This window comes from Mercenaria mercenaria, chromosome 9, assembly GCF_021730395.1.
Source record: "Mercenaria mercenaria strain notata chromosome 9, MADL_Memer_1, whole genome shotgun sequence".
Taxonomy (NCBI): domain Eukaryota; kingdom Metazoa; phylum Mollusca; class Bivalvia; order Venerida; family Veneridae; genus Mercenaria; species Mercenaria mercenaria.
The window spans coordinates 47,460,158-47,532,246 of record NC_069369.1 but is presented as its reverse complement, the minus strand read 5'-3'; the positions used below and the strand labels follow the sequence as shown (position 1 = coordinate 47,532,246).

The 72,089-nt window shown below is 35.9% G+C and overlaps 1 protein-coding gene across 1 annotated transcript; it reads right to left on the bottom strand.

Moving 5' to 3' along the window:
• Positions 1–15,465: 15,465 nt before the first annotated feature.
• LOC123547053 (WD repeat-containing protein 1-like) lies at positions 15,466–71,548 on the bottom strand. The gene is made up of 16 exons (XM_045333816.2): positions 71,414–71,548; positions 64,956–65,077; positions 59,979–60,069; positions 55,247–55,394; positions 49,773–49,953; positions 47,943–48,020; positions 47,261–47,341; positions 46,634–46,725; positions 44,345–44,486; positions 38,946–39,027; positions 37,441–37,594; positions 33,883–33,967; positions 32,735–32,845; positions 29,676–29,852; positions 22,739–22,892; positions 15,466–19,300 (listed from the first exon to the last, which is right to left on the bottom strand). Exons 1-16 carry the CDS (start codon positions 71,433–71,435, stop codon positions 19,182–19,184), a joined length of 1,839 nt encoding a protein of 612 aa, XP_045189751.1. The 5' UTR covers positions 71,436–71,548; the 3' UTR covers positions 15,466–19,181.
• Between the last annotated feature and the right edge of the window lie 541 nt (positions 71,549–72,089).

The following is a 72,089-nucleotide window of genomic DNA, read 5'->3' as shown; positions in this document are numbered from 1 at the left end:
TGTGTATCGAGGTTTATGCATTTCTAACGTACATTGTTGCGGAAATATTTTGTAACATGATTTAGTATCGTTGGGATGAATCAAAGAATTTTGCTTTGTAGCCTAATATAATTTCAAAAAAACTTTACAAACTATTATGTCATTAAATCAAATAGAAATATACATTTGGTTATTTCTTACCAATTGTCAAAATTATACTTCAAATATCTTGCTTCAAATGATAAAAAGCATGCTGCATATTCTAGTTACAGCTTAACAGATCCGATGAGAAAGGAGCGACATACAATTAATTGGTTCCATGCCGTTTTCAACAGTATTTCAGTTATGTAATGGCGGTCAGATGGTTGAAGTGTTCGTAGAGACTGCACATAGAAAAATTGGCGCAGTTCTAGCCTGTACGCTTTGATGCATTACGTCAGCAACTATAACACCAGCATTAACACGGTCAATCTCTGGTATAAGGTGCTGCAGAAAACTAATGTCGTCAACCGGCTATTCTCCTATAATGTCTTTAAACAGTTTAGCTATAGGAGCGGCGTGGCATGGTTGGGATCGGCAGCTTTTGGGGCACCTTGTGTTGAAAGGTAACTGCTGTACCTTGTTAATTTTATTAGATCCGATTTATCTAGGTCCGTTGCATGCATTACTTAACTGCCTGCATGTAAAAGAATAAGTTATAAAAATGCATTGATATGGAAAACGAAATAATCAAGAAATATCGAAAATAGGTGTAAAACAGAATTGAATCAATTATATGAATAATATTAATAATAATAATAATTATAATAACAATAATGATATGAATAATAATTTCGATAATATGAATGCAAAGAAGACGTCACAGGAAACTGCTCAAGCATATTCTGTTTATGACGTAACAAGTCAGTGGCAGTAAGACTCGTCTAATTGAAAGTCTTATGGCTATTGGTTTCCTATTCGTCCGTCCGTCCGTCCGTCCGTTCGTCTTATGTTCGTTCAAAATAAATAGATAATACATTTTGACTGAAACCTCTGCAAAAGGTTTCATGATGACCCTGGCTTATAGTAATTGAACTATTGGATAATATGTACATGTACCTGAATGACATTGTAACATATACAATATGTAAAATATGCAGCGAGTTTCATAGATTTTGATACATCTTAAAAATTAAGGTACATAGCAAAAGGTAATTTCTAGCTCTAGACTTTAACTGTTTGTCAATGACCTGTTGTACCTATTGAGTAAACGTGTATTCACTGCATACCTCGTTTTGGCGAATTTTATATTATAAAATGTTGAGTGGCCCTCAATACACGTAATGTGCATTTCGGTATGGCATATTGTAAATCTTATTAGTATTAAAATCTAAAATGCATTACATTCGTTGAAATCTATAGTTATCATCTTATATCATAGAGATCGGTGAGAGCATGTTTGCCTCGTTTCTCATTAGTGCGAAGTACTAGAACCTACAAATTCCTATTAGGTTTGGTATGTTCTGCGCATATTTTCATAGTTTTCTGGACCTTCGCGCTGCTATGTTGCTTCCAGGCATTTTAACTGGAGCTTTGTCTTTCATATTTTCTCATCATTTTCATATATACCATGCTATATATTTACAATATGCCATAATTTTCATTTGAAAATTTACAATAAAGTCACGGCCTTATCACACATAATTTTGTTTTGTTTTTGCTATATTACTTGGTACATTCACCTTTGTCTTAGAACCGATGAACTCCCTTATGCAGTCAGACCCGTACTGTAGACAGCCTCTAAAAATATAACCTGCTTACTATGGTCACACGTCACCTGTCTTGAAAAAAATGTATGTTTTCACAAATACCAGCATTTTCAGTCCCCAAATGAGGTTCTGCAGCCGGGTTTGACTGTATATATATATAAATACCCTAGCACTCGCCAATAAATTTAATTGACTAGTTTGTTGCCTATATATACCTTTTAGAGGAGACATTTGGTATATTTCAAAGTGTTAGTGTGTAATTTGCTTGCAAATTATAGTGAAAGTTTATGAAATAGGGCAAAAACCAGCTCTTGCTAGAAGAACTGGCCATGGTTAAAAAATATGTCGCGACATCAATTTTGAAGGAAAACTGGCGCAGGGACTCGCGTTACTGAAAATGCCATAACTGATCTAATCAAGTTGAAACTTGGTATTTTTCATGCAGATATGTTACTTGTTCTATACAAATGAAACTGAGACTATTACAGAAAAACAGTTTTTCTTATAGGCCTAACTAAACTAAAAGAACCAGCGTGGGAGCCATCTGGTCTAGTCGCGTAATGGCTGCCAGGTATTTAAACACAATTTTTTCCCTTGGCATGGCAACAGATGTCTAAATTAAAGCTAGTATTGTTTTAATTTCATTGTGGATGTATTTGTGACATTTTGGTAGGAAAAATGGGAGAGCAGGTTGTATTTGGTGAAGTGAATCTCAATTGTAGTATGAGTAGTACTTCCAGGTCACAGCAGTGTGATATTGATGTCAGTTTACAGTAAGCAAATGTGACCAGAGAAATCTCTCTTAGAAGATACATGACCCCTACTTTTCTCTTCATTTTATATCAGTTTTATCATAACTCTTTAAAATGAGGTAAGGATTTGTTCTCTGAAATTGGTCTAGCTATGTTTGGTACCTCTTTAAAAAATGTCAGTTTTATATAGAATATATAGGGAAAACTATTTACCTGGTTGTGACCTGTAATCGGATGCCTTTGGCAGTATACTTGTATCCATTACATGCTCAGTCAAGTGTGAAATGTCAGCCATAAGTGCGGATGGAAATAATTGGTTCGAGGGTAACTGCTCCGGCGAGCCTTGTTAACGCGAAAAAGTTATCCGAGAGCAAGCTATTTCAATCCGCACGTTGAACTTGTGATAGATTCATTTTGTTGCATATCGTTTTTCTTCAATTAACAGATGAAATAGAATAAAACGAACGTCTTTCTTTTAAGCACTATTTTAAAGTAAAAACAAGGGAACATTTTGTCTGCCATGCAAGAAACAGGACATCTTTCCGTCCTAATGAGTCTGTTGCATATCTGACAGATAACTGGAATCGATTCCGTTCAGAGTAATGCGATTTTTCATGTTTTCATGCGTTTCATATGCTATATTCCACAGTTGACTTTTCAGCCTAATCTATGTCGTTTGACTAGAAAGCCTTCATGTTTTTGTTGTATCTTGGCAAGCCAAGTAGTTCAACTTCCAAATTCAAGCTGATAGCGAATTACTCTCCTGATAGTCGGAGTCAGACACGGGGCCAATGTGTTTCTGATAATGCTTCCTGTTCTTTTCCGGTATGTAACTATATTTTAGCCATTACGTATAAGAATGTTTCTACAATGTTAACATAATATGTTTGCTAAGGCTTCGGCTCAGTGTTTCATGTATTAATTTATTATTCTATCATTTCCGGATGCCTTCTTCACTTTCATTTCGTTGCAGTATTTTTCAGTTTATTTAGAAATTGAACTTTGGGCTCTTTTCGTTGTTAACGTTCTCTTTTATTTTGTTGAATTCTTGTAGAATTTCATGTTTAGCTGTTTTGTCAAATTCAGGGGAAGTGAGCGGTTTGTACAACTCTTGATATGTCTACACTGTCTTCAAGGCTTTTATGTTTTCACCATTAACTAGTTAACCGCTACATTTGCCCTTTTTGTGTTTTCTCCTTTGCTTGACAAGATTCCAAAACACTTGCTGTGTTTTGTCACTACATTTTGTTATTTCTAGAGCTTTGTGTGGTTTGTAGCTTTCAGAAGAAGTTTCATGCTCACATGATTGTTTGCACAATTGGCAACACATTTTTCGCGAATTCGCATGTAGGCGGATAAAGGTCTGACACTGCTATTGAGTTTTCATAGTCTTCCATGATAAGAAATAATTTTGTCACATATCCAAAAATCGTATTTGACCATTGAAATTCCATTCTTTCAGTTACATGTCAGACACCAATAAAAGCAATTTTATATCATTTTAATGGATCCAAGGTATAGTATGTTTGTTCAATTTTAGGACCTGGCAAGTGTTGTTTTACAAATGTCTCAAGTATGTTTTTGATTGAAAATAATAAATATCTTTACGATTTAATGGATGCTTTATGTTGCTTACGGGGCTTACGGGGTTTATATTTTGCATGTTTTTAAGGGGGCTTGACCTGTATTAATGTTCATTTTTCCTTTTGCTAAGAAACTAGACAAATCGTTATGGAATATGCGTATCTTGACAATTGATGCGAATTCCGAATAAAATTCAAACAAAATTTATACGCTGATCACTACCAGATCAAATGTTGGCCTACGCAGGTCACAAGTAGTCCAAATTCTTTCATCCATTCCTCGTGTCCTTTCTCAACATTATCGATTTTTCTTTTACTCAGCTGCGTTTCAGTATGTATTGAAAGCAATGTATCGACATCTGCATGCTCGTATCGCATTCTAGATAAAAATGGCGGCGTAAGAATTTTCTAAGTATGATTCTTTTACAGTTCCCACAGTCAAAGTTTTTAGGATCAAATCTTTTCTTACATGGGTTGTACTCTATGAATTGGGTTACCACATTTCATAAGTGATATACTAAAACTCCACACTTGCAAGGTTGTCGTAAAAAACACTAGCTACGTCAGCTATAAATTTTATCGTATTTTATCAAAGCAATACAGTACATGTATTATGTAAACCGAGTGTATTCCATTGTGGTATTTTACTAGTCATTCATGATGCTACTTTTACTAGTCAGCTATGACATAGTTTGAACTGTCATGCATACATTATTTTCTTCTTAAATTATCTAGTTCAGTGTCAGTATGATTTTTAAGAATGTCTGTATCTGCGATAATTCATATTTCCTGTCTCTCTCTCTCTTTGTTATGCCATCAGTATCAAAGACCACGGTGGAAATAAGTGTTATAGTCTCTTTTTGTGTTATTCTTGATATTGGTGAGCAAGATATGGTTCATTACTCATGGTTATGTATCTATTGTTTAAATAATGTAGCATGTTTGTTATTGTAACCATGAATGCACTTCGTACAAAAATATATCTACTTATGGCTCGAAAAGAGAAATTAAAATAATCCAGAGGGTTGTATTTAATAAGTTGTTATGTTTTGTATAAAGTTAACACCATTTTTTCTAGAGTACAGGCATTAACTGAACCTCCTATCAGTTTCTAGCCCGAGGCATCAACTGAATTTTAACCTACTATCAGTTATAGCCTCATCCAAATGCATGAATCCGTGAAACATCCTCGCCGCCTTTGTAGTAAAATACCTCAGACTCTACCGAGGATCGAACCCCGGACCTCATTATCTGTAGGCGGACACTCTTAACCACGTCGCTAAAGGGTTAACCCATCAGCAAGGCTGTTGGAAGTGGCCTATATATCTACAACCACTACAATGATATGGCATAAATCTGGAGGCGCAGATAATCCATAGCGGTAAAACAGATAAACTAATTGCACTCATAAATTACATATTTGCCAGAGAGAATGCTACATTTATGGCATAAAGATTTCGAAAAACCATGAGGACCTGTGAAAATAATTGTAAATGTATTTTCCGATAGGTAACTGGTATTTCCATAGGGACTAATTAAGCAACACTTGTCGCAGTCTTGTTATAGAAATTGTTTAATCTTTCTCTAGATTCTCAGTAAGACATAAATAATGCTGTAACGCTATCTATGGAACAACACTGAGGCAAAAATTGTATATTGCTTTATGACACATGCAAGCCACTATCGGACAAACTGACATCAACATTTTGACAACTGAAAATACATCTTGCATTCTTACACGCTTATGTTTCTATATGATATTGATATGGTTACATAAAATTCATTGTTCATTTGTCTACAGTATCCATACTGCTACATTGGGCTTATTAATCTATGATTTATCTTGCTTTCAGTCATGCTGCAATGCGACATGTTACATTCAGTATATTGCCTTGTGGTAAACTTTTATCGTTCCTTCACCATGTGTCTATGTAGTATATTTACTGATGATATGAATAAAAGTGGCTCTGGACGGGGTGAATGTGACCATTCTTGACAGAAATATTCTCCCAAGTTTAAGACATGCGAGCACACACACACTCTCTTGTCACTAAGCAGAATGCGGCATAGCACTAATTCGCGACATAATGAGGTTACCTTAATGTACATCTCTCATTATGATACCAGAGGGCACTTTTATCTTCGTGCTCGGAAGCTTCCGCTAAATCACGGAAAAAATACGACACTACCGTATCGTGGCTATGTGTCCAGTAACCGGACCTCTTAACCTGTTTGAGTTGTCGAGGCGTCCAGTAATCAAGCTGTATCATCAATCCTGTACGCACGTTATTTCATTGCATAAGTCTTATGAGATATCGTTTATCTCTAAAAATAGCATTTAAAAGCTATTAGATCCATCATTTTTTTTTACTGGCGGCTACGTTTGCTGTCCTTGAAAGCCGCCCTTTAAATTGTTAATCATGTTTAACTTACTTATTTTATACTCTTCTGTGAAATACTGAAATTTATCAGTGAAATAAAATTGATATTTTCACTGTTTCAAACAGTGAAAATATCATTTTTATTTTTCTCTGGTACGGAACTACATTTGAATGCGATGATATGAATTATAAATGATAAGAAATTCCTTGTAAAATATTCTTCAGTAAAGGTAAAGATGTATAAAAATAATAAAAGGATCATAAATATTTACAGTTTATCATAATAAAATGTCAAAGAAATCAGAAAACGTAAAAGAACTATTTATAGTTTTTCTACAAAGACATCCCGACGTCACGACATTACCACGTTATGATGCGATGCACGTCACGTTGCGCGGGCAAACTGAATATAATTTGGTTAAAACCATTAAAAATGCATAAGATAAATAGAAAATTTGTTTGTTTCAGTGTAAGATCGAAATATATTTCACTCGTGAACACCATAATTTACATTATTACCAGTGGCGCAGCCACTAGTGAAAATACTGCATTATAGTGTTCACTCGGTGAAATATATTTCGATCTTACGCTAAAACAAACAAATATGTCTTTTTTTCTTTCTTTCTTGGCCATGGTGCAAGACATGAGTTTTGTCTCCTTCGCACCAAGAAAAGGAATAATACAACATCATCGTGGTTACTTTGAAAGGTACAGTTTAATTGATCTGCACTCAAAATTGCTGGTATTGTAAGACTAATATGTAAGTACGCTCTCCACTTTGATCCATCATTTTGTTGTTTACGATATAAGGAGCAATGTGAATTGAGATAAAACTACGTTTAATGGTACAAAAAAAGTACTTTGCATAAATAATCACTTACTAAGTGTTTTATGATGAATAGTACCATCAAAACTATATTCGTAACCTTGGACCTAATAGGTTACATCAGTCAAAACAATCCATCGATTTATCAGTTTAAAGGTAGCCCGATCGTTGAATCAATATAAAAATAGCCCGATCGTTGATTTAATCATACAGAAGATCAGACAAACAATTATGGCCAAAATTTTGTTTTGTTTAATTCGTTCTTATTTGTTTACGTGGCGCTCTTTCCAGCTATTACTTAACTATTAAGAGTGAGTGAGTGAGTGAGTGAGTGAGTGAGTGAGTTGGGTTTTACGGCGAATCGACACAAAATGGTCATCTATCGCCGGAAAAAAATTTATTTAGATGTTATTGATATTTTTTTAAGAATTGAATTATCCAGATTTAGATTGGCTGCGCATTGCCTGGAAATTGAGAGTGGTAGATTTATAAAAGTAGCTAGAAATGATCATAATTGTAATATCTGTATGAAAAATGTCGAATCGGGGTACCATATTACGTAATGTTGTCCCTTTTATCGTGATTTACGCCGAAAGTATTGTATTGATCCTTCATTTCTTTCAGTTAATGAGTTTGCAAAATTGTTATCATCCAAAAATGTTAGAACTATTAGAAATGTAACCAAATATGTCTTTAATGCTATTAAAATACGTAAAGAAAAACTTGATAGTGCTGCTTCTTATTTTGATTTAATGTGAACTAGTTAAGTTATATATTAAGAAGTATTACATGTGCATTTAACTTAGTCGCTTATGTGACATTTGTACTATATACTGTATTGCATTATATAATGTCATGAATATGTATTTTATATATGTGTGTATGACTTGGCCATTTGAGATATTGTTTTGTAAATGGCTAAAGGCATGTTTATGACGATATGCCAAATAAAACTCGTACTAATCAATTGTAGGCCCATCAAAATCTGATTTCAACCAAAATCATCTACAAAAAAAACATGACGCTCTCTCTTGACTTACGTACACAAAGTGCAGGGACAGACCTGCCACGGCCATGAACTGCCGACGCTCTGCTTTTTGTTATTATATATACTTTTTTAAGTGTATAAATAAGAAATTTTAGTGAAATGGACTTTTAATTTTGGTAAAACTAGCACCAATCTATATGTGTGCAGTAATCAGTCTACCATGTAATTGATAGTGATAAATGTTTCAATATCTTCTAATGTATTTTATTAGTAAACATCAACTTTCCATTTTAGATAGGGTTTTAACTGAAACATGTATTGTCAATAGTATGAATTTATTTTAAGTCTCTTATAATTCTGTAATAGAATGACCATTTGCAGATATAGATGTTATTGTATATTTGTATTTATTAATGTTTGTAAATGGATGAGACTATAATAAACAATATATATTAAACTATTCCGATTTTTTTCCTTTAAGCTATGACACGCTAAGTAGGCCATGCGAGTGTATGTACTTTCAAAGAAATGCACTTTTAAAGCGTTTCTCTCCATATTTTTAAATTGCTGTCATTTTTTTATGTAAGATTTTTGCTTTACCTCTCATGAACAGACTATCAAACCGTGTCTGCTGTTATTCTTCTTGGTTGCATTCTTTGCTTCCAAGGGATCATTTTACAGATTTTATTATTTGTATTTTCCTGGCCAAAGTTGATACTGCTGTTAAAATAAATCGCGCTATTGTAAATTTCATAGTGCGATTTAATATGGCCAAAATTAATGCAGTCTTTTCGATTTAAGGAAATGCAATAACTCAGTCAATATAATTATTATCATCATCATCAGCATCGTCATCATCATTATTATCATTATTACCATTATTATTACTATTATTATTATTATCATTATCCTCATCATCCTCCTCCTCCTCATCATCATTATGATTATTATTTTTATCACCGTCATCATATCATCATCATCATCATCGTTGCCGTCGTCACCATTTTTATTATAGTAGTTATTTTTTTTATTCATGATTATTATCGTTATCATAATTATCATTTATTACTGTGCAATATTTCGGCATCGACGTGTGTTCCATAGACTGGAAGAAATGCATGCAAAGCTCCTGTCGGTTCCAAACTTTACGATTAGTGAGTCTTATGGCACACTAAAAGATACATGCTCTGTAATGAAACCACGAGTTCTGATTGATCAAATAAATTCTTAAATTCCGTGAATATTTTTTTCGCTACAAAGACCTGTATTGCTATTAAGCTTCTCTGATTGATAAGACAATCAATGTTTAGAGTACGGACAATTTAAGTGTTACAGATAGGTCGTTAGGTAATAATGACTGCAACACGATAGAAAAAAAAAACTTATTAACATTTTCTCGTAACTGTTTTATTGGTGTTGAATTAACGGTATATTGCTCATAAAACATACTGTGATAACCTTTTAAAGAGGTCTTGACGCGCAAGGATTTTGTTGAGCTCGAAACTATTTGCCGAGATGGATGGATTTATTTTCCCTTTTTTTTTTTTAATTTTCTTTTTTAACAATTATTTCATAGCTTTATATTTTGTATTCTATAAATAGTAAGCATTATGAAAACTTATAACACACTCAGAACGTTCACCTTAAAGTTTGTTTTTAATATCGGCTGAGTATTCAGATCAATGTTAGGTCCGAATATCGAGCTTTATGTCGGTTGCCGGTCTCCGTAATAATTTCAAGGATCAACACCCTAACTTCACAAGTCTACACACTAAGTTCACAGATCACAGAATGATCTCAAAACAATCTTCACAGATCTCCGCAGTATCTTCACGATACTCCGCAGTAACTTTCAAACATCCGTAATGACTTCTCGGATCTCCGCACTAACTTGACGTATCTCCTCAGATTTACAGATCTCTGATCTCTGCGTGCCGCACTGACTTCACAGATCTCCGCACTAACTGCATGGATATCCGTGCTTAATTCAAAGATTAAAACAAAACCATCGTTCCAAAAGACGTTCCTTTTTGGAAAGTGATTAGGCCTACACTCAAAAGTAGTATGAAACCTTGAGCTTGAAAAATTTGTCAGAAACAAGATGCACCAACCTCCCATACGGTTGATTTCAGGTTGTTTTCTTTCGAGTGGCATGTTGCCCGACCGTTTTACCTCGTGACAAAATTTACCTATGATACATTTTGCCTATCAAATGACTGCGCACAGCATTATTTTATGTATTCACTGCCATACATTCTCAATGAATACTTTAAGTGCGGCTGTAAATGTGCTAATTTAGAAAATGTACATGTAAACTTCACTCTACTACCAAAAAAAAAACAGTCTACAAGGCTTTACTGTTACTTTTCAAAATCAATTCCAGCATAGCTCAAACCTCTAAATAAATACATTTTCATTTATAGGCGCATCAATATTAATACAAAAGGCTGTACAAAACACTGTTCTCTTATTACAAGACCTAGTGACCCTATTACGAAGTCGTCTGAGATTATCATAAGGGTAATATTTTGACCAAGTTTAATTAAGATTGGGCTTAAATTTGTGACCTCTAGAGTGTTAGCAAATTGTTGACGACATATAACGCACGACGACGCACAACGAAGGACGACAGACACAGTGGTCCGAGAGCTCACGGACTTTTATTGCAACAATTGAGGCCAAAAGAAGTTTATACATTTTTGGAAACAATATTTCATAGCCTGCATGAAAACCCATTTCTTAAGTGTCAAAGCCGTGCCTATCTATATTTTGTTCACTTATGTTTGTGATAGGGGAGGTAAAACTCACTTGTAAAAATATTAGGGGGTAGGGTAAAGTTTATGTCTACCAGTTGTTTCACTGATTAATTAAAGTAACTATTTGATTGTCAGTAAATGTATATATGTCCAACGATGACAGCAATAAGAAATTCATCTAAAAGGACTGAAGGGCAAACTGGATATTCAAGGTCAAAGGTCAGATTTATGTAAAAATCACAAAATTGGCATATTTGAAATTCATTTTTATTCTTAAAAAATAGTTTGTTATCATAAGTCACCCATTTTTATTTATGTAATGTGTGTATATCAGCCAAAATTATAAACGCAAATTTTATAGCAAAAAGGCAAGGTCAACCCTAATAATTGAAGGTCAAAGTTCATTTTGATGAAAAAATGTGAAAAGAATTACCTTAACTTTTTCTAATCTGTTTAATATGTTTTCACATTATTAGTCACTGAAGTTAATTCGTTTTTATGTTTGTATGTCAGGCAAAGTCAGCAGTGCAAATGTAACCCTAAAAATGCCAAGAGTAAAGCTATTATCAAGGCTAAAAGGTCAAATTTGTGTAAAAATCGCATGAACAGCTTCCTGTTTGAAAAATAACAGATATGTTTTAATCATTATAAGTAATTGCTCGTAATTTATTTCAACGTATATATGTCTCACAATGTCAGTAATAAAGATATCGTCTAAAATCAGACAAGTTCAAATGTAATATTAAGGGTCAAAGGTCATTTTCAAGTAAAAGAATGAAAAAATAGCGCTTTAACTTTTCTCTTTGTTAATAATATCTTGCCGATATTAGTCAATGATATCAGTTCATTTTAATATATAAATGTTAGGCCATGTCTGGTATGCACATATAATTTCAAAACATTCGAGTTCAAACATAATATTAAAGGTCAAAGGTCAAAAAGTGAGTAAAATGTTGCAATAATATCACCTATTTGTAATATATATTTATTGTTTAAAAGTATTTGTTTTGTCATTTCAGTAACTGATCGTTGTTCATTTTACTGTATATATGTCAGACGATGTCATGGAAGAGAAAATATGTCAAGGTCAAACCTGATATTAAAGATAAGGGGTTATTTTGTGTAAAAGATCAAAATGTAGCATACTTACTAATTACTTTTTTTCAAAAATAGCTTGTTGTTATGATTCACTTTTAGCAATTTGTTTTAATGTATACATGTCAACCAAGGTCAGCAATGTAGGTTTTATCCTAATAAGTCAAAGCCGGTCCTTTTTATCCAAGGTCAAAGGTCAACTTTGTGTGAAAACTCGCCAAAAAACCCAGCATTTTGCAATGATTTTTCTTCATTGTTTTAGGTATTTTTGTCAACACTAGTAACTGATCATTATTCACTTTAAAGTATATATAACAGATGATATCATTCTTCCTTGATTATGAAAAATTAGTCAAGGTCAAAGCCGATATTAAAGGTCAAAGGAGAGGGTCTTCAAGAAACTCGCCATTATGAAAAAAAGGCTTTAACAAGTTGGGGAGCAAATGAATAGATTCTACGTTAAGTCTACACAGGCACCGTACGGCCCATAGCATAGATTTTTTGCTATAAAATTTGCGTTTCTAATCTTGGCTGATATACACACATTACATAAATAAAAATGGGTGACTTACGATAACAAACTATTTTTTAAGAATAAAAATGAATTTCAAATATGCCAATTTTTGTGATTTTTACATAAATCTGACCTTTGACCTTGAATATCCAGTTTGCCCTTCAGTCCTTTTTGGTGAATTTCTTATTGCTGTCATTGTTGGACAAATATACATTTACTGACAATCAAATAGTTACTTTAATTAATCAGTGAAACAACTGGTAGACATAAACTTTACCCTACCCCCTAATATTTTTACAAGTGAGTTTTACCTCCCCTATCACAAACATAAGTGAACAAAATATAGATAGGCACGGCTTTGACACTTAAGAAATGGGTTTTCATGCAGAATATGAAATATTGTTTCCAAAAATGTATAAACTTCTTTTGGCCTCAATTGTTGCAATAAAAGTCCGTGAGCTCTCGGACCATAGGGTTATCGCAAAAGCTCACCTGGAGCATTTTGCGCTCAGGTGAGCTAAAAATAAGTAGGAATAACTACTTTTGTAAACCGCTAGATAGATGTTCATTAAACTTGGTCTGTAGCATCATTATAAGGTCCTCTCCAAAACGTGTTCAAATGGGGACATTCAGCCTCGTTCAGGGACTGCTAGAGTAAAAAATAAAATTACTTTTGAACTTCTTTTCATGAAATGCTTAATGGATGGTCATCAAACATGGTCTGAAGCATCTTATAGACTCATGCAAGGTTTCATCAATTTATATGAAATACTTTGAGCTTGGCGCCTCACAACGTGAAAATGTGCATTTTTTACTATTTCAGGGGCCATAACTCTGGAAATAGGGGGCGGAGCCAGATGAAAAATAGGAGTTGCGCAAGTTCATATCATGATAAAGACTCATCAAGGTTTCATCAATTAATATGAAATACTTTTTGAGCTAGGCGCGTCACAAACTTTTTTCAGACAGATGGACTCACGGATGGATGCACGGACAAGATCAAATCTATATGCCCCCCCTCCACTAAGTGGTGCTGGCACAAAAATCGGGATGCCAACACAGATGCCGACGCCAAAGCACTGGCGAGTCCAATAGCTCTAACTATTCTTCGAATAGACAAGCTAAAAATAGAAAAAACAAATGATTTTTCATTTCTCAGGAAGTGCTAGATGGATCTTCATAAGTCTGTAGCCTCATTGTAAGGTACTCTCCTAAATTTTTTAAATGGTCGCACTTAGTCCCTTTTAGGGGCCACTTGTTTATACCAAACATATTTATTACCATTTGTGTTTCAATGAGTCATATATATGTTTAAAGTCAAAGAGTCAAGGTCAGGTGATCGACTTTGGGCCACCATGGCCCTCTTTTTATACCACTTTCTGTCCATCCTGTCTCATATCTCCAATATAATTTGACCAATTTCAGTAAAATGGATGGATGGACAATGTCAAAACTATATCCCTCTGCCTTCAGTGGGTATAAAAATACAACGTACGCATCCCAACATGCAACTCTTCACTTCATGCTGATAATGTGTATGATATATACAAAGTTTACTTGAATGGAAATCGTAGGAGGAGTTGAGTAAATGTTCTGATCTAATACTTCAAAGTCTTCAACAGTGTGGGCATAACAAGAGCTGTCACAAGAGTGGGCTCGACTATTTCGATGCTGGATAGGTAGCGAAACTGGACGCATGTAAGGAAGCTGGAGCTGTCACTGAAGTGTTTAAATACTCCAAAGTGGATGAAGATATTGGGCAAAAGCTTAAGTCTGTGTCAAATATAACAGGGACATAATTCATGGAAATTTCTGCAAAAGTTTGTGTAATATCCTGTGGCTAATAATGTGGAGCAACTATTTGAAGTTTTAATGAAATAAGTGGAATAGAACAAAAATGCATCACAACTTGAACCTGAAATTCTAATAAAAGGGGGTATAACTCATAGCATTTTGGTGCCAGCATCATGAACATTGTGTCATATGATGTTGGTGACCATGTGGAACCACTGTTTAGAGTTTGTATCAAATCCATTTAGTAACAACAGAAATATAGTGAAAAAACATCAAAATTAAACTGAAATTCTAAGGGACAGAAGTCACTAAATTTGTGTGCCAGAATTATGGACATTGTGTCACATGATGAGGACTAGGCCTTCTGGTTTATTTTTAGAAATTTTTTGAAGATTTTCCTATGTAAAAATCAAGTGACCCCTGGGGTGGGGTCAATTTTGACCTTGGACTTCATGATTTGAACAAATTTTGTAGAGGTCCACTAGGCAATGCTACATGTGAAATATCTAAGCTCTAGGCCTTCTGGTTGATTTTTAGAAAAATTTTGAAGATTTTTCTATGTAAAGTCAAGTGACCCCTGGGGCGAGGTAAATTTTGACCCTGGGGTCATGATTTGAACAATTTTAGTAGAGGTACATTAGGCAATGCTACATGTCAAATATCTAAGCTCTAGGGCTTCTGGTTTTTGAGAAGAAGATTTTTTAAGATTTTCCTATGTAAAATCAAGTGACCCCTGGGACGCCGGACGCCGGATGGTGAGCGATCACAATACCTCACCCTGAGCACTTTGTGCTCAGGTGAGCTAAAAAGGGGCATAATTCATGAAAAATTGGTGCCAGAGTTATGGACCTTGTGTCATATGATGTGGGTGATGATGTGGAATAACTATTTTAAATTTGTATCAAATCCATATAGTAATAACTGAGATAGAGTGAGAGTGCACCAAAACTTTAACCTGAAATTCTAAGTAAAAAGGGTGACAACAGCTGACACAAGAAAACAAGTGACAAAATAAATATCAAGGGAGACAACAAGAAAAACGATAAAAATAGTTATTAATGATTTATTGTTTATATATAATTTGTTCAGAATCTTGACTCCTGCACTGATTTTATTAAGAGTTACCTTAAATTAGACATGATAACAAGATTAGTGTAAGAAAAAATAGATAAATATTATCAAAAGCATCATTTTGCGAGGAGGGAGTGTACCATATATTGCAGGAAAATATAAGCAGCAGTATCTCTTTCATAGTGAATAATGTTCATACAAACTTAAACACAACAATAGCATAAATACGTTTATAGTGTGAATACTTCAAATACAGGTCTTGAACATCTTTATCAGTAAATATACACACCTTTACCAATACCTCAAGAAATGTAGAGATGATGCAAAAATGGATTTTCTTTTCTTTAATAAATCCTGTAGTAAAAACTTACTAGATCCACAGAGGTTCCCAATGGTTCAAAAGGATCTGAAATGTCCATTTCATTGGTGCAAAGATCTTGTTAAGATTTTTTTATTTAAATTATGTGATTTCTGTTTCACAATGTTGTTTTCAGTAGAAGGCACTCAATATTTCAGACTATTAAAATCAGTTGTTAATTTTTTTAAAGTGTTTTCCATTTTTCAAGGTTTCTAGTTTGGTGGTATTCTACAAAATTTTGCACATGATAGATTAATTTTGTTTCTATCGTGTCATTATCACAAACCCATAATGCACTGGTAACACTGCCTATTGTTAAGGAACAATTTATCAATTAAATTGTAATGCATTGACAACAGGTGGTCTGTAACAAAAACGTAGCAGCACGCTGATAAGTATCAACTAATTACATCAAATGATGAACTCTATACAATTAGCTGTAATTTTACAGGTGTAGCTAATTATGTTAATTAAAATACATTTGCATACCCTTAGTGCTCTATTATGTCACAGTTAAAATGGTGATCTTAGGCTACGCAAAAAGTGATGAGAAACTATTCGTCTTGTTACATTCTGAAAAGAATACCAGAATGATTATCGCAAATACTTTCCATTTATTTCTAACAATCTTAAATTCTTCAGTCTGCTTACTTCCCAAACTGACATTTCATTCTTATTTCCACCTGCCTCAAGCAGTCACACTGTGTCACTACCTCGACTGGCTGCTTTATACAGGAAATCTAAATGCAGACTACAAGTTCTACATACTGTATACACAGGAAGTCATGGCTTAACATCTTCATTCCAAATAATGATCTAAAATTAGCCATAAATTTGAGACTTTATCCAATAAGGCTTAATGTCTAAAAAAATTTACATTTTATTTCACCAAATGATATAAAATATGTAAATTTACAAATGCGAAAAGTTTCATTAAAATATACACTGAACAAGAAGATGACAACAAAATTGAATTTTTTTCATTATGATTATGTTCTTTCCAAGTCTATCCTGCAAAACATCCAGCAGATGATAAAATTTGTGAATTTCAAATAAAATCTTCATAATATTGTGCAAAACAACCTTGATAAATGCAATTTTAGGTAGGACCAACATAAAAACTGATCTCAATTTTTTGCATTAATTAGTGAAAAGCAAACATAACTAGTGTGAATAACTATGAAGTTAGCACTGAATAATTACTAACTGCTAAACAATGCAAAAATGATTTATTATATTTTCCTCACACTAAAATACAAAATCAACCCCTCAATCATCTTTTGTGTTGCCTCGCCTAAAACTCCATCACTGGGCTATTTTTAAGCTCCAGTGTCAAGTTGAAAAATAGTTTGTGATAAATGGAGATATTATGCTTTGGTTGGTGAATTCATCATTCAATGTATCCTACTGAAGTAAATGAAATTACGAAAACTGGCTGTATTTTTTCTTATTTGGATGACAGTGGTAATTTATCAGCTTCTAAAACTATTGAGTTACCATGTAGGCAAACAAACATTAATCAATTTGTAGCTCTTTTATTCTATTTACAACATTTTCTACAATGTCATGTTCTTCGCAATGACAAAAGCTGCAATTTCTACAATATAGCCACCCAAGTTGATGAATTTTACAATCTTTTTTTTTTTTAAATTTACAAATTAACTCCCCTCCTCCCCCCACCCCCCACCCCTGATAAACAAGCATGTAACTTACTGTCTGTTCTGTATCATAGTTCCAAGTATTAACTTGGATAAATTTAGTATATTATTAAACTATTCTAGACATCAAATGGAAAGAAGTTTGATAAAAAGAAAAATAATGGGAAGAGGCAACAAAAATATCGCTAATGGGAAGAGGGCAACAAAAATATCGCTAATGAGAAGAGGGCAACAAAAATATCGCAAATGGGAAGAGGGCAACAAAAATATCGCTAAGTGATGTACCAAAACTTACAATTTTGCAAACAAGATTTAAATGTTTGTCTTATGTTCAGGTGTACAATGCAACAATGAAGTCAGGTATCTATACATTTACTCAAACAGTAGTGTCATATTAAAGGAAAAATTGCACAATTTGCATAGAGATATCTATAACACATACAGTTCAACCTGTGTAAGCAGTCACCTCAGTTAAGCAGCCACTTATCTTATACGGCCTTTTTTCCATTTTCTATACATTCAAACCAGTCTTAAAAGAGCTGCTTTCGCTCCTTCCCTTGATAGGCTGCTTATGACAGGTTTAAATATATATTATTTCGAAGGCTGAGCGCGAAACTATTGTATGTTGTTCATTAATAATAAGATAGTTTCGCTATCAGCCCATGATTTAGCACTTTTAATGCAGTATATACTGAATATTACAAATGAGAATTCTGTCTATGTAACATTTTCACTTCTTGATAAGGTAAAAAGTCAAGCTGAAGCATTTAAAACTGTATGTATTTTCCGCTAAGGAGTGGACTACATTTAATAATTCCAGCTTGCATTTAATGTCTCATTATGAAACACATCACTCCTTTCCAATATCTCCAAGAATAAATCTTTTGGACCTGAAGAAAGACATGTTATAACATAAAGACAGTGTAAAATAGTAATTAGCACTTTTTGTAAATTAAACATATTTCTCTTGAAGGACATGTATTCATAATACCTCCATTCTAGAAAGTACAATAATAACATTTTTTTGTTTTGTTTCCTTGATACATTTTTAAGCCGAATCAAAACAATTTTTGTCATAATGTAACTTTAAAGCTTTATGTAGAGAAAGATTCACTTGTTCCTGCCTGCAGATGGTAACAATTTCAAAGTTTATGCTTGATAATATCGGTAAATGTTAAATTTTAAACTTTCTTACATCAAAAATGTTACAAAAAAACATGCAGTATAATATCCAACATCCATATAATCCAGTAGCTAACAGTACTTTGATACATTAAAAGAAATGTTAAAGCAAAGCACTCCTCCTTTTAGAGCAAGAACTGAAGTAATCCAAAAATTTACAAAAAATGGCGTTTTACATAAATTTTACAGTTCGACCCCTTGAAATAAAAAATTAATGTATAAGCGGGATAAAAGAGTTCATTGAGACATATCTGAAGTGCCAAACAAAATCAATATCTAGTAACTAATTTTCGATTCTTTTCTTTTGTTAGTTTTCAATGTCCCATACACATTTGATATTAATATAGGTGCAAACGAAGATATTTAAAAAAAATGTGACTCTAATCCTGAGCTAGTACCTATACTTGATACACAAGCTACATTATAAACACACCAATCAACACTTCCAATCCATATCAACTTGTGTATCTACAAACAGAAATCTTCTAAAAGTCAATTATTTGCCCTTGCTCGCATTAACTGTCCACTGTCTGATGCAGCAATCATTACTAGAAGTGATTAATTCGTTTTCTGAAAGCCAAGCCACATTCTGTACATATGCTTTCTTGTGTGCAACTGAAAGTATAAAGCCAAATTCAATTACTCCAGTTATTGACAAAAGAAACTAGATGCGAGTCCATAGAATGGTACCCCTACTTTTGGTCAGCAGTTGACAATGCATGACAAAGAAAATTTTCATATACCTTGGGTCAGGATTGCGGGTCATCAGGTAGGGGGTGGGGGTGGACGCTTCAAAACATCATCAAGAAAAACGTGATTAAAGAAACTAAACAAAAGCACCGCCTTGTGGGTGCAGATGCTCATCTGATTTTTTTGTCTCTGTATAATAGAAATATTGTCCTACCCGTGTGTTTTGCAAAAAGCAGGATGGAGTTATGTTTCTTGCTGTACAGAGTCAGCTTTTGATGGTGAACAAGTGTTGCAAGTTTTAAAGCAATAGCTTTGATAGTTTAGGAGAAAAGATGACCTAAACACAAAACTTAACCAAGAAATCTGATTTTCTAAGTCCAAAAGGGGCCATAATTCTTGCAAAAAGCAATGTAGAGTTACGGTTCTTGCTGTGCAGAGTCAGCTTTTAATGGCAAATAACTGCTATAAGTTTTAAAGCAATAGCTTTTGACCGTTAAGGAAAAAGTTGACCTAAACGCAAAACTTAACCAAGAAATCTGATATTTTCTAAGTCCAAAGGGGCCATAATTCTTGCAAAAAGCAGGATGGAGTTATGTTTCTTGCTGTACAAAGTCAGCTATTGATGGTGAACAAATGTTGCAAGTTTTAAAGCAATAGCTTTGATAGTTTAGGAGAAAAGCTGACCTAAACATAAAACTTAACCAAGAAATCTGATATTTTCTAAGTCCAAAAGGGGCCATAATTCTTGCCAAAAGCAGAATGGAGTTATGTTTCTTGCTGTACAGAGTCAGCTATTGATGGTGAACAAGTGTTGTAAGTTTTAAAGCAATAGCTTTGATAGTTTAGGAGAAAAGCTGACCTAAAAGAAATATGATATTTTCTAAGTCCAAAAGGGGCCATAATTCTTGCCAAAAGCAGGATGGAGTTATGTTTCTTGCTGTACAGAGTCAGCTATTGATGGTGAACAAGTGTTGCAAGTTTTAAAGCAATAGCTTTGATAGTTTAGGAGAAAAGCTGACCTAAACACAAGAGCACCGCCTTGCGGGTGCTGACGCTCATCTGATTTTTTTTTGTGTAATAGAAATATTGTCCTACCCATGATTTTCTAAGTCTAAAAAGGGGCATCATTCTTGCAAAAAGCAGGATAGAGTTATGTTTCTTGATGTTCAGTGTCCACATATGATGGTGAAAAACTGTTGCAAATTTTAAAGCAATAGGTTTGATAGTTTATGAGAAAAGTGGACTTAAACATAATACTCAAGCAAGAAAATGATTTTCTAAGTCCAAAAGGGGCAATAATTATTGCAAAAAGCAGGATGGAGTTATGTTGCTTGCTGTACAGGGTCAGCTTATGATGGTGAACAAGTGTTGCAAGTTTCAAAGCAATAGCTTTGATAGTTTAAGAGAAAAAGTTGACCTAAACATAAAACTTAACCAAGAAATCTGATATTTTCTAAGTCCAAAAGGGCCATAAATCTTGCAAAAAGCAGGAGGGAGTTATGTTTCTTGCTGTACAGGGTCAACTTATGATGGTGAACAAGTGTTGCAAGTTTTAAAGCAATAGCTTTGACAGTTTAGGAGAAAAGCTGACCTAAACATAAAACTTAACCAAGAAAACTGATTTTCTAAGTCCAAAAGGGCAATAATTCTTGCAAAAAGCAAGATGGAATTATGTTTCTTGATGTACAGGGTCTGCTTATGATGGTGAACAAGTATTCCAAGTTTCAAGCAATAGCTTTGATAGTTTAGGAGAAAAGTTGACCTAAACATAAAACTTAACCAAGAAATCTGATATTTTCTAAGTACAAAAGGGGCCATAAATCTTGCAAAAATCAAGATGGAGTTATGTTTCTTGCTATACAGGGTCAGCTTATGATGGTGAACAAGTATTCCAAGTTTCAAAGCAATAGCTTTGATAGTTTAGGAGAAAAGCTGACCTAAACATAAAACTTAACCAGGCAACGCCGACGCAGACGCCGACGCCGACGCCGACAACCGCTCAAGTGATGACAATAACTCATCATTTTTTTTCAAAAAATCAGATGAGCTAATAAAACTTAACCAGGCAACGCCGACACTGATGCCAATGCCGACATCGATGCCAACGCCGATGCAGATCAAGTGATGACAATAACTCAAAAAAAACAGATGAGCTAAAAAAAAAAAACAAACAAAAAAAGAGTACAAAAACATTTTTATGTGGGGTATAGGTAGGGGAAGTAATAGTGAGGTACCTGGACTTTAAATACCAAATAAAACCTGGGTGTTTAACTTCACATTCTTAACAACATTCCTATGAAGTTTCATGATTCCATGTCGATAATTGCTATACAAACCTGTTACTTATGCCTTAATGCTTATTTTTGACTAAAGCAAGGACCATTAGTTACAGTTACTATGGTTTTGTGGAATAAAATCCCAAACAAAATCTCAGGTGCCCATGTTGAAAAATATTCCGATACGGTTTCATGACTAGGTCAAATATTTCTTGAGATACATGTTACACAAATTTTTAAGCCATTTAGGCTGACTGAAATTCCGAACAAAACTCTCACGGTGAACAGCTTCACATGCTGAATAACACTCCTATGATGTTTGATGATGGTAGTACTAGGTCAAATACTTTTTGAGATATGTATGACATAAATTTGGCCAAATGGTCATACAGATAAAGGCAAATACCCCTCTAAAAATCTATTTACAAATATATATGTCTGTCTTGATATTTCAAAATCAGGCATGTAAAAACACAAAATATTAGCCGGGAACTAGCTTTCTGCAGACATCATAGTAAACTCTAAACATAAAATTAAATCCCAGAAGTACAGTCAAACTTGCTCAAGAGACCATATCTATTAACCCTTATCCTGCTAAATTTCTATAATGAACTTGTCCATCTTTCAATTTGGACAGTACCATTAAATGTTAAAAGGGGTGCTTACCAAAAAGATACTGACTGAATGACCAACAGTGCAGATCATGATCAGACTGCACAGATGTGCACGCTGATCATAATCTACACTGGACGCAAAGACAGAATCAGTAGTGTCCATCATGACAAAGTTTATAAGAGACAACTTTTTCAGTTCCTTTTTGTGTTGTTAAAGAACAAATGAACCATGCCATGGGAAAACCAACATAGTGGCTTTGCGACCAGCATGGATCCAGACCAGCCTGCGCATCCGCGCAGTCTGGTCAGGCTCCATGCTGTTCGCTTTTAAAGTCTACTGTAATTAGAGAAACCGTTAGCGAACAGCATGGATCCTGACCAGACTGCGCGGATTAAAAGATGGACTAGTCCATTTTAGAAAGTTGGCAGGGTAAAGGTTAAATGATTTCAGAGTAAATGCAAAACAGACTTACATTTTTCATAATGAGATAGACTTTTATCATATTTGGGCTCAAGACACCAGACTGCTAGACTTCCATCAAGACTGCCGGTAGCAAATTGTCGTGACTCTGGACTCCAAGCTAAACAATATATTCTGCCAGTTTGTTTTGTGGTTTTATATACCTCCTGGAAGTTAAAAATAAATCTTATATGAGACTGGCTTGAAAATGAGCCGAAGTCACTCACCTGAAGATAACCTTAACCATCTAATTTTGCTTCTAAGTAGGTCTGGTGAAATTCTGTTAAGCAATTCGTTAAACAAGAGGGCCATGAAGGCCCTGTATCGCTCACCTGACCTATTGACCTAAAGATCATCAAGATTAATATTCTGACCAAGTTTCATTAAGATATGGTCATAAATGTTGCCTCTGAAATGTTAACTAGCTATTCCTTTGATTTGACCTCGTGACCTAGTTTCTGACCCGACATGACCCAGATTCAAACTTGACATAAAGATCATCAAGTTTAATATTCTGACTAAGTTTCATGAAGACATAGTCATAAATGTGGCCTCTAGAGTGTTAACAAGCTTTTCCTTTGATATGATCTAGTGACCTAGTTTTTGAACCCACCTGGCCCATATTTAAACTTGACCTAAAGATCATCAAAATTAACATTTTGACCAAGTTTCATTAAGATATGGTCATAAATGTGGCCTCTAAAGTGTTAACTAGCTTTTCCTTTGATTTGACCCAGATACCTAGTTTCTGACCCAACATGACCCAGATTCAAACTTGTCCTAAAGATCATCAAGTTTAACATTCTGACTAAGTTTCATGAAGATACATCATAAATATGGCTTCTAGAGTGTTAACAAGCTTTTCCTTTGATTTGACCCGGTGACCTAGTTTTTGATCCCACCTAACCCAGATTTAAACTTGAGCTATAGATCATCAAAATTAACATTTTGACCAAGTTTCATTAAGATATTGTCATAAATGTGGCCATTACAGTGTAAACTAGCTTTTCCTTTGATTTGACTGGGTGACCTAGTTTTTGAGCCTACATGACCGAGATTCAAACTGGACCTTAAGATCATCAATATTAACATTCTGACCAAGTTTCATTAAGATAAAGTCATAAATGTGGACTCTACAGTGTTAACAAGCTATTCCTTTAATTTGACCTGGTGACCTAGTTTTTGACCCCAGTTGACCCAATATCAAATTTGTCCAAGATTTTATTAAGGGTAACATTCTGACCAAAATTCATTAAGATTGGGCCAAAAATGTGACCTCTAGAGTGATAACAAGCTTTTCCTTTGATTTGACCTGGTGACCTAGTTTTTGACCCCAGATGACCCAATATCAAATTCGTCAAGATTTTATTAAGGGTAACATTCTGATCAAGTTTCATTCAGATTGGCCCAAAAATGTGACCTCTAGAGTGTTAACAAGCTTTTCCTTTGATTTGACCTGGTGACCTAGTTTTTGACCCCAGATGACCCAATTTTGAACTCGTCCAAGATTTTATTAAGGGTAACATTCTGACCAAGTTTCATTAAGATTGGGCCAAAAATGTTACCTCTAGAGTGTTGATCTTTTCCTTTGATTTGACCTGGTGACCTAGTTTTTGACCCCAGATGACCCAATATCATACTCGTCCAAGATTTTATTAAGGGTAACATTCTGAATGATTCTGACCAAGTTTCATTAAGACTGGGTCAAAAATGTGACCTCTATTGTGTTAACAAGCTTTTCCTTTGATTTGACCTGGTGACCTAGTTTTTGACCCCAGATGACCCAATATCTAACTCGTCTAAGATTTTATTGAGGGTGACATTCTGACCAAGTTTCATTAAGATTTGGCAAAAAATGTGACCTCTAGAGTGTTAACAGTCAAACTGTTGACGACGGATGACGGACGGACACAGGGCGATCACAAAAGCTCACCTTTGAGCACTTCGTGCTCAAGTGAGCTAAAAACTCAGAGAGGACCTAGATCAAATTTGGATTTTGAAGTTTGGTGAAAACCAAGCAAGTGGTCAAAAAGAAAAGGTTATTTTAAGAAGTTTCTATTTTTAGCTCTGGCTGCCCCTAAAACAGGCCAAGCTAAACCATTTCTAAACCATTTGAATAAATTTAATAGAAGTCCACACTAGGATAGTACAAGTTTAGTGTTCTTCAAACCATCAGTTTCAGAAGAGACAAAGTCTAAGCTAAAATAGTAATACAGGATGACTGATGACCGATGCAGGACGGTGAACCATTCATCTATACCAACAGCTCATCTTGAACAAAGTTCAGATGAGCAAACAAATTTCCCTAAAGAATGTTGAATAAGAATCTTATATACCGTCTGCTGTCAAAGAAAATTGTTGGGCATTGTGAATAATATATTCTCTATACTCCCCAATAATGTTCCTCCCTCCTTTAAAAATTATACCCTCTTACATGCCAATATTCTATTTTTTAAGCTGATTTTTGTCAAAAGTTCAGAAGTTGGATTTTACTATATAAAACATTTCAGGGCCTACATAATTTCCCACATGTACATTTCACTTCACTTCAATCAGGGCTCCCACCACATTTATACTTAGCAATATATGTAAAATGTAACAGAGCAAAGAAGTTCAGATGTTATGCATTAAAAGTGATTTTCCAAAAGTTAATGCATCTAAACTAGAAGATGCTTTTGTAGAAAAGCACATGTCTCCCCAAAAGCATAGTAATAGGCAAGAAGTCAATAGGGAGATGGAGCGAAAGTCAAAGATACAATGACTGTTAACTAGTTACTGAAATGCAATAAGAATCATCAGAGCAGCATGTCCAATCATTCCATGAAGTTAAAAGGTTCTGGGTCAAATTGTTCTCAAGTTACTGATTGGAAGACGTTTTTCATGTTCTGGCCCCTGTGACCTTGGCCTTTGAAAGAGTGACCCCAAAATCAAAAGGGATCATCTACTCTGCATGTCCAAACATCCCATGAGGTTTCAACATTCTGGGTCAAGTGGTTCTCAAGTTATTGATCAGAAATGGTTTTCAATGTTCAGGCCCCCTGCAACCTTGACCTTTAATCAAGTGACCCAAAAAACAATAGGGATCACCTACTCCACAAGAACTATCATCCTATGAGGTTTGAAGGATCTAGGTCAAATGGTTCTTCAGTTATTGACTGGAAATGAAATGTGACAGACTGATAATGTCACATGCCAAATATCAAGGCTCTACGCTTTGCAACTTTGGAAAAGAAGATTTTTAAAGTTTTTCCTTTCAGTTGCCATGGCAACCAGAGTTCTGCATGAAATTAAATTCTTTGAACGATTTTGAAAGGGGACCACCCAAAAATCATTCCTGTGAAGTTTAGTGTAAGTCTGCCTAAAGGTTTTCAAGAAGAAGATTTTTTTTAGAAAATGTTGACAGATGACTGACGACGGACTACAAACATTGAGCGGTCACAAAAAGCTCACCATGAGCCTTTGGATCAGGTGAGCTAAAAATATCAACAACCTAAATGATCAGGGACTTTATCAAAGTATTTAGTAAGTTTTGAATATTTAAGTTATACATTGTTCTAATATTTTTGCAATTATTTATCTTCCTATAAAAAGCTGGCAGTCATTAGAGGGTCAAAATTCTAGATATCTGTCAGACGTAGTTAAGAAAATAGAAAAGGCATCAGGACACTTGTCATAACCCTTCATACATGTTAAGATTACATTTGTAGCAAAAATACTAGTAGTTTTTATCAGTGAATAGAATGTCACAGCACTGTCAGAAATTCTTATTTAATTGTAGCAGACAGTCAGGAATAAGCTATAAAATGATGGCAAGGGGATATAATCTGTGTTATGCGAAAAGGGAGATATTCTGTGCTGTGTGAAAGGAAAGATAATCTGTGCTTATGTGAAAGGGGAGATAAATCAATATCACACCTTACTTTTAACAGAAACTTTCTTTCTATATACATATGAAGTATTATAATTGAACAGATGCATATAATTATATGATAAATTTGATTAAAAGTTTGCAATTTATGCTTATTCTATCAAGGGTATGCATGTATTGTTACATTTTTGCTGCATTTTACATTGTGTCCCAGATAATGGATATGTGTATATGAATGTGAACATATGTACAGGAATAAATGGGGTTACTATGGGGCCTAAACAAGTTGGGTGACATCCTCACATGATGACACAACTAGGGCTGAAACCCAGAGGGCACCTGACCTCAACCATACAGCCAAGGAGGCCACTGTAAACAAGAGATCACAGACTGATTTTTGAATGTTCCAAATTTCAAGACTAGCTCAAGGTCAAAGTTCATTTCGGTACACAAAACTGTGCATGTAGTCCAAATCTGAAAGCTGTAGGTAGATCAATTTCAAGTCCAACGTTCATTTTGGTACACATAACTATGCAGGTGCTTCAAATTTGAAGGCAGTAGCTTGAGAAATGTGAAAGTAGGCACTAGGTAAAAATAAAGGTCAAATTTCAATTCAGAACACAAAACTATGCATGTGGTCCAATTTTGAAGCCTGTAGCTTGACAAATACGAAAGTAGGTCACTAGGCCAATCTCAAGGTCAAAATTCATTTTGGTACACAAAACTATACATGTGGTCTAAATTTGAAGGCTGTAGCTTGAGAAATATGAAAGTAGGTCACTAGGTCAAAATTATGGCCAAATTTCATTTCGGAACACAAAACCTGTACCTTCAAAAATGTGAAAGTAGGTCACTAGGTCAATGTCAAGGTAAAAGTTTATTTAGGTACACAAACCTATGCATGTGGTCCAAATTTGAAGGCTGTAGCTACAGAAATGTGAAAGTAGGTCACTAGGTCAAGATCAAGGTCAAAGTTAATTTCTGTACACAAAACTATGCATGTGGTCCAAATTTGAAGGCTGTAGCTACAGAAATGTGAAAGTAAGTCACTAGGTCAAGATCAAGGTCAAAGTTCATTTCGGTACACAAAACTATAAATGTGGTCCAAATTTGAAGGCTGTAGCTTGAGAAATGTTAAAGTAGGTCACTTGGTCAAAATCAAGGTCAAATTTCATTTCGGAACACAAAACTATGCATGTGATCCAAATTTGAAGCCTGTACCTTCAAAAAATGTGAAAGTAGGTCACTAGGTCAATGTCAAGGTCAAAGTTTATTTCGGTACACAAACCTACGCAAGTGATCCAAATTTGAAGGCTGTAGCTACAGAAATGTGAAAGTAGGTCACTAGGTAAAAATCAAGGTAAACTCATGTCAAGGTTTATCTAGCCACTCAAAACTATACATGTGGTCCAAATATGAATGTTGTATGTTATAGACAAGAAGATTTTTAAAGTTTTTCCCTATATAAGACTATATAAACTGTGACCCCCGGGGCGGGGCCATATTTGTCCCTAGGGGAATAATTTGAAAAAATTTGGTAGAGAACTAGTAGATGATGCTACATTACAAATATCAAAGCCCTAGACTTTGTGGTTTTGGACAAGAAGATTTTCAAAGTTTTTCCCTATATAAGTCTATGTAAACCATGTGACCCCCGGGGCTGGGCCACATTTGACCCTAGGGGAATAATTTGAACAATCTCAGTAGAGGGCCACTAGATTATGTCACATACAAAATATCAAAGCCCTAGGCCCTGTGGTTTTGGACAAGAAGATTTTCCCTATATAAATCTATGTAAATTATAAAAACAAGAGGGTCAAGATGACCCTGGATCGCTCACCTGAGTAATATGAGTTTGACATGTTTCAAATGTCAAACTGATGATTTTTAGAAAAAATTTTGAAAGATTTTCTGATGTACAATCAAGTAACCCCTGGGGCGGGGCAAATTTTACCAGGGGGTCATGATTTGAACAAAGTTTGTAGAAGTCTATTAGGCAATGCTACATATCAAATATCTAAGACCTAGGCATTCTGGTTTATTTTTAGAAAATTTATGAAGATTTTCCTAAGTAAAATCAAGTGACCCCTGGGGCGGGGTCAATTTTGACCCCGGGGGTCATGATTTGAACAAATTTTGTAGAGGTCCAATAGGCAATGCTACATGTCAAATATCTAAGCTCTAGGCCTTCTGGTTTATTTTTGAATTTTTTTTGAAGATTTTCCTATCTTAAATCAAGTGGCCCCTGGGGCGGGGTCAATTTTGACCCCGGGGTCAATTTTGACCCCGGGGTCATGATTTGAACAACTTTAGTAGAGGTCCATTAGGCAATGCTACATGTCAAAAGCTAAGCTCTAGGGCTTCTGGTTTTTGAGAAGAAGATTTTTTAAGATTTTCCTATGTAAAATCAAGTGACCCCTGGGGCGGGGTCAATTTTGACCCCGGGGTCATGATTTGAACAAATTTGGTAGAGGTCCACTAGGCAATGCTTCACACCAAATATCTAAGCTCTAGGGCTTCTGGTTTTTGAAAAGAAGATTTTTGAAGTTTTTCCTTTCGGTTGCCATGGCAACCAGAGTTCTGCATGGAATTCAATTCTTTGAACAATTTTGAAAGGGGGCCACCCAAGGATCATTCCTGTGAAGTTTGGTGTAATTCTGTCCAGTGGTTTTCAAGAATAAGATTTTTTTAGAAATTGTTGATGAACAACGCACGATGGATGACTGACAACGCACGACGGACATCAAGCGGTCACAATAGCTCACTTTGTCACTTTGTGACAGGTGAGCTAATAAACAAACGGCCATAACTCACTCAAAAATTGTTGAACCAGTCTGATTTTCAGACGGACACAACTAGGGTACCAATACATCATTCTGACAAAGTTTTAGTCCAAATCCCCCAGTAGGTTCTGAGATGCGATAACGAGAAATTGTTAACGGACGGAAGGATGGACTGAAGGACGGACAGAAGGACGACAGACCACGGAAGCAGAGTGATTTGAATAGCCCACCATCTGATGTGGGCTAAAAATAAGCTAGACAGACCAGAAATGAGTAAAATAGTACTAAGCTATATGTACCTTAAAATCATCACCTTCCAATTTATACAAAGCAGTGTATCTTTTAGTTCCACCAGCTGCTGCAAGATATGCTCCATCAGGGGAGAAGCGGACACACGTCCAGTCATCATTTATATCACATTCTATCCTCTTCATTCCCTTCAATGATGTACCATCCAACTCAAAAATATGGATTTCCTGAAAATAAACTGTCTTCAATTAACTTTTCTAAAACATAAGAAAAAAAAATTTCAAGAAATTATACAAAATCTGCTCATTTTTTAACATATTGAAACAAGAAGAGCTTATACTTGTGCAGAATAATTTAACGACGGCATATAACCGATTCGTATTGTCAGGATATGTTAAAACACAGTTCTGATATACATAATTTCAATTCCAATGTCTTTTATGTAAGCAAGTAGATGAAATAAGGAAGCACTATTTCATGGTGCATGTATGTCACCAAATATAAGTAGGTCGACGTGACGTCAACGCATAACCATGATTGAAAAGTGTTAAAACAAGAGAAGTAACACGTCCTGCGAATAACAAGTGTGTAGATGTCTACTGAGTTATACTACATGCCTAAGAATCTATACAGTTTGTGCAAATTTAATTGTAACATCATGCTGTTATATCATTTCGATTCTAAAATGTCTTTTATCTATAATAGTAGATCAATATGGTAGCACTCTTTATCGGCACCTGTACGGCGCCAAACAATTCTTTGACGTGATGTCATCAATTTCCATGTTTTAATGGAAGCATGCATGGATTTTTCATATTTTAAAGTGATAAATCACATTAAAACAATTCTTTGCACTTTATAGAGGACACTACTGGTGATGCATTTAACAAACAGTATAACTCCAGTTTGCCTTCGGGACTTTCATGAAAATTAGTTACTATCTTCAGTTAAAAAGGATATTTGTAATATATATATTTGTTATGATACGACTGAATTCTTTTCAATGGGACTAACCTTTCTGTTTTACCTGTCCACTTGACAGCAATAACAGCTTGATTTGAAAACTGTTACATGTCTATTTGACACCTACAACATCTTTGCACTTTTAAACTTTTATCTCATTTTTCTATTTTACAGTTACAGCAACATACATTTGAAAATTCTATTTCAGAAGTCCATTTTGGCAGTAATTTTAATGTTCTACTGACAACAGCTGTCTGCTATAAGAAAATAAATCTGAAAATTCATTTCAGCTGTCCATTTGACATCAACAGCAACTTCCACTTTTAAACTTCATCTCATTTTGACAATCCCACTACGAAAATCAAATTTTAACAAGATCTGTTTGTAAAACACATATACACCAAACACAAAATGAACATCTTTCCGAGGAAAGTGGAAATGTAACTTTGTATCATGTGTCCTTGACCTTTGACCTCAAAAATGAAAGGAGTCATCTATCTACTTAAAAGAGATTATCCTACGACGTCTTAAGGTGACATGCCCAAGTAAATAATCACAAACAGTTTTTAATCTCAAGGATTCTGTAAGCCTTAACCCTTAAAGTACTGATCCAAAAAACATGTGGTGATCGTCTACGAAAATTTGAAGGCAATACTCCAAAAAGTGCTCCAGATATTGAACAGAAACTGCTATCAGTTTCAAGGTCAGCATGCTGACCTTGACCTTTGACCAACTTACCTCAAAATCATCCATTGCCCATGGGGAATGTACCTGCCATTAATTTGAGGATTTTAAGGATTTGCAATATATTGAGCAAAAACTGTTTTTGTACTAACAGTCACAGTGACCTTGATCTCAGACCCACTGACCTAAAAGTCAATATGGCTCATCCACTACCCATGACCAATTTGCCTGCCAAGTTTGAAGACAGGGCAGTCACATGATATTGAACAGAAACAGTTTTAGTACTAACAGTAACTGTGACCTTTCATTCAATGACTCTAAATCAATTGCGGTCATCCGCTGTCCACTAGCAATATTCTCTTCAAGTTTGAGAATCATATGTCAAAGCTTTCTGGAGTTTTGAAGCAGAAATAAAATGCTAACAGATGGACAACTAACCTCCATCACCTCATAATACATCCCTTACGACATAAAACAGAAGGACAAACACTCTGCAATATAAAATATTATGTCCATTCGAGCATATAAAAAGCAGAAAGCCTAAGTATTTCTAGTTACCGAGCAGAAACTATTTTCAATCCCTAGTTCAATGTAACTATGACCTTTGATTTACCAACTCATAAAATAATTGGGGTAGTACAGACTACAGGCAATCACCCAATAACATCTGAAAGCTGTAGGCCAAAGGGCTAGTCTTTAATTCATTGTGACCTTGACCTTTAACTTGAGCTATCACTAAAAGTGACTAATACCCCTAGACACCATTTTGAGACTGGAACATTAAAATGTGATCATGACCTTTGACCTCTAAGACTTGGTGTGACCTTGACCCTGAACCTACTAAAATGCATTTTGCACACTGCATGTTGTTTTCATGTGGCTAACAACTGATTCTACTTTATAAAAAATCCTTTCAATGATAAAAAAAAGATATGGAGTGGATAAACATTTGGTGAAAAATGTCATAAAATGTTGTTTCACTGCAAATGACCACCTTCAAAGGTGTTTTTTCCACTTCTAGCTCTGGCGACCTCTAAAATCAGTGAAGCAAAACCATTTGAACAAATCTAAGAGAAATGTTTACAAAGAGGTGACAGACCAAATTTTGTGATGATCCATAAAGATGTGGAGGAGTCATTTACAGGTTTTTCTATTTTTAGCTCTGGTGACCAGTCAGTCAAGCGGAACCATTTTTAACAAATTTGAGAGCAGACCTAACAAGCTACTGCCCAAGTTTGGTGATAATCCATAAAGCGGTTCATGAGAAGTCTAAAGGTATAAAACTAACATCAAATGACGGACAAAGCACCATCACAATAGCCTGAACATTTGGTTCAGGTGAGTTTATGTATGTAATTAACCGGTTATGTCCAGGTTCTGAATAAAGAAAACATGTTTACTTGAAAAAAAAATAAATAAACCAAGGTTTATAAGGTTTTTCTGATAGTATATAGTTTCTTACCTTACTTCCACCAAATGCAACTCTAGTCTGTCCTGGATGGATATCTACACTGATAGGTCCAAATTTAACAGCTTGTTCGAACATAATATCACCTTTGTCAACTACAACAATCTACAAAGCATGTCATTTATTTATTTTCTGCATGATTTGAATAAGAAATTTCTCTAAAAGCTGTAGCGAGAATACAATAATATTTCTAAGAAACTGATTCATTTCTGTAAGTTTGTATCAAATTTAGACAATCGTCAATTCTGTATTTTGACATTGCAATAAATAAATAAAAGGCTACATGATAACACGAGGGCCAAACTGCCACAAAATATGCCTGTCACAGCAAATTACTGTCGATGTTTAAAATACTCCACTTACTGAGAATTGTAGTAGTCTATTTTTCAATTTTGACTAATTGAAGGGCTGTAACTCCACAACAATGAAGACTATCTTGTTGGTTATCTAACTTTGCCAAGATAATATTTCCGTAAACATTCTTAGTTTGGTGACTATTGGATAAAAACTGCTCAAGTTTTTAAGTCTACACTGTCACTTTTCCCAATTTTAAGTAATTCAAGGGCCATAACTCTGCAATGACTCAGAGTCAGAGAGTGACCAACTTTGGTGACTACTTAATTCAGACAGCCACACTGCCAATTTTCACAATTTTTAGTAATTCAAATGCCACAACTAAAGAGCCAAGCTAAGTTTGGAAATTTAATTTAGTTGTGATGTGTAGTTACTGAGATACTAACTTGCTGACAATTGCAACAAGAATATTGTTGAAAAAAAAAAGACAAGAAAAAATATGGCTCAGTACAAAAAGGGTATAATTCCATAAAAAGAATCAAGACTTACTGGACCTAATAGTATGTCATTCAGCTGGCTTTACCATGGCAAAGAAGTTTTATTTGGTTGTGATGTGTAGCTACTACGATACACTTGCTGACAATTGCAAACACACTTGTTGAAAAAAAGAAGTTATGGTCATATGGTGACTTTCCAGCTTTTAATGATGAACGTAGACCAGAATTGGCACAGGCCGGCACCTGGGTACAACCACCAACCTTTTGCAAACCAGCTAGATTTCTTCTTCACTTGACAGCCCAAGTATATATTGAACCCACTGGGAATAATCACTCTGTCTTGATACTTACATGTTCTATACAGGTTATCACAGCAATTCCATTAGGTAAGGCTGCCAATGTCTTTGGCTGAGATGGTAATTTACTGGCATTGGAACTGTAAAAAAGTATTATTTATTTATTAGTCGCCTCTTACGATCATGCAAGGGTAAGGCAGTGGTTCCAATTCTTTTCATACACAGATCGTCCCAGAACCAGAGGGCCACAATGGCCCTATATCGCTCACCTGTTATCATTGCGCTTGAGGACAACAAGGTCCTCAGTAAAATATCAAAGTCCAAAGGACAGGAACAACAAACGGAAGAAATTTAACCAAAAAGAAAAAAAAATTCTTGCAAGGTATAGATATGTCAAAATACACCTAAAAAGTGGAGGTATCATCCATGTTGTCTCACAGAAAAGTGGTCTTGGTTTTTCCCTACGGCCAATAATAAAAAAGTTACTAAAAATAACCTATTTATAGTAACGTAAAAGGGAAGTAATTAAAAAAATAAATATTGTAAGTGAACAAAAGAAGGATCTGCCAAATACATCTTTTGACATAAATGAAATTTCAGATCAGTATCTTCATTAGCTATGGAGATATACCCATTTTAATTTAAAATAAAGGGATGTAACTTGACATAAAACCAGTCCATAGTTATCAACCCTGATTGTCTCTGTCCAACTAATAACAATGACATTTCAAATAAGTCCTATAAGTACTTACTGATATAAATCCATTTTGATTACAATCAGGGGAGGTAATCAGATATAAAATAACTCTGGAACCTACAATTGGATCTGATTTGTCATGGAATCCAAGATTTGTATCAAATAAAACCATAAATGAAGTCTCTATATGGCTTCAAAAGCCGAAATAGCCAATTTTGGACCTTTAAGGGGCCATAACTCTGGAACCCATGATGGAATCTGGCCAGTTGAAGAAAGGAAGCAAGATCTCGTGGTGATACAAGTTGTGTGCAAGTTTGGTAAAAATCAAATCATAAATGAAGCTGCTATTGTGCAGACAAGGTCAAAACAGCTAATTTTGGCCCTTTCAGGGGCCATAACTCTGGAACCCATTGTGGGATCTGGCCGCATCAAGAATGGAACCGAGATTTTATGGTGACACAAGTTTTGTGCAAGTTTGATTAAATTCAAATCATAAATGAAGCTGCTATTGTGCAGACAAGGTCAAAATAGCTTATTTTGGCCCTTTCAGGGGCCATCACTCTGGAACCCATGATGGAATCTCGCCAGTTCAAGAAAGGAACCAAGATTTTATGGTGATACAAGTTGTGTGCAAGTTTGGTTAAATTTAAATCATAAATGAAGCTGCTATTGTGCAGACAAGGTCAAAATAGCTAATTCTGGCCCTTTAAGGGGCCATAACTCTGGAACCCATAATGGAATCTGGCCAGTTCAAGAAAGGAACCAAGATCTCGTGGTGATACAAGTTGTGTACCAGTTTGGTAAAAATCAAATCATAAATAAAGCTGCTATTGTGCAGACAAGGTCAAAATAGCTAATTAGCTGGAACCCATAATGATATTTGGCCAGTTCAAGAAAGGAACCGTGACCTTATCGTGATACAAGTTGTGTGCAAGTTTTGTTAAAATAAAATCATAAATGAAACCACTATCGTGCAGACAAGGAATTGTTGACACATGGACGCACTGACGACGGACGAAGGGTGATCACAAAAGCTCACCTTGTCACTATGTGACAGGTGAGCTAAAAAGTATTAAAAATGTTTTATTAGTTATAAGGTTTGTAAGCGACCACATACATAATAAAATGTGAAAACAATAATATTTGTGGGGGAAAAGATTTCATGGACTTTGTGGTTGTGTCAATCCGAAAAATTAAATCCCAACAAACAATGTCCCTATTCTTATATCCTGATAAGTGAAAATTACTTTTTTGCTAACTGACATACTCGAATTCGACATTTTCTTTTATGTCTGTCAAGCAATACAGAGGGGGATTAACTTCAAATAATTAAAGTCTGATAAATACAATGATCAGTGGCTATCGTTAGCCTGACTAAGGAAAATTTTACCAGGTAATGAAGATGTAAGAATATATTAAATTTACAGTGAAACCTGTTCATAACAAGAGCTGTCCATAAGACAGGCAATGCTCTACTATTCGAAATATTGTCCCAGAAGCAGGAAAATATTACCCAAAATATTAAAATATCTAGAGTTTCAATCCAGTACCTGCATTGCTAAACTTTAACCAGAAGTTTTCTAAGTCTAAAATGGGGGACAATTTGACCAAAATGCATGTCAGAGTTATGGGCCTTCATGTGATCAACTAGTTTTATAACCCCAAAGGCACATGTGAAGTTTCAACTTAATGTCTGCATTTGTTCTGCAGATAGTAACTTGCATGCAAGCTTTAACCAGAATTTTTTAAGTCCAAAAGAGGGCATAATTTGCCCAAAATGCATGTCAGAGTTATGGGACTTGATCAAATGAGGTTAATAACTGATCTAGAAAAGGAAAAAATAAGTTTTAAATCTATATACCTTTAAGTTATAGCTGTATGTACTTGCACGCAAAACTTTAACCAGGATTTTCTAAGTCCAAAGGGGGCATAATTTGGCCAAAATGCAGGTCAGAGTTATGGGACTTGATGCTATTAACTAGTTTTATAACCCTAAAGACACATGTGAAGTTTCAATTCAATATCTGCATTAGTTTTGTCTAAATTGGAGGTATTAACTTGCATGTAAAACTTTAACCAGGATTTTTTAAGTCCAAAAGGGGGCATAATTTGCCCAAAATACATGTCAGAGTTATGGGACTTGACCCAGTGAGGTTGGTAATTGATCTAAAAAAAAGAAAAAAAAAGTTTCAAATCTATATGCCTTTTAGTAATAGCTGTATGTACTTGCACGCAAAACTTTAACCAGGATTTTCTAAGTCCAAAAGGGGGCATAATTTGGCCAAAATGAAGGTCAGAGTTATGGGACTTGGTGCTATCAACTAGATTTATAACCCCATAGACACATGTGAAGTTCCAATTCAATATCTGCATTAGTTTTGGAGATAGTAACTTGCATGTAAAACTTTAACCAGGATTTTATATGTCCAAAAGGGTGCATAATTTGCTCAAAATACATGTCAGAGTTATGGAACTTGAGTGAGGTTGGTAATTGACCTAGAAAAAGAAAAAATAAGTTTCAAAGCTATATGCCTTTAAATGATAGCTGTATGTACTTGCATGCAAAACTTTAACCAAGGTGTGACGCCGACGCCGACGCCGGGATGAGTAGAATAGCTAGACTATTCTTCAAATAGTCGAGGTAAACACCACATTTAAAAGAAGCTAAAACATGAACTTTATTCAAAAGTTGAAATACTAAGCAAAATTTAATGAACAAATCAGAAATGACAATAGCGGTCTGGATAGCCAGTTGGTCTCTGTTCACAGGTGGCACTGTTCATAGGAGATCTCTATTCACAGGTGGTCTTTGTTTACAGATCACTGTCCACAGGTGGTCTCTGTTCACAGGTCATCTCTGTTCACAGGTGGTCTTTAGTAAAGGTTTCACTGTTTACTGAAATCTTAGTTACTTACTCATATTCGTTACTTGATATGCTTGTATATCTAACCACATCATCCAGACCTATACTGATCAGCCAGTCTCCTGCAACAGCCATGTCCGTGACCTGGTTAGAATGACCTTTCCCCGAGATGATTTCACATATTCCCGTGTTCAAATCCCAATAAAGTGTGAAAAGTTATGGAAAAATAAACCTTACAGTACATAAAATTCACTCCTAATACTTCTCCAAATAACACAATATTACATGAGCCGCGCCATGAGAAAATCAACATAGTGGGTTTGCGACCAGCATGGATCCTGACCAGCCTGCGCATCCGCCCAGTCTGGACAGGATCCATGCTGTTCCCTTTCAATGCCTATAGCAATTAGAGAAACCGTTAGCGAACAGAATGGATCCTGACCAGACTGCGCGGACGCGCAGGCTGGTCTGGATCCATGCTGGTCGCAAAGCCACTATGTTGGTTTTCTCATCGTGCGGCTCACATGGAGAATACGTGTTTGTTTCAGTGTAAAAAGATCAAGATGTCTTTCACTGACTAAATACCAGATGCAATATTCTCATCAGTTGCACAGAAACAAAAGAAAATGTTATTTCTGTAACTCAGTGGAAAGCATGAAACATGTAGGGATATTCATTTAACTTTTACATTCACAACTGCAGCTATGCACAGAAATATGACTGTAATCAGGATTCAATAAAAAAAGTACAAATGTCAAAAAAAAAAGAAGAGCTGTCACCAATGGTGACAAATACCCCGCAGCGCCTTGACCTTTGACCTGGTGACCCCAAAGTCAGTAGGGGTCGTGTACTCAGTAAGTACTATCAGCATGTGAAGTTTGAAGGTCCTGGGTGCAGTGGTTCGCGAGTAAAGTGCCTTCATGCAAAAAGTTAACGTTGTGACGAACGGACTGACAGTTGAAAACTAATATGCCTCCCTTCGGGGGCATAAAAAGACTTCCAGCTAAAAGTTTGAATTAAACTACTTAATGTCATATACATTCCATATTTCTGTCTGAAAGACAGTCTGTGTTCCACTAGTTAATGAAGAACCCTGTATTCCACTCCCATAGGACATGAGAAATGATTCAATATTGGGACTTCTTGTTGTTTCTTGGATCACACTCGGAACAAGCACAGTGTGCGCATCCGCGCAGACTGGTCAGGATTCATGCTGTTCGCTTTCAAAGCCTACTGCAATTAGAGAAACCAGTAGCGAACAGCATGGATCCTGACCAGACTGCGCAGGCTGGTCTGGATCCATGCTGGTTGCAAACATACTATGTTGGTTTTCTCATGGCGCGGCTCATATCAGACTGCAACAAATGGACTTCTTTCTACAACCTAACCTAGTGATTACACTTTTCAAGTCTTCAGGCATAAAATGAAAGAAATGTTGTGGATGGACAATTTCCATACAACAGGTTTCAACTTTTTTCAGCACATGTCAAACACAAACAAATATCAGAATTGTTTTATAATTATTCTTCAAAAGATTTTTAAGTGTTGTAAGGATATAGATCTTTCCATCACTGCCTCCTGTATAAACTCTGGATTTGTCTGGAGTCACTGCCATGGACATAATGGCTTTGTTATGACCCTGAAATATAGAATATTTAGAGCTGTAAACAGAAATGGAATATTTCTATACTCGCAACCCTATGGCCGAAACTTAAGTTCGAATTGTCGCCGATGATATTTGTTGGATTGCGATCTTTATGTTAACAGAAGAAACAAGGCAATTACTAATGAAATAAACTCCAGTAAACTACCTTATATGTTGACAACTACACACGTATCAACACTGCAAAATGAAAGAATCTTACTGCCATTTCCCAGCCTGGAGCTAGCATATCAAACATTTTCCTTTATCCGAGTTATTTATTAATTAGTGTCTTACTCTTTGTTTTGTTTTTTAATCCATTTCTTTAATTATTAAAAATTGCTAAAATTAAAACCTAAATATGTGCTGTAACAGCGTATAAAAATTTTACTGTTAATAAATTCAGTGTATTAGTGGTATTTTTCCATGTGCTCAAAACATGGAAAATTACAGGAACAAGAGCTGTCACTATTGGTGACAAATGCCTCCGAAGCGTGCCCAAGAATTCTACAGTTGTATACAAAAAATATGCCGGAATAGTTTAGGTATGAATCATTTTGTGACCTTGACCTGAGAGACCTGGGTAATAAGCATGACACACCTTCTCAATATGGTTAACATTTGTGTCAAATTATTTTCAAATCACCTGACAAATGGCAGAATTATGGACCAGACAAGAAAAAGACCATGTTAACCTTCGACTTCTAAGTGTGACCTTGAACTTGGAGCCAGGGGTCTGGGTCTTGCGCATGACATATCATCTCATTATAGGAAAGACTTATGCCAAGTAATTTTAAAATCCCTTCATCGATGGCAGATTTATAGACTGGACATGAAACAGACCGTGTTAACCTTTAACCTCTAAGTGTGACCTTGACCTTAGAGCTAGGGGTCTGGCTCTTGCACATGACATGTTGTCGCATTATGGGGAACATTTATGCCAAGTAATTTCAAAATCCCTTGATGAATGGCTGAGTTATGAACCGGACACCTGTTAATCTTTGTCTTCTAAGTGTGACCTTGACCTTGGAGCCAGGGGTCTGGGTCTTGTGCAGGACACATCGTCTCATTATGGTAAACATTTATACCAAGTTATTTTAAAATCCCTTAATGGATGGCAGAGTTATGGACTGGACACAAAACAGACCCTGTTAACCTTTGACCTCTAAGTGTGACCTTGACCTTGGAAGGCTTGATGACATGAACAGAATTTTACCACAGCGAGTCAAAGTCAGTGATATAAAACCTTTATCAACAAAAGCTGTCCATAAGACAGCACGCTCGACTTTTCTCTGTGCTTGACTCTGAAAAGGAGCTTTGCCAGTAAAAGGGGCATAACTCTGTCAAAATTCAAATCAGAGTTATGGGGATTGTTTCTTATATGTAGCCTTTGATAGTAAATAACAATTCTAAGTTTCAAGTCAACAGCTTTGAAAGTAACAAGAGATATTGGACGTTATATAAAACTTTAACCAAAAAATTTTAAGTTAAAAAGGGGCATAACTCTTTCAAAATTCAAATCAGAGTTATGGGGATTGTTTCTTCTGGTGTAGACTTGGATAGTAAATAACTATTTTAAGTTTCAAGTCAATAGCTTTGATAGTAACAGAGATATTTGACTTTATCAAAAACATTAACCAAACAATTCTAAGTTAAAAATAGGCATAAATTTGTCAAAATTCAAATCAGAGTTATGGGGATTGTTTCTCCTGGTGCAGACTTTGATAGCAAATAACTATTTTAAGTTTCAAGTCAAAAGCTTTGATAGTAACAGAGATATTTGACTTTATCAAAAACTTTAACCAAAAAATTCTAAGTTAAAAAGGGGCATAAATCTGTCAAAATTCAAATCAGAGTTATGGGGATTGTTTCTCCTGGTGTAGACTGTGACAGTAAATAACTATTTTAAGTTTCAAGTCAATAGCTGTGATAGTAACAGAGATATTTGACTTTATCAAAAACTTTAACCAACGGCAACGCCGACGCCGGGGCGAGTGCAATAGCTCTACATTTTCTTCAAAAAGTCAAGCTAAAAATTGGCCTTTCCCTGGTTCTACACACTTCCAGGTTGCGTTGTTTGTTTTGGGTTTAACATCATTTTTCAACAGTACTTCAGTTATGTAACGGTGGGCAGTTACATTACCAGTGTTCCTGGACTCTGTACCAGTACAAACCTGTTCTCCGCAAGTAACTTCCAACTTCCCCACATGTATCAGAGGTGGAGGACAAATAATTTTGAACGCAATATTTTTTAAAGACTCTGTAGTTCTCACTCAGTTTTATAAACGTTTCGGCCATAAGGCCTTTATCAAAATGACAAATTCCGAGAATTACTCTACATCATGGCGTCTCATAATATAACATTTGAAATACAAAACCAGAACTGACATAACGTTATTAAACGTCAACGTCAAATCCCGCTAAAAATCGATACACATTTATGATGCACAAAGACTGTCTTCTGGCCTAATGAAGTTATGATCTTAATGTGCTAAAACACATCAATCTAGTGAAGTCCCAATGCTAATATGGGAGTTAAATTATATCCTCTTCAATGTATTTGTAGGACAATGATAGTTTATATACCATAGATATATGACAAACAAAAAGCTAAACCAAACAAAGATACTCATAAAATTTTGCACTTAACCATTAGATCATTACTAAAATGAACAAAAATAAAATTAAAAACGAATAGTTTATCATCAAACAAAATAGAAACTATAAAAAATAGGCAAATTTTACGTATAAAGGGAAGTAATTACAAAAAAAATCAAAGGCCTGAATGGCATGAGTCGGCTAATGATTGATGTACTGACAGTATAGTCTACCAGTTTCAGTTTGTTTTTAGTTTTTTTCTTAAAATTTCATAACACAGCTCGATATTTACCCAAAATATTATATCCGGATACGATTACACTTTTCTCCAGTTTGAACAATATATTTTACAAATTGTGATGATACGAAGACATTTAGCAGCAATTGGCAGTATCTGACATTGAAGTCTCCGGTTAAATTACCTCTTATTTAAATCTTTTCATAAAAAAGTTGTTTCGTTTCGTGAAAGCAGCCAAACATAGACGATCTAATTTCGATTTCAAAAACTACAAGAAAATACAATTTACTGTTTCGCCGATTTGTTTATTTCTCGAAAAATAAGAATTAAAATCATTTTTAATATCAGTAGTAACTAAACAAACCAGTAAGAGCTTCTTCTTCCGATAATTTATCCGTTTACTGACTACAAAATTCAACCCACGCAAAGTTTATAGAAATCATACGATGCGTGTTTACGTTCAATGTGGGAGAATTAAGGCTGATCGGCTATGTTACCTAACGCATCCAGACGATTCAGATTTTGTTTTTAAAAAAGCATTGTGTGCGTTTCTGTAATTTTATATACGTTTTTATACGCTTAGAAATTATTAGACATGCGTATTTGCATTATTTCTATCATGTAATTTAAGCTAATACGCATCTTATCTGGAGCCCTGCTGGAACTATTTTTTGTCTTTCGCTGGATGTTACCCAAGCTTTGTAAGCCTGCGCAATTCTTAAAATGCACATTTATGCTTAATGAGTTACATTCGAGTTTTGCACAATTACAAGTCATAAATATGACAGATTACATCGTATATTGGTCATTGTATAAGGGAATTGACACAACTTAACTTCATTCATGCAGTGAACTGTTTGAAGTTTAAGAAATCTAATGGAACTACATCCCTTCACTGTGTTATTTGGTCCATTTAGAGAATCGCTGGATAGCAAGGACTCGTCAAAAGGCTTTCTGCCTTTAGCCGACTCAAAAATCTATATAAGTAAGGAACTAGTAAAATATGACAAGTATGTATTCGAAACTCACACAATTGTGCGTTAAAGGCAGAAAAAAGGACATAATATATGAAAGAAATACATATTGAGAACATATTAATGGGTCGCAACAACAACAACCAAAATTAAACGCTTTTTGTTTGTCATATCAGGGCTTTTTCAGGGGATTTTGGGAAAAAGGCCCCTGGACATATTGGGAATTTTTAACGCGGTAAATTGTCAAATTTGGGAAAATGTACTGACAAATTAAGTGAGTTTTTAATTAATATATATTAGTTTAAATCTTCAGTTTCAAATTTTACTGGTAGACAGTATCCCCTTGTGAATTTTTGAGAGAGCTTTCAGGATTGTGTTCCAATATTGCCTAAAAATACTGTAACTCTTTATTTGTCATGCTATAATTTTTGCTTACAGTTTGTTTTCACCAAAGTTTTAACTGAAATTATCCAAAAAGTAGAATGGCAAAGTGCGAGTATTTTCGAGTGAAAAACTGGGTCGCGAAAATAATTGACAATTGCTTTTAATGGTATCAGAACTATCTGTCAACATGTTTTGGGTACTTTATTCAATTAATATTTGTGTTTTTATGCATTCTGAGAGGTTTCTGCATACAAATCATACATTTCTTCAACAAAATCTTGTAATTATTTTTTGCCGAGGTTGCAGACGGTCATTTTACTAAAAATAGAAACGAGTTGGTTTTTCCAATATTTTGTTTGATTTACTTGGCAAACAAAACTAATTGTGTAAGAATTATTATTGAAAAACAGAAAGTAACTGATTTTTGTTGGGAAATTTTTCATTGGATTGGGAATTTTTGGCTCCAGATTGGGAAAAATAGAGCATATTTGTCATTGGGAATGGGGCCGAATATCGGCCCCGTGAGGTAGGGTGAAAAAGCCCTGCATATATCTATGGTATATAAACTTTCATTGTCCTACCAACGCACTGAATAGGATATAATTTTATCTCCCATGATAGCATTGGGATTTCACTAGCTTGATGTGTTTTTGCACATTAAGTCTTTTATTTTTTAATCATAACTTCATTAGGCCAGAAGACAGTCTTTGTGCATCATAAATGTGTATCGATTTTTAGCGGGATTTGACGCTGACGTTTAATAACGTTACGTCAGTTCCGGTTTTGTATTTCAAATGTTGTTATATTATGAGACGCCATGATGTAGAGTAATTCTCGGAATTTGTCATTTTGATAAAGGCCTTATGGCCGAAACGTTAATAAAACTGAGTGAGAACTACAGAGTCTTTAAACATTTGGTACCCCTTAGGGTAAATACTGTGTTACAATATTTTTTATCAAGTCGTCACGGAGATCATACACCTTCCTCAGGAATCGGACTCAAGACCCCTAAATACATAGATCTGCACTCTCCTTGTTCGGCTAAGGTGGGCTTTCAGGTAGCATATTTTCATAATCTGCAATATATTTAAACATAAACAACAAAAGTCATTTTCCCTACCTTCTGTATTCTTCTTGGTGAAGATGGATTACTCTTGTCTAAATAATTAATATAACCACTCAGTGAGACAGTGATAATATTGTCCCCCTGCCACAAACATCCCACCTGCATGTCATCAATTTCTTTGCCCATCACAAACTCACTGTAATACAAACATTAAGGGGAGAGTTAACACATTCGTTTTAAACTGCATCTTGTAAAAGTGGCCTATGGTTAACCAGTAACAATCTTTCTTTTCAATTATGAATTTCTGAACAAGAACTGTCTAATCACTATTTGTGTATATGCATACCTGAAAAGTAAGCAAGAGCTGTTATTTGCTTATCCCTAGAAAGTATAAAAGAGATTTCTGATGACTGTATAAAACCCTTGGTCCTAATACTAGATTAAACAAGAAGAGAAATGACAAATATGAATGACCCCTGAAAATGCTTGATAGAATAAAATTATAAAGACCTAGGACCTAGTGACCTGGGTTGTAAACTCTGCATGTTGTCTTGATCAGGTGAACAATTGGTGCTAGTTTTATGAAAATCCTTTTAGTGCTAAATTTCTATAATGAACTTGTCCAACTTTCAATTTGGACAGTACCATTAACAGTTAAAAGGGGTGCTTACCAAAAAATACTGACTGAATGGCGAACAGTGCAGACCATGATCAGACTGCACGGATGTGCAGGCTGATCTTGGTCTGCACAGGTCGCAAAGGCAGAATCATTTGCCGCCAGCAGGCTAAGGGTTAAGAAGATACAGTGCAGACATACATTTTAGCTATCTGATCTTTAACCACTTAGTGTGACCTTGATCTTGGACCTTGTGACCTGTTGTCTGGATGAGGTTAATATCTTATCCTTATTTTATGAAATTCATTCAAGTGCTTTTGAAGATATGGAATGAACATAAATTTCAGCTTTGATCTTTGACCTCTAAAAGTGACCTTGACCTTGGACTTAGTGACCCAGATCATGTATTCTGCACATCGTCTTGATGAAGTATATATCTGATGCTAGCTTTATGAAATTTTTTCCAGCAGTTCAGATTTAATTTGTGTCCGCTCCAAATGTAGTGACTGGGGTTGTGCTCTCTGCATGTCGTCTTGATGAGGTAAATATCTCTTGCTAGTTTTATGAAAGTCTTCTGAGCATTTCAGAAGACATAGAGCAGAAACAAATTAAAGCTATTTGACCTTTAACCTCTGTGACCCTGACCTTGGACCTCATGACCTGGGCTTCACTCTGCACATCAACTCTTACAAATATAGTCCCAGTTGTTAAGTAGATTGGAACAAATATGAATTATGGATTGGATGGACAAAAAGACCGACCAATGGACATGTGTTACTCCATTATAGCTCCCATATACATGTACTTGGTGAATGTGGATATAACAAGAGCACCGCCTTGCGGGTGCTGACGCTCATCTGATTTTTTTTGTGTAATAGAAATATTGTCCTACCCATGATTTTCTTAGTCTAAAAAGGGCCATCATTCTTGCAAAAAGCAGGATAGAGTTATGTTTCTTGATGTACAGTGTCCACTTATGATGGTGAAAAACTGTTGCAAGTTTTAAAGCAATAGCTTTGATAGTTTATAAGAAAAGTTGACTTAAACATAATACTCAACCAAGAAAATGATTTTCTAAGTCCAAAAGGGGCAATAATTATTGCAAAAAGCAGGATGGAGTTATGTTGCTTGCTGTACAGGGTCAGCTTATGATGGTGAACAAGTATTCCAAGTTTCAAAGCAATAGCTTTGATAGTTTAGGAGAAAAATTGACCTAAACATAAAACTTAACCAAGAAATCTGATATTTTCTAAGTACAAAAGGGGCCATAAATCTTGCAAAAAGCAAGATGGAGTTATGTTTCTTGCTATACAGGGTCAGTTTATGATGGTGAACAAGTATTCCAAGTTTCAAAGCAATAGCTTTGATAGCTTAGGAGAAAAGCTGACCTAAACATAAAACTTAACCAGGCAACGCCGACGCAGACGCCGACGCCGACACCGACGCCGACGCCGACGCCGACAACCGCTCAAGTGATGACAATAACTCATCATTTTTTTTCAAAAAATCAGATGAGCTAAAAATTACTAAGTCACAAAAAAAATACATGTACTTGGTGTATGTGGTTATAAAAATTACTAAGTCACAAAAAAAAGGAAAACAAGAGTCATAAAACCTGTGCACTGGCTGTCAGATCATAATGGTGAACAAGACTTTAGTGTGTGAAATTTCAATATGCTTAACAGCATAAGTGAAACTATAAATTGTAAAATATAAAATATACTCACACCACAAGTTCCTTGGAGGCCAGGTTCCAAATCTTGGCAGTTTTATCACCGGACACTGTCAGCACCTCCGAGCCATCGGGGCTAAAATCAAGCTGAAAAAGAAGTACAATTCACATCATGTTCTATGTACATGGGGATTTCATTTCTTGCATACCAGATGGGGATTTCCAGTGTTTTCACCGGTGCTAGAAAACTTCATCTTACACATTGGGGACTCTCGTGCAGTAAATGATATGTAAAGACTTATGTGCATGTAGAAGATTTATGCAGGAATTGATATTTTATTACCAGAGCTCCAGATAAGGTTTTGTGCAATTAGTAATGGTACTACCTATGTTTTGTGAAATTAGTAACGGTACTACCTGATATTTTGTAGAATTAGTAACGGTACTACCTGATATTTTGTGAAATTAGTAATGGTACTACCAGATAACAGACAAAAATTAGTAACAAGGAAATTTGTTCAGTATCGATACCACTTGACTTACTTTTGAAATAGCAGGTTTTGTAGCAGCAACCACGAGCTCATCAACAATCAGACGAATAACATCTTTTTCAGTGTTTATTTCTTTCGCCGATGAAGAAACATAATTATTTACTACCTTTTGGAATAGAAACATGACTTACAGCATAGATTCCTCCTTTGTGAGCTTTGTCTCCACCAAGGGCACCAATATATTCACTGGTTTTACCTTCATATATCAAAGCCTTTAAAAAGATAACAAAAATTATGTCAACATTGTATCACACATGCCTTCTGAAAATACCTGACAGGATAAGATATAAAGTCAACAAATTCAACAACAAAAAAACTGACACGAAATTTCCAATAACATGTGCATGTTCAACTTATGTTGATGATAGATATCAAGTTCCATTTGAACTGGACGGAAACTGTAGGAGTTTAGTACACGAGGCACAGATGTAATATAGTTAGGTTTCATTCTAAATGGACAGAATCTATGAAGCTGAGTACACGAGATACAGCTGAAGCTGTAATATAGCTAAATCGAAAAAAAAAAGGGCAAATTAAAAAGAAATAATCATCAGACATGATAGATTTGGCTCCATAGATCTGTGACACTGCTTTCTCTATTGAGATAAGCAGGTGGGGTATTTCACTATATTACTTGTACCTATAATAAAATATTTACTTACTTACTTAATCTGATTTCTTTACAGACAATCAAAGAAGCTCACCTTGACCACTTAGTGCTCTGGTCAAGTACCCTAAAAAGCTAACAACAGCCATAACACCAGCACAAATATTCAACCTAACCCTTTGGTGCAGATGAACCTAAATCATTACCTTGCCATCAGAACCACCAGTAATGAACACTTCACCTTTAGGATGATAACGTACACAATTCACGAAGTTTGTGCTCTCCTGAAATTCAATGTAATAAATATATTACACAATCTCTCACAAAAAAAAGCATTTCCAACAAATTTATTTGCTGATTGCTTATTGTATCAAACGAGGCATGGAAATTCCATGGAAATCAGGTTTTTCACCGCAGTGTAAAATCATTAATTAATTAAAGTCCTCCTTCTAAAACACATAATTATGCCCTCAATGATTGCCTGTCTGAGGCAACTAGATTTTATTTTTTATGCTGTGACCTTGACCTTCTACCTAATAACCTCAAAAACAAGTGGGTTCATGTTATCAACTACAGGCAATCATACTATCAAGTTTCAAGGCCAAAGTGAAAGGCATTCTCCAGTAATTGATTAGAGGCAGTTTTCAATCTTAAGGTCACTGTGACCTTGGCCTTTAGATCACCGACCCCTATAACAAAATACACTGAGTAATTTGCCTGTAACATCTTTTTCTCTTTAGGGAATTAGGCTTTCTTCTGATGTGAATATTGCTCAACTCACACATGGCTTCACATAAAAAAAAACATAAATTGCCAAAATCACTGAGAATATGTTATTTTCTGATTGTCATTAAGAATCCACTACCATAATGGCAGTTTTTGTTTCCTCAATGTAAATTTCCCTTGGACAGTAAATTAACAGATGGATGCATTATTGATATCTGACAAGTACCTGCTAACACTGGTGCTTTCTCTGCACTCACAGGTACCAGAATTATCTCTAAAATTTGTTGAGTAATACAAGAGCTGTTTGTAAAATACATAAATATGCCTGTAGTTATCACCTGTTCGAGGTTACTGGTTATGTGATTTTGTATTTTTCGACCTTTATCTTGAAACCACAGAGTCATGTAGTGACTACAGGCAACTATGCTATTAAGTTCAAAGTTCATGGTAAAATGCATTCTCCAGTAACTGATCAGAGTCGGTATTCAATTTAAAGGTCATTGTGACCTTTACCTTCCAAGAAAACTGACCCCAAAATATGAGGGGTCATCTCTTGACAAGCGGCAATTGTCCTACTAAATTCAAAATCAGCAGGCCAAAATATTCACTTTTTAATGGATAAAATGGCCTTGACCTTCGACCTAATGACACTGAAAACCAGTATGGGTCACAAACTGACTACAGGCACTGATCCTTTGAAGTTCATAAGCAGGAAGCACAGGTGTTTTTTTGTTGTCTTCAGTCTTGGATAAAATAAGACCTTGACCTTTGACCTATACTATAGACTACTTAAATAATTACAGGTGTTTTTTTACTGACCGCAGGCTATTATTTTGAAAGGTTTGAAAGCAACAGGCCCAATGGTTAGCTGGAAACCATTTTCAGTCTCAAGGCCATTGTGTTATGTAAGGAACAATGACCATCATCCTCTGAAGTTTGAAGGCAATAAATCAAAGCTTTCTTTAGTTATTGAGTGGAAACCATTTTCTGTCTCAATTTACAAGTGAACCCCACAAAACCATATGTATGATCTAACTGTTCACACAGCCAAGGCAACAATCCTACTGAGTTTGAGCCAAGTATGTCCATTGAAGAGTTCTCTAGTTACTGATCAGAAACCAAATTGTCTACTGACAGACAGATCCAACAACATGAGCAAAACATATACCTTCCTCCTTCCTCCAAGGGGAACTTTCACATAATACAATTTTGTAAAAAAAAAATCTAGTTACTTTTGTCTGGTTTTCTTCTTTCAACACTTTAAGATACTACATCTAAAAATATTCAAAAAGTATTTACTAAAAACATACCCCATTTGTCTTCATATACTTGAATTTTGGTCCTTCAAAGACCATAGACTTTTGGTCATCACTACCAGTCACTATACGGAAAGGTCTTACAGGTCTGTAGTCCACTGAGTTAACAACCTTTTCTTGACCACTTATTTCTCCTAACGTAGTCCCCATGTCCCATGAGATACATTTGGCATAACTGAAGATAATTGAAATACATTGTTACAAGTTTCAAAATGACGTGCTGACATACTTTAAGTGGTAAAAAAAGTTGTCTAATGATGACAGCTACATCAAACCCTTACACATTTGAGTCATACCATGACAAAACCAACACAGTATGTTTGCGACCAGCATGGATCTACACAAGCCTGCACATCTGCGCAGTCAGGTCAGGATCCATGCTGTTCGCTAATGGTTTCTCTAATTGTAATAGGCTTTGAAAGTGAACAGCATGGATCCTGACCAGACAGTGTGGATGCGCAGGCTGGTCTGGATCCATGCTGGTCGCAAAGCCACTATGTTGGTTTTCTCATGGCGTGGCTCATGTATGTCTAATTTACATAAATAAGCTTTCCCAAAAGTTTCTTTTGAGTTCAGGAAGGGGTTTGATTTTGTAAACTGTAATTCAGACATATGGACCGCAGTTCAAAATGGTGAATTTATGACGTCAAAGACTTACTAAGAGTCTGAAAGCAATCAGTAGAACAATTCCCAAGAAACAATAATTATTACAGAACTTTCATAAATTTATACAAATGTATTTTAAACAAGAAATTTGGAAATTCCATGAAATCCTGGTTTTAAAACTTTGCATCATGCCAATATATGTAATATTAAAACAAGAGTGTCATGATGACCCCGGATTACTCATCTGAGTAATATGAACTATTTGAATATGTTTCAAATGTCAAACTGATGCTAAAATATTAAGAAAGCAGGTCAATAGGTCACATTCATGGTCACTGTTAAGATCAGTGTGCAAAACTGTATCTACCATCAAAATTTCAAGGCTGTATCTTAAACAAGAGCTTCACAGGAGACTACAAGTCAAATATCTAAGATCTTGGCCTTCTGAGTTATTTTAAGAAAATTTTTGAAGATTTTCCTATGTAAAATCAAGTGACCCCATGGGGCGGGGATCAATTTGACCCCGGGGGTCATGATTTGAATTTTTTTGTAGAAGTCTTCTAGGCAATGCTACACGTCAAATATCTAAGATCTAGGCCTTTTGGTTTATTTTTAGAAAATTTTTGAAGATTTTCCTATGTAAAATCAAGTGACCCCTGGGACGAGGTCAATTATGACCCCGGGGGTCATGATTTGAACAGATTTTGTAGAGGTCCACTAGGCAATGCTACACGTGAAATATCTAAGCTGTAGGCCTTCTGGTTTATTTTTAGAAAATTTTTGAAGATTTTCCTATGTAAAATCAAGTGACCCCTGGGCCGGGGTCAATTTTGACCCCAGGGGTCATGATTTGAACAAATTTTGTAGAGGTTCATTAGGCAATGCTACATGTCAAATATCTAAGCTGTAGGCCTTCTGGTTTATTTTTAGAAAAATTTGAAGATTTTTCTATGTACAATCAAGTAACCCCATTGGGCGGGGTCAATTTGATCCCGGATGTCATGATTTGAACAAATTTTGTAGAAGTCTACTAGGCAATGCTACACTTTAAATATCTAAGATCTAGGCCTTCTGGTTTATTTTTAGAAAAATTTTGAAGATTTTCCTATGTAAAATCAAGTGACCTCTATGGCGGGGTCAATTTTGACCCTGGGGGTCATGATTTGAACAAATTTTGTAGAGGTCTACTAGGCAATGCTACACGTGAAATATCTAAGCTCTAGGCCTTCTGTTTGTTTTTAGAAAATTTTTGAAGATTTTCCTATGTAAAATCAAGTGATCCCGGGGTCATGATTTGAACAACTTTAGTAGAGGTCCTCTAGGCAATGCTACATGTCAAATATCTAAGCTCTAGGGCTTCTGGTTTTAGAGAAGAAGATTTTTTAAGATTTTCCTATGTAAAATCAAGTGACCTCTGGGGCGGGGTCAATTTTGACCCTGGGGGTCATGATTTGAACAACTTTAGTAGAGGTCCTCTAGGCAATGCTACATGTCAAATATCTAAGCTCTAGGGCTTCTGGTTTTAGAGAAGAAGATTTTTTAAGATTTTCCTATGTAAAATCAAGTGACCTCTGGGGCGGGGTCAATTTTGACCCTGGGGGTCATGATTTGAACAAATTTTGTAGAGGTCTACTAGGCAATGCTACACGTGAAATATCTAAGCTCTAGGCCTTCTGTTTGTTTTTAGAAATTTTTTGAAGATTTTCCTATGTAAAATCAAGTGATCCCGGGGTCATGATTTGAACAACTTTAGTAGAGGTCCTCTAGGCAATGCTACATGTCAAATATCTAAGCTCTAGGGCTTCTGGTTTTAGAGAAGAAGATTTTTTAAGATTTTCCTATGTAAAATCAAGTGACCCCTAGGGCGGGGTCAATTTTGACCCCGGGGTCATGATTTGAACAAAATTGGTAGAGGTACACTAGGCAATGCTTCACACCAAATATCTAAGCTCAAGGGCTTCTGGTTTTCGAGAAGAAGATTTTTGAAGTTTTTCCTTTCTGTTGCCATGGCAACCAGAGTTCTGCATGGAATTCAATTCTTTGAATAATTTTTAAAGAAGACCATCCAAGGAACATCCCTGTGAAGTTTCATCAAAATTGGCCTGTTGGTTTAGGAGGAGATGTTGTTTAAAGGAAAGTGTGGACGGACGGACGGACGCCGGACGGTGAGCGATCACAATAGCTCACCCTGAGCACTTTGTGCTCTGGTGAGCTAAAAAGCCAAGAAAGGTTAGGCATGGACCAGCATTTGATCTGCCATCCCTCTTCAAAAACTATACAAGGTAAAACAGAACAACGCTTCAGCCCACTATGCTACAGAGGAATTTTCAAAGACCAAGTCTGGAATAATTTTAACCTATATATTTTTATGTAAGCTGTGGAAGATGGATGACGAACAATGAGCACCGGAACATCCACCTACACTAACAGTTCACCCTGAACCTTTGGTTCATGTGAGCTAATAAGCATTGCAACTAACATTTGTGTTATTTCTAGAGTTCAACAAGAGGGCCATGATGGCCCTATATCGCTCACCTGTTATCATTGCACTTAAGGACAAGTCTTCAAGGTCAAAAGATCATAATAGAAATCAATCAAAAGAATTATGAGAAAATATAGTTGAAATTTTCTTTAAGTAACTTTAAAAACAAGATTTGAAAACTTGTTGTAGAGGTCCACTAGGCAATGCTACATGTCAAATATCTAAGCTCTTCTGGTTTATTTTTAGAAAATTTTGAAGATTTTTCTATGTACAATCAAGTAACCCCATGGGGCATGGTCAATTTGACCCCAGGGGTCATGATTTGAATAAACTTTGTAAAAGTCTAATAGGCAATGCTACATGTCAAATATCTAAGATCTAGGCCTTCTGGTTTATTTTTAGAATTTTTTTTTAAGATTTTCCTGTGTAAAATCAAGTGACCCCTAGGGCGGAGTCAATTTTGACCCCGGGGGACAAGGTTTGAACAAATTTTGTAGAGGTCCACTAGGCAATGCTACATGTCAAATATCTAGTCTCTAGGCCTTCTAGTTTATTTTTAGAAAATTTTTGAAGATTTTCCTATGTAAAATCAAGTGACCCCTGGGCGGGGTCAATTTTGACCCAGGGGGTCATGATATGAACAAATTTTGTAGAGGTCCACTAGGTAATGCTACATGTGAAATATCTAAGCTCTAGGCCTTCTGGTTTATTTTTAGAAAACTTTTGAAGATTTTCCTATGTAAAGTCAAGTGACCCCTAGGGCGGGGTCAATTTTGACCCCCGGGTCATAATTTGAACAACTTTAGTAGAGGTCCAATAGGCAATGCTACATGTCAAATATCTAAGCTCTAGGGCTTCTGGTTTTTGAGAAGAAGATTTTTTAAATATTTTCCTATGTAAAATCAAGTGACCCCTGGGGCGGGGTCAATTTTGACCCCGGGGCCATGATTTGAACAAATTTTGTAGAGGTCCACTAGGCAATGCTACATGTGAAATATCTAAGCTCTAGGCCTTCTGGTTTATTTTTAGAAATTTTTTGAAGATTTTCCTATGTAAAATCAAGTGACCCCTGGGGCGGGGTCAATTTTGACCCCGGGGTCATGATTTGAACAATTTTAGTAGAGGTCCACTAGGCAATGCTACATGTCAAATATCTAAGCTCTAAGGCTTCTGGTTTTTGAGAAGAAGATTTTTTAAGATTTTCTTATGTAAAATCAAGTGACCCCTGGGGCGGGGTCAATTTTGACCCCGGGGTCATGATTTGAACAAACTTGGTAGAGGTCCACTAGGCAATGCTTCACACCAAATATCTAAGCTCTAGGGCTTCTGGTTTTTGAGAAGAAGATTTTTAAAGTTTTTTCCTTTCGGTTGCCATGGCAACCAGTGTTCTGCATGGAATTCAATTCTTTGAACAATTTTGAAAGGGGGCCATCAAAGGAACATCCCTGTGAAGTTTCATCAAAATTGGCCTGTTGGTTTAGGAGGAGATGTTGTTTAAAGGAAAGTGTGGACGGACGTACAACGGACGGACGTACAACGGACGGACGGACGGACGGACGCCGGACGGTGAGCGATCACAATACCTCACCCTGAGCACTTTGTGCTCAGGTGAGCTAAAAAGGGCAGGGTTCTGCCTAAAAGGGGCAGGGTGCTCTTTTAGACGTGAAAGTTACCATAGCAGTACCGGTAGTTGAATTTCTAGATGTCTATAGTTAATATGTGTTCCATTTATGTTTATTGCACACTTAAAAGAAATGTCACAGAATAAAGTGGTAAATCTTCCCAAAACCAGTAACATAGTTTACAAACACATTTCACTTACTTTATAGTTTAGGTTAAACCATTCAAGCCTTTCTCTTAAAAAATGTCACCAAGAATGTCAACTAGTGAAGGGCCTTAATATAAGCTTAATCTTGAAACCAAGATCATGTTGTAAACAACATAGCAAAAGGCATACTCTTTATCAATAAGTTTTAACACTTCGCTGATTCTCATTACCTGTGTGCACTCGCCGTTATGTTATGTGCTGATAAAAAAATCGTTGAGGCATGACAACAGGGAAATTGGCGGGATTTAGCAGAAGATCAAAGGCAAGAGGGCACATTTTTTAAGGGCAGCGTGGCGGCAGTAAAAAAGGGCAGGGCGGGGCGCCCCGCTGCGTCGCTCTAGAAATAACACTAACCATGGTATAGAACTTCATTATAAACCCTGGGAGAATATATGTAAGTGGCCCAGCACCTCTGACTGCAGAGCATCAAAAAGGATATTCTGAGGACACTGGGTTCTAGTCAATGTCTAGCTGCACATTTCCTCCCAAAGTTTATAATGAAGTTTTATATCATGACACAACTGTTATCCAACCTTCAGTAACAGCACTTACAATTCTCTTCCTTCCCCTACAATTGCTAATCTTTTACTTTCAGAGTCCCATGCAATATCCTTTATAGTTCCACCAAGGACAGGGTACTCGTACTTTACAAGATGTTCAGCTTGAGTAGTATCCCAGATAAGTACTTTCCCTGATGAATCTACAAATACACAAAATTTCATGCCATCTATCAATGAATATTACAAATTATTTCATAGTCATTTCTGGATTTTAAAGTGATGGTCTGGCCAATAGATACTGGAAATTCAAAAACAAAAGCAATGAACAATAAACAAGAGGGCCATGATGGCCCTATATCGCTCACCTGTTATCATTGCACTTGAGGACAAGAAGGTCCTAAGAAAAAATATCTAAGTCCAAAGGACAGGAACAACAAAGGGAAGAAATTTAACCAAAAAGAAAAGAAAAATCTTACAAGGTATAGATATGTTAAAATACACCTAATAATTGGAGGTACCATCCATGTTGTACCACAGAAAACTGGTCTCATGTTTTCCCTATGGCCAATAATAAAAAAGTTACTAAAAATAAGCTATTTATAGTAAAGTAAAAGGGAAGTAATTAAAAAACAAGAGCTGTCTCCATAGGATGACACATGCCCCTGATGGCACTTTGAATGAATAGTTATGGCCGATGTTAGAGTTTAGGACCTTTGACCTACAGAGCTGGGTCTTGTGCGCAACACGTTGTCTTACTGTGTCACACATTCATGCATAGTTATTTTAAAATCCATGCATGAATGACAAAGATATGGACCGGACATGCCCATCAATGCACTATCATGAAAAATGACCTTAAACGTCTAAGTGTGACCTTGACCTTTGAGCTACGGACCTGAGTCTTGCGTGTGACACGTCGTCTAACTGTGGTACACATTCATGCCAAGTTATTTGAAAATCAATCCATCGATGACAAAGATATGGACCGGACACGCCCATCAATGCACTATCCTTTAACGTCTAAGTGTGACCTTGACCTTTGAGCTATGAACCTGGATCTTGCGCATGACACGTCGTCTTACTGTGGTACACATTCATGCCAAGTTATTTGAAAATCCATCCATCGATGGCAAAGATTTGGGCCGGACACGCCCATCAATGAATTATCCTTTAACGTCTAAGTGTGACCATGACCTTTGAGCTACGGACCTGGGTCTTGCGCGCGACACGTCGTCTTACTGTGGTACACATTTATGCCAAGTTATTTGAAAATCCATCCATCCATGACAAAGATATGGACCGGACACGCCCATCAATGCACTATCCTTTAATGTCTAAGTGTGACCTTGATGTTTGAGCTACGGACCTGGGTCTTGCGTGCAACACGTCGTCTTACTGTGGTACACATTCATGCCAAGTTATTTGAAAATCCATCCATCGATGACAAAGATATGGACCGGACACGCCCATCAATGCACTATCCTTTAATGTCTAAGTGTGACCTTGACCTTTGAGCTACGGACCTGGGTCTTGCTATGGACCGGACATGAAAATTGCAGACAGACCGACAGACTAAATATTGTAAGTGGACAAAAGAAGGATCTGCCAAATAAATCTGTTGACATAAATGATACTTCAGATCAGTATCTTCAGTAGTTATGGAGATATAACAATTCTAATTTGAAATAAAGGGAGGTAATTTGAAATAAAATCAGTCCACAGTTATCTACCCTGATTGCCTCAGTCCAACTAATAACAATAATGAAATTTCAAATAAGTGCTGTAAGTACTTACTGATATAAATCCATTTTGATTCCAATCAGGGGAGGTAATCAGATATAAACTAACTCTGGAGCCTATGATTGGATCTGATTTGTCATGGAATCCAAGATTTATTGTTGTTGAAGATATTTTGGAAGTTTGTATCAAATAAAACCATAAATGAAGTCTCTATATGACTGCAAAAGCCAAAATAGCCAATTTTGGACCTTTAAGGGGCCATAACTCTAGAACCCATGATGGAATCTGGCCAGTTGAAGAAAAGAAGCAAGATCTTGTGGTGATACAAGTTTTGTGCAAGTTTGGTTAAAATCAAATCACAAATGAAGTTGCTATTGTGCAGACAAGGTCAAAATAGCTAATTCTGGCCCTTTCAGGGGCCATAACTCTGGAACCCATTATGGGATCTGGCCGGTTCAAGAAAGGGACTGAGATCTTATGGTGACACAAGTTTTGTGCAAGTTTGATTAAATTCAAATCATAAATAGAGCTGCTATTGTGCAGACAAGGTCAAAATAGCTAATTCTGGCCCTTTCAGGGGCCATAACTCTGGAATCCATAAAGGAATCTCGCCAGTTCATGAAAGAAACCGAGATCTTATGGTGACACAAGTTGTGTGCAAGTTTGATTAAAATAAAATCATAAATGAAGCTGCTATTGTGCAGACAAGGTCAAAATAGCTAATTCTGGCCCTTTCAGGGGCCATAACTCTGGAACCCATAATGGAATCTGGCCAGTTCAAGAAAGAAACCAAGAACTTATGGTGATACAAGTTGTGTGCCAGTTTGGCAAAAATCAAATCATAAATAAAGCTGCTATTGTGCAGAATCAGTCCATAGTTATCTACCCTGATTGGCTCAGTCCAACTAAAGACAATAATGAAATTTCAAACGAGTCCTATAAGTACTTACTGATATAATTCCATTTTGACTACAATCAGGGGAGGTAATCAGATATAAAATAACTCTGGAACCTACAATTGGATCTGATTTGTCATGGATTCCAAGATTTATTGTTGTTGAAGATATTTTGGAAGTTTGTATCAAATAAAACCATAAATGAAGTCTCTATATGGCTGCAAAAGCCAAAATAGCCAATTTTGGACCTTTAAGGGGCCATAACTCTGGAACCAATGATGGAATCTAGCCAGTTCAAGATAGGACCCAAGATCTTGTGGTGATACAAGTTGTGTGCAAGTTTGGTTAAAATCAAATCATAAATGAAGTTGCTATTGTGCAGACAAGGTCAAAATAGCTAATTTTGGCCCTTTCAGGGGCCATAACTCTGGAACCAATTATGGGATCTGGCCGGTTCAACAAAGGAACTAAGATCTTATGGCAACACAAGTTTTGTGCAAGTTTGATTAAATTCAAATCATAAATGAAGCTGCTATTGTGCAGACAAGGTCAAAATAGCTAATTCTGGCCCTTTCAGGGGCCATAACTCTGGAACCTATAACGGAATCTCGCCAGTTCAAGAAAGGAACGAAGGTCTTATAGTGATACAAGTTGTGTGCAAGTTTGATTAAAATAAAATCATAAATGAAACCACTATCGAGCAGACAAGAAATTGTTGACGGACGCACGGACGGACGACGGGTGATCATGTGACAGGTGAGCTAAAAGTAAAATCATAAATGAAACCACTATCGTGCAGACAAGAAATTGTTGACAAACGGACGCACGGACGGACGGACTGACGACGGACGAAGGGTGATCACAAAAGCTCACCTTGTCACTATGTGACAGGTGAGCTAAAAATATATACTGGTAGTCTAAATCAATGTGATTAAAACTATCACCTCTCTTCCCCACCTCACCTTCACTCAGCTAATGGCCTAAATCAATGTGTTTGAAACTATCCAGTCCCTTCCTCACCCACCCTTCACTAAGCTAATGGTTGAAATCAATGATATAAATACTATCCCCTCCCTTCCCTACCCACCCAATTTCAGCTTATCTAAATCAATGTAATCAAAACTATCTCAACCAAAAACACCCAATAATGGCTTCACTCAACATGCATCAAATTATTATTACAATCAAGGTAATAAAAGCTAAGCTACAAATAATAAGTGCTTGTTTGACATTGTTGTATAGTTGATAAGCTTACCTAGACCTATAGTGTTCCTAAAACTTGTCCATTCCAACACTGGCTAATACTCTGTAGAGTTAACTCGTAACTAATCAATATACAGACAGAAGTTAATGAAGAACTTCAGAGATATTGTCTTTGGTCAAACTGCCTAAGAGAACATTTTCCTCACATGAGAGTTTGTACTCACCGATGTAGGACAAAATCCACCCCACCCCACTCTGACAAATCCCCTGCCTCCTTGTCAATTTGACCAAGGAGGCCAAAGTCCCCCTTTGATTTTGTTGAATAAAAACTTTAAAATTTAACCTAGATAAAAAAAAATGAAAAACTTACAATTTTACTGATGATAAGTAACGATTGTAAGGTTCCCTTCCAATCACAAAGTAAAAAATTAGGTATAATTGTTAAAAAAGGAAAGGGGGTTTCGTCCACCTTTGTGTGTGTGTGTGTGTGTGTTTGGGTTTAACGTCTTTTTCAACAATTTTTCAGTCATATAAACGATGGTGTCTAGCAGTGAGCACAATGCCCAACTTTATAGTGCTGCCTTACTGAAATATCTTGATGTACTCACATGACATAATATGCCACCAAGTCACATTATACTGACACTGGACTGACCAGTCCTAGCACTATCCTCTTATTGCTGAACACAAAGCGAGGAAGCTACTAGTACAATTTTTTATGTCTTTGGTATGACGCAGCCAGGGATCAAATCCACGACCTCCTGAACTCAAAGCGGGCGCTCTACCACTAGGCTACCATGGTGGTTCATCCGCCTTTGTCAAATCAAACAGGGGAGAGGGGGATTTTGTCTGTATTTCTGAACTCACAACTTCACTACTGACAGTCTTGTGCTCTACCTACTGAGTAAACTAGGCAGACCCTTCAACTGAGATATCAAAGCATACCTCCAGAGGCAATGTAGAATCTAGAAGGTGCATACTTGGCCACATTCGGCGCTGCTGCATGATCTGCATACACATCGCACTTCGAAGGGTCCTGAAATGTGAACAGCATATTAACCTTTGCCCTCCTAAATTTCTAAAATGGACTAGTCCATCATTCAATTTGGGCAGTACCACTTACCATTCAAAAGGATGTTCATGGAAAATTTACTGACTGAATAGCGAACAGTGCAGACCATGATCTGAGCCAGCAAAGGCAAAACTACTTGCTGCCAACAGGCTAAAGGTTAATAAACAGCTATATTTTAAATTCATTCTTTAATTCTTGTTGTAACTTTTAAACACTGTAATGAATGAGTTATCATTTATAACAGTTCTTTCACTCTAACATTGTTCTTTTTTTTAAATAGCAAAGCAAGGTGAATATGACCTTTATAAGTTAATTTAATGTAAATGTTTCTGTGTTATCTAACCCTCAAGAAGCAATATCATGGAAGTATCAAAACAACAATCCCAGCTGATTTTTGAACATTTTTTTTATTTTTATTTTTTATTTTGACCTCCAGATTGTATGACAACAAAAAAAAGAGAAATTTTAAGGTATCAGGAAATTATGCTATACATGTATTTCTTAAGACGGCTTTGGAAGTAGTGACTGACAGATTATATGTTATGGAAATGCATGCTGTCAAACTTTAGTAGATTTAACTATTTTTTCCATTCAAATCCGAAAACAGTTTGTGAAAGAAGATATTTAGCCAAAATCTGAAATAATCCAGTCCCATTAATACAGTAAATTCATTCAAAATTTGAAGGGCATGAAATTTCGAGGTTTGGCAAAAAACTGAGCTAAATCTTTTGAATTTCAACATTTGAAGATTAAGTGAATGGGAATTTCTTTTTTCTAAGTTGGGATTTAATTTCATGGATTTAACACAACACACACGAATAGAGAAACTCACAGTATAATAAACATACTATAAAGGAACATTCTCTATATGACAAAATGATTGAACAAGGTTGAGGGGACCAAAGTCCAAAGTAAATAGGATTATATAAAGTATAGGCAGTGGCTAGGGTTCCGGTAACCAGTACTTTATGGCTGTCTCGAGGTCTGGTAACCAGTATGTGTACTGAAAATGGTATTTGCAGAGAAAAGACCATCATTTATCTATCAAAAACAGATGATTTAAACAAGAGGACCATGATGGTCCTGAATCGCTCACCTCTTCCCACATGACCCAGTTTCGAGTATGATGTCATTTTTTCTATTATTTGACATAGTGACCTAGTTTTTGAGCTCATGTGACCCAGTTTTGAACTTGACCTAGATATTATCAAGATAAAAATTCTGACTAATTTTCATGAAGATCCATTGAAAAATATGGTCTCTAGAGAGGTCACAAGGTTTTTCTATTATTTGACCTAGTTTTCGAAGGTACGTGACCCTGTTTTGAATTTTATCCAGATATCATCAAGGTGAACATTCTCACTAATTTTCATGCAGATCTCATGAAAAATATGGCCTCTAGAGAGGTCACAAGGTTTTTCTATTTTTATACCTACTGACCTAGTTTTTGATGGCACGTGACCCAGTTTCGAAACTGACATAGATATCATCAAGGTGAACATTCAGATCAATTTTCATGAAGATCCATTGAAAAAAATGGCCTCTAGAGTGGTCAAAAGGTTTTTCTATTTTTAGACCTACTGACCTAGTTTTTGACCGCAGTTGACCCAGTTTCAAATTTGAACTAGATATCATCAAGATGAACATTCAGACCAACTTCCATACAGATCCCATGAAAAGTATGGCCTCTAGAGAGGTTACAAGTTTTTTTTTATTATTTGACCTACTGACCTAGTTTTTTATGGCACGTGACCCAGTTTCAAATCTGACCTAGATATCATCAAGATGAACAATCTGACTAATTTTTATGGAGATCCATTCACAAGTATGGCCTCTAGAGAGGTCACAAGGTTTTTCTATTTTTAGACCTACTGACCTAGTTTTTGACCGCACATGACCCTGTTTCGAACTTGTCCTAGATATCATCAAGATGAACATTCAGACCAATTTTCATACAGATCCCATGAAAAATATAGCCTTTAGAGAGGTCACAAGGTTTTTCTATTATTTGACCTACTGACCTAGTTTTTGACGACACGTGACCCACTTTCGAACTTGACCTAGATATCATCAAGATGAACATTCAGACCACTTTTCATACAGATCCCATGAAAAATATGGCCTCTAGAGAGGTCACAAGCTTTTTATATTATTTGACCTACTGACCTAGTTTTTGAAGGCACGTGACCCACTTTCGAACTTGACCTAGATATCATCAAGGTAAACATTCAGACCAACTTTCATGAAGATCTCATGAAATATATGGCCTCTAGAGAGGTCACAAGGTTTTTCTATTTTTAGACCTACTGACCTAGTTTTTGACCGCACGTGACCCAGTTTCGAACTTGACCTAGATATCATCAAGATGAACATTCAGACCAACTTTCATACAGATCCCATGAAAAATATGACCTTTAGAGAGGTCACAAGGTTTTTCTATTATTTGACCTACTGACCTAGTTTTTGATGGCACGTGACCCAGTTTCGAACTTGACCTAGAAATCATCAAGGTGAACATTCTGACCAATTTTCATGAAGATCTTGTGAAATATATGGCCTCTAGAGAGGTCACAAGGTTTTTCTATTTTTAGACCTACTGACCTAGTTTTTGATGGCACGTGACCCAGTTTCGAACTTGACCTAGAAATCATCAAGGTGAACATTCTGACCAATTTTCATGAAGATCTTGTGAAATATATGGCCTCTAGAGAGGTCACAAGGTTTTTCTATTTTTAGACCTACTGACCTAGTTTTTGATGGCACGTGACCCAGTTTCGAACTTGACCTAGATATCATCAAGATGAACATCTTGACCAACTTTCATAAAGATCCCATGAAAAATGTGACCTCTAGAGTGGTCACAAGCAAAAGTTTACGGACGGACGGACGCACGCACGGACGACGGACGACGGACACCGCGCGATCACAAAAGCTCACCTTGTCACTTTGTGACAGGTGAGCTAAAAATTGCACTCGTTTATTTTTGTGGTTTTAAATATATAGCATCTGACAGGATACGGAAGTATCTATAACCCTTTTATCTCACGAAAAACATGATAGCAATTTGTATTCTCTTTTTAGCTACCTTCTGCAAATGCAGGAATGGTGAAATCTATGTTTATATAATTTGTATTGTAAAGTTAAAATTAGCATGAAAATTGACAATTACACTAAACTATTCTACATGTTGCTTATACTTTATATAGTTTAATTATGTCTTAACATTTTATTATTAGCCGTTCACAAGTAGATCAGGGGCGTCGGCAGGTGTTTGATATTGGGGCCGCGAGGTCATCCCGCTCCCGTAAGGGGGGTAAGGCACAGACACTTGGGGCTTGGACCTCCACACACCCCATTCTCTTCTGCCCCTGGTTAAGTTTAGCCAATATATTTTAGCATTTCACCATGTATTAAACATACGTGACGATCATAAAACGCATTTTGTAACATTTCAGCGCGTTTTTAAAAAATGTATTTTTACCATCAATGCTCTCAGAACTACAAGATATGCAACATCGCACGAACAATGGGAACACTTGCTTGCGCTGGACCCTCGCTTTGTGTAGCACATGTCATAAACCGGGAACCAAAATTGTTACTCTTACGGCTATGTTAAACCAGATCATCACTTCTTTATGTAAACAAACCTCGTGTAACATGTGCTGAAGCGATAATCCAGTATAATGCAGTCGAAACGGTATCAATTTTGGTACCCGGCAATGGTATGCGCAGTTCAAAGCAGGGATCTATTCGCAAGGAAGTATTCCATAGAATTTAGAAAGACTGATTTATATTATATATTGATTTCTCGTCGGAATACAAATGACAGTTGTCGGGACCGGTGTCATTTGACAGAATGGTAACAGATCTGACGATTGATACCAGTGATTCATTGGTAGGAGTTCATTTAAACGTTTAACTGACTATTGTTTCCCTAGTGTCTGTGAGATGTTTCATATCTTGTAATACTGAGAGCATTGATGGCAAAAATGCATTTTTTAAAAACACGCTGAAATGTTACAAAATGCGTTTTATGATCGTCACCTATGCTCAATACATGGTAAAATGCTAAAATATATTGGCTAGACTTAACCAGGGGCGGAGGAGAATGGGGTGTGTGGAGGTCCGAACCCCAAGTGTCTGTGGGGTAAGGGGGACCTCCCCCTGAATTTTTTTTTAAACTAGACCATAAATGGTGAGTTCTGGTGCATTTTAAGGGTACTGAATTGCAGCTCAAGTCTCCAGTATTTTCTTACTATTTACATGACTATAAGCAAAATAAAGTTTAATAAACACTTATCAGAATTAATAATGTATAACGCAATACAAAGAATGCATGTATGTTTTTTTTTTGTATTTAATGTATAGAACAATAATCATTCATGTTACATTCATTTCTTATTTTTGTTTGAAATATCATTTTTTGAGTAACACAGTAACACACTAATCTGGACAGTGTGTATTGTTTAACGCGAAGCAAAATTTAATATACTGTACAAAATATTGGGTCCGCGGACCTGCGACTCCAACTTATTAATTTACAAAAAATCATTTTTTGGCAAATTATTGGAGCCACGGTCGCGGCCCCTGCGCCCCACTTCCGACGCCCCTGTAGATGGGTATACACATCATATATACTGTACCAAACTCATAATTATTTGACTTACCATTAAAAAAACTGAGTGTCTTTTCCTAAAAGAACTTTTAAGGCGAGGTTTTAAGTACCATAACTGAATTAAACCTTCAGTGATTAAAATTCTACACAGAAACCCTCCTAGAACAAGTACATGAACTGGCAGCAAATTTCTGCAACTGAAGCAAGCAATATAATGGTAATGGTATTTACTTACATTAATATCTTTGATGTAGACATTGTTTGTATTGCAATACAGAAAATTTTCTCCCTTTGGATCCCCACCAAGAACTATGGCCTTCCCTCTTGTTGTCCTAGGCAAAGAAGCAAATGTGCACTCTGAAACAAGAAAGTTAAATGAACAAGTGATCCAAAATACCTAGAGATCTATCTATGTAAACAACACCTCTGAAGAGCAAATACCTCCCTTCAAAGACAAATATTTCTTTATTTACCCTTACCCTGCTATTTGGATTTTTGGACAGTACCAATTGACTGTTAAAAGGGGTGCTTACCAAAAAGATACTGACTGAATGGCGAACAGTGCAGATCTTGATAAGACTGCACAGATATGCAGGCTGATCATGATCTACACTGGTCACAAAGGCAGAATCAATCGTGTCAAGCATGATAAGATTTAAGTTCAGCTTCCAACAGAGTAAAGCACCTTGCAAATACCACTTGCCTTGCATAACTGGCCACTCAGCCTTCCTTTAAAAAGGATTCAAGAACAAGGTATCAACTATTCAGCTTCCAACAAAGTATAGCCCCTGCAAGCTGCATGCTCTATATAAACTGGTCACTGTAGCCTGCAAATTTACATTTTCGCTAATGTTGTCCTTTTAAGAAGAACTAGAGCTATCACTTAAGGTGATGAATGTACCCCCCGCATGCACTGACACAGTACATTGCAATTTGACGCACACAAGATTGCATTATTATGTGGACTGTATGTATATAGACTGTATGTATAAGTACAGTAACAAAAAACAAAGTCCCATAACTATGCAGAATATTAATCTAAAAGAATGTAACATGCACCATGCACAACTAGGGTTGGTACTGATCACTTGTGCAAAGTTTCATTAAATTGTGCGTAAGGGTTTGGTAGATTAGGCACGCACAAGATTGCATATGCAGACTGTATGTACATAGTATGTTAACATGAAACAAAGTCCCATAACTCTGCAAATTTTTTTTGTGAAAGAACCTAACATGCCCCAGGCACAACTACTGTTGTTACTGATCACTTGTGTGAAGTTTCATTAAATTGTGTCAAGGGGATGAGGAGAGATGGTGCGCACAAGATTGTGTCTATGTTTATAGTATAGTAACAAAAAAACAAAGTCCCATAACTCTACAATTTTTTTTTCTAAAAGAACCTAACATGCCCCATGCACAACTACTGTCAGTACTGATCACTTGTGTGAAGTTTCATTAAATTGTGTGCAAGGGTTTGGAAGATTAGGCACACAAGAGATTGTGTCTATGTATATAGTATAGTAACAAAAAAACAAAGTCCCATAACTCTGCAAATTTTTTTTCTAAAAGAACCTAACATGCCCTATGCACAACTACTGTTGGTACTGATCACTTGTGTGAGGTTTCATTAAATTCTGTCAAGGGGATAAGGAGATTGGTGCGCACAAGATTGCGTCTACGGACAGACGGCCAGACGGACAGACAGACAGACGGACAGACAGACAACCTGAAACCAGTATACCCCCCCCCCCCTTACAACTTTGTTGTCGGGGGGTACAATAATGTCCAGTATAGGACTCAAACCAATGACCCCCCTGCTTGCAAGTCAGGTGCTCTAATTTTTAACCTTTTCTTCTGAAACGTAAATATCCGAGGAACACCAAATAAATAAAGAGGAATGAAACTGGCACAAAATAGATTAGACAAAGTGATCTTAAATTATGCTGTTACAAACCATTTAAAACTAGAGCTTTCTCTAAAGGTGATGAATGTACCCCCCGCATGCACTGACACAGTACCGTACATTGAATTTGACACACACAAGACTGCATAATTATGTGGACTGTATGTATACAGTATAGTAACAAAAAACAAAGTCCCATAACTATGCAGAATATTTATCTAAAAGAATGTAACATGCACCATGCACAACTAGGGTTGGTACTGATCACTTGTGTGAAGTTTCATTAAATTGTGTGGAAGGGTTTGGTAGATTAGGCACGCACAAGATTGCATATGCAGGCTGTATGTACATAGTATGTTAACAAGAAACAAAGTCCCATAACTCTGCAATTTTTGTCGCTGAAAGAACCTAACATGCCCCATGCACAACTACTGTTGTTACTGATCAGTTGTGTGAAGTTTCATTAAATTGTGTCAAGGGGATGAGGAGAGATGGTGCGCACAAGATTGTGTCTATGTATATAGTATAGTAACAAAAAAACAAAGTCCCATAACTCTGCAAAAAAATTTTCTGAAAGAACCTAACATGCCCCATGCACAACTACTGTTGTTACTGATCAGTTGTGTGAAGTTTCATTAAATTGTGTCAAGGGGATGAGGAGAGATGGTGCGCACAAGATTGTGTCTATGTATATAGTATAGTAACAAAAAAACAAAGTCCCATAACTCTGCAAATTTTTTTTCTAAAAGAACCTAACATGCCCCATGCACAACTACTGTTGGTACTGATCACTTGTGTGAAGTTTCATTAAATTCTGTCAAGGGGATAAGGAGAGATGGTGCGCACAAGATTGCGTCTACGGACAGACGGACAGACAGACAGACGGACAGACAGACAGACAACCTGAAACCAGTATACCCCCCCTTACAACTTTGTTGTCGGGGGGTACAATAATAATTAGGGTATTTATGTTTTTTGAACGTTTGGTGACCATAATGAGATACAAGGGAATGTTTCACGTTTACAGTTACTTCCACTTGTGTCCATTTATTGATTATAAAATAAGTTGTTACATCATGTGCCAATTAATTATTGTTAAATAACAAAATAAATGGGTGAATTAATCCACATGGAACAGTACATGTATATTCATTTGGAGTTCCTCGGATAATTACATTTCAGAAGAAACGATAATTAATTGTGTGAATGTTTAGGTATCTGTAAACCATTAAGATTCAAGTTTTAGTTGAATATTGATTAAATCTTATTTTATATTACATTTTCTACCAAACTTAGTCAAAATAATTTGACTGTCAGATTATGGAGGATAAATCACAGTATGTGCAGTCATGTAAAGTTATTGGTTTTATCTCTTGCGCACACTGCTGGGTAGAAGCGGTAAATGTTAATCTTGTACATTACATACATAGGTTTAAATCACCAGAAAATTTGTAATTTTGGAAATTATTTGATAATTTTTCACATAAATCAACGAGGAATTGAATCCCCGTTTGATACATGTAAGTTTTGTTTGAATTTATCTCATATTCGCAACAAAATGAGCATTTAAATCCAAATTGGCAGTGATGACAATTTCATCGGAAATTTCCACCACGATTTTGGTATTTCGAGTGTTTGATGCAAGTGGAGATATTATTGCCCATAGGAAAAATAACTTGGTATTTCCTAGGATCACATCAAATTAGTTGGACTACACTTGATAATAATAATAATAATAATAAATTCTTTATTTAAAGAGGGTAAAACTCATTAAGTTTCATACATAACATACAAATCCTATTTTCAATGAGGCCCTCTAACAAACACAAAACCAATTACACATACACTTACATAAACTTTAAGGTACTTCCGCCATCTTGAATTTAGAGTGACCTTCATTTGAGGTGTGAAAATATAGTGAAAAAAAGCTTTCAAATGCAGCTGTTCCAGAGTACAAAAACAGCTCAGTTTGCAAGATCTGAAGTAAAAGTAGCTGTATAAAAAGTAAAACTAAAATTTGGAAATAAACAAAGAAGATATTTTACCTGTATTTTTCCAAATTTTTGGTTAGATTTATAAATCCTTTCAAAATACTTTATTAAAAATTCATGAATGGCAAAAGTTAGTTCAAAGTATCAATTAGTGCATAGGAGAATTGTCTTACCGAATAGAACTAAACTTAGTACAAAATCTGTTTTCAAATCTGACCACCTTATGTATTAAAACAAAAATAAATCTGTACATATTGCTATTTTCAGCATACATAAAAGTAGTGCAATGTGCGGACAATGATTTTTCTATGTATGGTGTACCATACTGCCTAAAATTGTAAGAGAAGTCTCAGACAATGTGAACAAGATTTGCAACGATCCAAAATTTTAAAGAATTGCGTGTTTACCTGTACGATTCTTTGTTTTTAGGTATTATATTTATGATTTTGTTAAGTATCAGTCAGCATGTTTTTATCTAATTTCTCGAAGAAATTATATAAACAGCTTGGAAACATGACACTACGTTCGTACTCATCCGTACTCCAATATAACTCGAATGTAAAAATATTATTCTTGAAGTTGTGATCGAGTCCACCAAATTATGAACTGATATGAAAAATTATCGGTAATTTTATATTGTAATAATGAGAGAGAAAAAATCGCTTAAAAACCTTCAGGATGTGCTTTTGATAGTGATGTTTATTTCCGGGACCTGGAGTCGGATATTTAAAACATGTTTACCGTTTCCAAGAACAACTGGAATGGTAAGTAAAAATGTACCGGAATCATGAAGTCAATACATATGAAAACAATACATAAATCGTCGTGAAATATATTTTTATGCAAGAATAGCGACCTTCGGTCACGGTCACAAACAATCCCGCGGGCTTCTGCAGACGTTAATACACACACAAAAAGCGTGTATTATCCCTACAATAAATATGTATTGAAATTCCGGCATAGAAATGGACACTGACTTTACATTAGTAGTCACTGCGGTGTTGACAGCGGAAGCAGCGGTCCAGTACTAAGACTGTCTACAAAACCAAGGACAACGACTTCTTTATCTGAAAATTACGAACATTGGGATCAGTGTTCAGTATACACCTGAAAATAATAGACTTGCTATTTGCCGAGTGCACACTTGTTTTCTATCATCGTTAATATAAATTAGACTAGTAGATATTCGTACATATGCATAATCTCATAAACACTTCTTTATTGTATGTTCTCTGAAATTAACAAAAAAACTGGCACAGCTGAGGCAACATAAATTCAGTTTATTTACCACGAGGTTCAAAATGCACGGGAGTCTCGTGATAGTACATGCCTTTAATTTCACATGGTTAAAGTGTAAACAAATAGTTAACTTTGCTTCGTTTTATTTCTCACGGAAAAGATCGGATGGTTTTTGATATTGGAATAATTTTAGAACATATATACATTTAAAGTTGAAAGTTGATCGTTTTCTACAGGATGTAAAACTGAAACAAGTAAGCACTTTTACTTTTTCAGCAATGTCCCTCAGGTGAACTTTGACACTGTTTACAAAGAGAAACCAGTTTTGTGTCATCCTGAAATGCGTTGTTCGGCTGAAACGTATAGTTCCCTGAAAAGTTCTAAAATGGTTTATTTTGGGGATTTTTGTTTTATTTATGTATTCAACACAATGTGCAATATTTCCAGTTTTTGAAAATGATTGAAATTGAACTTTATTTTAGAAAAAGTTCCGATCTTTCAATAATATTTTGCCAGCGGATGCTTACACATTTTAAGTGAAACGCCTTTCTTGTCCAAAGGTGGTGTGTAAAGCGAAAAACTATCATTACACATTGCGTTTATTCTTTAAATGTAAAGGATCGGTAACAGATTAAGGAGATCGGGCAGTGCGTAACTGTACTAAATGGATATCTCTAACCATGAATAAGGAGGCATATATATTTCAGTATGGAAATCTCAGGTAAAAGAACAATCATATATTTAATTCCTTGAAATAAACATGGCGGCGAAATATTTTAGAAAAACTGTGCACGTGTTTTGCGCATTAGAATGTTTAACGATATTTTCTTGAAAAAGTAACGCTCGTGTGCACTATTTTGGCATTTCTTTGATTTGAAAATAAATATTTTATAGCAATTTAGGTTGCATACGATACCGAAATTTTGCACCAAAAATGTTCACTCATTTTCATCCAAAGCACTGTGGAGATAGGGTTCAGCGTAGCTTTCATGCTCGCAAGTTTACCTACAGATATATCGTTTCAACTTTTATCATATATTTTTTGTGTCCTTGCATTTCGAAAGCTGTTTCGAGGATTCTGATTTTTCACATGAATTTCTAATTTCAATTTGTGGAAGTACCTTAACTAACAAACCTTCACTTGTTTTTTATGACATATTCTATATCTGGTACACATATCACCTTGTACAAATAATAAGTGGAACACTTTGGCTTAAAGTGGTACACAATGTACCTGATATAAATAAACAGAAAGTGGAACACCTCTGTGGTCGAAAATAACGGAGGACGAATTTCAATATACGGTTTGTAACAATATATGATAGATCAAATATGTATGCCTATCTTTAAAAGCCATGAATATATTCAGATCGGCAAATGTCGTTTTTGTTTCGATACAAACCTGTAAACTTTGCAAAGAATTGAAATAATTCGAGTTTTAAGAATAAGGATTTCCTACTTCCGGTTTACTAACAGTTCCTTTTACCTTGGTACGAATCAGCCAGTTTACTCGTCATTCTATACTAAATAAACAGCTGTGCAAAAGAGTAAGCTACTTACTTAAATCTATCGGACCAGGCATGTTTCTTGCTGCAAATTAACTATTAAAACCCAAAAGAGTTCCGCCGGTCTATAAACACGGAAGTAAACTTCTACTGCGCTTGCGCGACATTGAAAGACCATATATGGACAATCTACTTTCGTTTCGCAATCTACCTGCCGTATATAGCCATAAAGGTGAATGATTATCAAGAAAATATTACACGAGTTACCATAAACATGGCCTGACTAATGACAATTTAATTATTGTACGCATCATTTCTAATTTTAAAATTTTTAAGTCACAAAACAAGGGCGCTCAGGGCGATAAGAATTATACGCACGGGAAAGGTGAGTGACTATCTTCCGTCGCGACCGAATCAAGCAGGCAGGCGGAGGGGTCTTCATTGCAATTAGAAACTGTATCACAGCCCAAGAAATGCCCGAACTTCAGTCCGAGTGTGAGGACCTTTGGGTAAAGTTAGACCTGGTAGGTACCCAGCAAACACCTGACGTCGTACCGACGTTGGTTAGACGTGGGATTTTGGTCGCGACGTCGGCGACCTGAATCCAACGTCTAACCAACGTCATATCCACGACGTCTAATAGACGTCAGACTTAGACGTCTAGAAGACGTTGGAATTAGGTTGGTTAGAAAGTCTGATAAATGTTCTTAGTTATAAAACTAACTGGTATA

Coding starts and splice junctions, on each gene's coding strand:
- LOC123547053 (XM_045333816.2), bottom strand. CDS start 71,435: ATGCCTGGTCCGATAGATTTAA. Junction 49,954..55,246: donor GTAGGGGAAGGAAGAGAATT/GTAAGTGCTGTT, acceptor AATTATCTTCAG/TTATGCCAAATGTATCTCAT. Junction 46,726..47,260: donor ACAAAGGAGGAATCTATGCT/GTAAGTCATGTT, acceptor CTTCTTTTTCAG/CTTGATTTTAGCCCCGATGG.